Source organism: Thermobia domestica, chromosome 18 (assembly GCF_964235325.1).
Source record: "Thermobia domestica chromosome 18, izTheDome1.hap1.1, whole genome shotgun sequence".
NCBI lineage: Eukaryota > Metazoa > Arthropoda > Insecta > Zygentoma > Lepismatidae > Thermobia > Thermobia domestica.
Window position 1 is genome coordinate 176,933,962 of NC_137471.1, and position 72,089 is coordinate 177,006,050.

The 72,089-nt window shown below is 35.9% G+C and overlaps 1 protein-coding gene across 1 annotated transcript; it reads right to left on the reverse strand.

Moving 5' to 3' along the window:
• Positions 1-2,641: 2,641 nt before the first annotated feature.
• LOC145675900 (uncharacterized) lies at positions 2,642-28,976 on the reverse strand. Its single transcript, XM_081746694.1, has 3 exons — positions 28,794-28,976; positions 20,048-20,182; positions 2,642-2,947 (listed from the first exon to the last, which is right to left on the reverse strand). Exons 1-3 carry the CDS (start codon positions 28,900-28,902, stop codon positions 2,850-2,852), a joined length of 342 nt encoding a protein of 113 aa, XP_081602820.1. The 5' UTR covers positions 28,903-28,976; the 3' UTR covers positions 2,642-2,849.
• Positions 28,977-72,089: the final 43,113 nt, after the last annotated feature.

Sequence of the window (72,089 nt, forward strand, 5' to 3'; positions counted from 1 at the left end):
AATACGACACAAATAGCAGTGATGAAACCTACTTATATCTCGGTATCAAATGAAGATCTAAAAGAAAAAAATTATCAACATTTATGGAAAGAATTTAAACAAAAATTTGATGAAGATGCTACAGTCATCTATACAGACGCATCAAAATACAATAATATCAATGTAGGAGCAGCAATATATATCCCATCTAGTACAACAACACTTAAGTATGAGTTACCCATTAATACAACAATATTTGAAGGAGAAGCATTTGCCATCCGGCAATCATTATTATACATCAAAAAATATAAAATAGAAAAATCTGTTATCTGCTCAGATTCGTTAAGTGTGCTAACAGCATTAAACTCTATTCACTGGGACAACTCTACAAACCTAGAGCATCCTGAATATTAAATATTTATATCTTAACATGACTGAAAATAATTATAAAATTTATTTCACTTTTATTAAGGCTCATGTTAATATTGAAATAAATAGTAATATTATAGATAATGCGGCGAAAACAGCATGTATAGAAGGACAACCAACGGATATAAAATTATCATTCAGAAATTATTTTAATCTTATCAAAGAATATCATAAGGATGAGTTAAACAAATGGTATGACAAACCAGAACCACTGCCTGGTGAATTTTATTGGTTAATTACTACTCCTCTTCAAAATTCAATGAAACAAAATATTAAAACATGGACTCGCCGAAAAATTATAATTTACTACCGCCTTATTTTTGGAACAGCGTTATCACCTCTAAAATTATATCAAATAAGAAAAAACCCACATATCATTGTTGGTGTGATAAAGGAATAGGAAATATTAATCATATTATTTTTGAGTGTGAATTGTTTCAATCTCTACGTCCCCAGCTATTAAAGCAGTTATATTCTTATCTTGGATATGCACCTTTCTCCTATAAATACATATTGGCAACTAACAACTGGCTACCAATCAAAGCACTAGTACATTTTTTTGGTAAAATCTGATATAAATATTTAAAAAAAATCATTACATAATATTACTAATGGATCATATGAAATACAGTGAAGCAATGTGCAACAACAAGAATATTAGAAAATATTTTTATTCATCTTTTTACTAAACCAGATATCAATTATGACACAGGAAAACCTGATAAACATTGCACTCATAGTGAAAATAGATCAATAGAAACAGCAAGTCAAAATGGGAAATATATTACTTTATTGAAAATTTATACTATTTGTTGTTTGAAATTCTTTTTGGAAAATGAATAACGAATTTATTCCACATTTATAGCACATACTGGTGAAAAATCTGGTGCGCCCATAAAAACACTGATAATAGTGAACAAGACAAGACAAGACAAGAAATGTGTTTTAAATGTTAAGATGGATGTAGCAGAAATAGAAATTGGATTCAGTTGTTAAGAACACAACTCAATGGATAGCTTTTGTGAATGTGGCATTGAATCTTCAGATTACATAGGTCATGGAGTTAGTAAGTTAGTAGTACAGTGTTATTATTCCATAATTACGTTGCACTTTACTAGACTTACGCCGTAACGGGAACACTGCAAAATATGGATACCTTAAAATATAAGTAACACTTTCAAATACCTAGGATAAACGTTAAGCGACCAAAACTAAGTCTACAAAGAAATTAAATACTGACTGAAAGCAAGAAATTCGTGTTCTTATCCAGTCCAAACTGTTTAACCTTCGCAACCTCTGTCAAAGAATTTGAAACTTAAAATATATAAAATTATAATTATGGTTGTTCTGCTGTATGATTGCAAAACAACATGGTCGCTTACTTTGAGGGAAGAACCCAAACTTAAAGATATTTGAGAACAAAATCATGAGGCGAATATTCGGATTCATGAGGGACGGGAACGGGGAATGGCGGAAATCCATAACGAGGAACTCCGTAATTTATACCGTTTACCTCACAATATCAGGATGATTAAGTCTAGATAGGCTCAGATGAGCTAGTCATGTATGTGGAATGGAAGGAGGTAGAATCGAAAAAAGAAGAAAAAAACCTAGGCGCAGATGGGAGGACAATATTAAGATGGATCTCGTAGAAATAGCAATACAAAGTAGAAATTTGATTCAGTTAGCTACGGCCATAATCTCCTTTGATGAATGCGGCATTGAACCAACAGCCTCCGTGGGTGACAGTTCTTATTAAACTTTCAAACTATACTATTAATAAGTACGAGGAGTTTTCAATAAGTTATCTGCTTGAGCGTGAAAAACAAAAATAATGATGAAATTTATCTTATTATTTTTGAATATTCTTCCCCTTCATTTCAATGCACTTTGCCTCAGGTAACCGTATATCCTCGAGATAGAAAGAAACATCTTGGCTGTCGAGAAACACGGTTACAGCTTCCTTGAGTGCGTTATTATCGCAAAAAGTCATATATATATTTAACATGTCGATACAGTAAATAGTCACTGTAAGGTGTATGGTTAAAGTATGTGAAGCCACTTGGCTTGATGAAGACTGTGATTTGAGTAAATTGCCTGAGAGGTGCTGTCGTGGAGAAGCAACACACCGGCATACGAGCATGAGCTTCGTAATTGAAAAATCGACAATTTCCTTTAAAAATGCGTGATTTTGAAAGGGTAAATTTACACAATTTCTCAATAAATACAAGAATTTAGTCAGAATTATTAAAAAGAACTTTATTTAAATAACGTAACTGCTTTATTGTACATTATGAAGACTGAGATGTATAATACAGAAATAAATAATAAATTAATTAATGCTGTTCTTTGTTAGTAAATTGTGTTCGTTCTCTATTTTCTTTTGAATCTCTTCCTACACTGAACATAGCAGATGAACTGAATAATAAGTTGGTTTGTAATCAACAACAACAGTTGAAAATGTATTGATAGTCCTGGCAGAGCGAATCAAGCGACGGTGGGCACTGAAGACTCGGTGGGCATTTAACAGGTATTGCAGCTGAAAGAAACATAACATTTGATATAGTTAATGTATGCTAGTTTTGGTTAAATCTATGATATATTTAAGTATGACTTAGTAACTGCTTAGGCGGAAACAGCTCGTCTGAGCTACGGTCAGAAGATCAGACAAAGTAATGTACATACATGATAAGATAGCTAGAACAAAGAAATTCTTGAACATATATACGGTGAAACCTGTTAACTTGGCTACTTCAGTAAGTTGGCCATCTATCATAATTGACCTAATTTCTAGAACCTGCATTTTTCCGTGAGATTGCAATACTTATTATTCTGTAAGGTCTATGTTGGTCTCCATTAAAGGAACGTTATTTTTAATCTGTTAATGAGAAATTGACCCCTGTGTGTTGGACCTCTCTTCATTTCTTAAAAACCTATTTAGATAATCTTTTACTGTTTCGAGAAAGGTCCACGTCTCATATAGACTCGCTGCTGAACGGGACGCCAAACTCACAAATCAAATCAAAATTAAACTAGAGACGAGGCAAGAATGGAAGGATACATGAGGTTCTCTGCGGCTATCTTCAAGCCGCAATATTGCATTTTGTTCAAATAATTTAAAAGAGAACCGTAGCATATTATACCATTTTCTGCCATTACGTGTTCTCAAAAAGACATCAATGCAGTTATTTTTGCCCAACTTTATGACCATTTTTTCTTTTTATCTTGCAATGCCACAATCACAATTTTTATCACTAAGTATTTTTGCTACAAGCATGGAATAAATATAAATTACAATATATTGATATTAGGAACGAAAACTGACATTCAAAGGAACAAAAATTGATCATGATTTCATTATAAAGAGATATTATAAGAGGAAAAAATAATCGAACTGATATCTTTTGAGAACATGCGCAATCACGAAGTAATATTTGCTATTTAAAAATTTTGCAAATATGATGGTGGTTATAGTATCGTAGTATATAGTTGCCAATATGCCGTCTTTCAATACGGAAGATTAAAATAATTTGTCTTGCCATAATTGTTCCTTTTCCAGATTTCATTCACAGGCTTTGGTTTCATATTTTCTTCATTGTTCCAATTTATTTGGATGTTTCCAGATTTTTGAACTAGTCTGTGTAGTATAATGCACAACTCTCTCTCTCTCTCTCTCTCTCTCTCTCTCTATATATATATATATATATATATATATATATATATATGGAAAAATAAAAATAAAAAAAACTGTAATCGTAATAGCTAAATAGTTAATTAATAACATTATGTTCCGAATGCTGGCAAATATTCGAATTAGGGAAGTTAGTACAAAGGTACATTAGCTGATGGTTCTAAGTAAAAAAAAAAAAAAAAAAAAAAAAAAAAAAGAGTTGTGTATGTACTAGAACTTGTGTATTGTTAAATACAAGATTTAAGATTGCCAAACATAAGAAATCACTTGTCCCCCTGGCACCCGATACACTTGGCTATAGCTACAGAAGACATTGATACTTTAGAGCCATGAATATTTTCCTTCTAATGGTTTGAGTTATACGTTAAGATGTACTATGAACTCATATATCTTCAATATTGGAAAGGAATGATCAGTGGCGTATTTACGATTTTGTTTCGGGAGGAGCTTTGCTAACTTTCGGGGGGGCTTTGCCTGGAAATGTGAAAATTCTGCAAGATATTTCATTTACTTTACTATACTAAGTAAGATTTCGGGGAGGGGGCTTAAGCCCGGAAGCCACCCCCTAAATACGCCACTGGAAATGCTAAATCCATCTATATTTGTAAACTCTAAAAGATGGCTCTAAACTTCAATCGCAACTGTAGAAAAGAACTCTCTAAATCCATCGCATGGTACGGCTTGAAAATACGTAATTTTATTAAATCTATGAATATTACCAATATTTTACTTAACATAAGCATAGATGAATACGTTGCAAAAATAAAACATTATTCATCTTATAAAAGTGATTTTAAATATGATTGTGAAATAAACGATCTACTTCGAAAAGACAAATAATAATTTCATTGTTGGTTAAAGTTAGTTAATAGTTTTGTTGTTGCATAGCCGAGCAACAGATCAAATGAAATATTGTTTCATTCAGTTGAGAGAGTATTCCAAAAATCTTTAGAAGTTATCTGTCTCTGAAAGTCTCCAAACGTGTTAGTTTCTAAATGGGCATCATTTGGAAGAAAAAAAAAATGAAACTGTTATGGAAAATTAACTACAAACTAGAAATTAGTTTAAAAGCTATCACAAAACGCAAAATAAATTATAGTTGTTATAAGCAACTTATACGCGCTTTCGCTGATGCTTCATTAGAAGAAGTAAGACATAAAAGAAATATTAGAGAAACGAACAGAAATTAACGAATGTCAGGCGCAAAACCATTTGGTACTTCCAGAGTCATGTGATATTGTTGCCAGATTGAAAATGAAAAGTGGTTAGTGGAAGAAGATGAAAATCACGGGACAGTACGTTGATAGGATTAAACTTGTATACATATCACAGGACAGTATGTGTGTATGTGTGTGATTGGAATATAGGTATCCCGAAACAGACATGGGGAATGAATTACTTACCTAAAAATAGTGATAACATAATAATATAATGACACAACACCAAAAAAAGGTACAATAGAAGCAGAGGCGCCTCAGATTTTTTTCTTGGAAGAGTTGGGGGGGGGGATGTCCATCACTACAAGATAGTATATATATGTAGGATTCAACCAATGTTATTCTACTCCGGAAAAAAAATGGTAAGTGATTGTAATGTACTGTTACCTATATTACAGAAAATAAAAGGTAGAACCAAATTATTTGATAAGGAAAGAAAAAGTATAAATGAAGTGTAAGATCTTAATCTTTAGGCTACATCAGTCATTTCCCTGTTACACAAACAGCTTTAGTAAGCAAATATACAAATATATGTCGAGTTACCAAGTTTTTCTTTGGGGTGTTCCGGACCTCGTGGATCTCCCACGTAGGTGCACCCCTGAAGAGACGTACTTTCGTTAAATACTTCATTATATAGATGAAAGAAGTAGAAAATAAAAAAAAAAAAAAAAGAAGACAGAAAAGTAGCTACAAAGCGTACATATGTTGTTATAATCGTATTTAATATCTTGTAATATCTTTACTCTACGCTATAAAAATTAAAAGGATCATGCTTGTGATTGCAGCCAGGAAAAACGACTGAATTGTTCAAAAACACTTTCTGAATATGGTTATCATCTACCTAGTACTGAGTTAGTTTCATTCAAATGCATACTCTATAGTTTCTTTCTTCACATAGAGAATGGCGTTGCCTGTTGTTTGTGAATGCATCACAGGAAACGGTTGAATAGTTTAAAATAAATCTTGGAGCATAGTACCTACTTTGAGCTCGGTTTTTATCATGTTAATTAAAGAGTGGATTGTATGAAGGGTAGAGAGATTATTCAAAACTTAAGTAAAAATACAGTATCTCACAAGCCTGTCAAGTTGGGAAGATGAAACTTGATTTATGTAGTTTTCATTAAAAATAAAAGGCCACGTATCTCAAAATGTTTTAAAATTTCCGTTTTAAACGGGGATGCGCATTATCTATAATTTCTTTTTTAACCTTGAAGGCGATATTGCCTGTTATTTGTGATCGTATCACGAGGAAACGATTGAGCAGTTTGAAGTGAATATTAAACGTACTTAGTATATACTTTGAACTAAGCTTTTATCATGTCATTTTCATTAAACGGCGTATTCTAAGGGGAAACAGGCGGCTCAAAATCTATGCAAAGAATAAAGCGTCTCGCGAGCCTGTCAAGGTAGGAAAGTGAAACTCAGTGTTTAAACTCCTCATTAAAAATAAGAGGGCAAGTGTTTCACCAAGGAGGAAGGCGGAGGGAAGTTTCTATAATTTCTTTCTTCACATTAAAATCAATGTTGTCTCTTGTTTGTAATCACATCATGGGAAAACGATGGACCCATCCTAAATAAATTTTGGAACATAGCTCGTACTTAAAGCTGGTATCTAATTGGTTTTCATCATTAAACTTCCATTAAAATGCGTATCCCAAGGAGGGTTCAAATATTTTTCAAAGACTATCAATCTCCTTGCGAAGAACGGATATTTCAGCTGGAACATGTATACAGAGAATGGACCATTTATTTTGAAACTAAAACGTTGATATTTTGTATGACGCAAAGTACAACAGGGACAAATCTTTTGACATTTTATCAGTGACGCAAACCTAACGTAAAGTTATTTTTCTTACAATAGTACAAAGTTATCATCATCGTCATAGGTATCCTGTCATTGGACATTACGCCGCAACTGAGAGTCTTCCATGGTCCACAGCCTTCCGCTAACCTCTTCGTCTTCACGTACGATTTTTCTGCTTTAATATCGTCCATTAATTGCAGTCCCCTTTGTCTCTTCCTCTCTTTTCTATCCCCATACCCTCTTGCACGTCCCTCATGATACAGTTCCTTCTTAGCCAATGTCCAAATCAGTTTCTCTTCCTCTTCTTAATAACATCTAAAAGTGTTCCTTTTTCCTTCAATCATTTCTAAGATCCTGTCGTTAGTTTTCCGCTCGACCCAACTAATTCTTCCCATTCTCCTCCATGCCCACATCTCGAAAGCTTCCACAAGTTTTTCATCATTTTTTTAGTAATGTCCATATTTCTGACCCATACAATACAATATTCCACACAAAGTATTTTATGAGTTTTCCCTCAATTCTGTATTAAAAGTCCACAAAATAGTGTCTTCTTCCTCGTAAAGGCTTCTTTCGCTATTCACATCCTTGCTTTTATTTCCCGTTCACATTTCAGTTAAGTTATATCATATTTGAATACTATGTTAAACGGAAACATACAATCGCAAACTTCTCACTCAGTGCTACAAACCAAGGAAAGTATAGTATCAAAAGCATTTTAGTGATCTGTACAAATATATTAGTGGAAGTGAGACTGTTGGGGAACGCACATCTAAAGTACATTAGTGCCCAATAGTGTCTAGGGGATCTGATGGATTTCGATACAATAGGAACAAAGTTACAAGGAATTGAAAATTTGACGTTTTTCAAGAGCCATTTTTTTAAAACTTAGATACTCATAGCATACAATCATGTAGATAGTTTCCAATGGACAAAGATGTCTAGAGTAATAAGACATCTCAAAACCGTTCCCAAGGGTTTGTGTACAAAACCTCGCGACCAGAAATTCGCTGTCCTATCTTTAATTAGCCCTATCTCCGTAATAACCCCTTTCAGCCCTCACTTTTTGTTTACTCTTCGATTTTATTTTTATTTTGCCTTATTATTCTTTTTGACTTAACAAATGAAGTACAACCGTCAATTTGTTTGCGGATGTCATATTTAGAGAATTATGGATGAAACATTTTGCGTGCACTAGGGTTGAAATACGTATGTAAAATACAAAATAGCATTAATCCAAAAGATCATAGTGATATACATAGTAAAAGAACCTTAAAACACATCACTAAAGCAGAAGAAGGATTTATTACAAATAGTTTGTTTCTCCAAGAAAAAAACAGCTTACGTGGTTGAGCTTCGTTCATCGTGATAGTCCCTGCAAGTACTTTACAAGAAATGTGCGTAGCTTCCTGACAACAGATGAAGCACCAGAGAAATAGCGGAAAGTGATTTAGACAAGTTCAAAGAATACTGACATGAAAACACAACCATTTTGAATCCTCCAGAGTAATTATACAGTATTAATCTGAAAATATGATGTACACAAATGTTACCACCAGGTCTGAAACGGTTAAGCGTTTCCGACCAAAGTCTTGTATTTCTTGTAAATGTCTCTCTTGTATTGAGGTCCTGAACACGTATGTGAAGTTTAACGGTTGTTTTATTCATTATAGTCACCCTATGAGCAACTCCATTAAGTACCTTTAATTAGCCCTGTCGTCATAATTAAGCGTTCCCGACCAAAGTCGCAGTAAATATCTTCTTGTATTAAGGTCTTTGCTTTACTTTCTTGTAATATTATAGCATTTTAGTTATTTTTAACTGCAACAAGTTTTCAAAATTAGATATTTTAAACAACAGTTCAAACTTTACTAATCTTTATCATATCTCTAAGACCGTTTGACATGTCAAATCTAATGGAAACTATATATATGTAACCATATATATAAAACTTTATGTTGAGTTGACAACACTGTTATTCTAGTGTTATTGTAGAATGTATCAAACAATGCGCTTCTCTTAATATTTGTATCGTGCAAAATCTCGGCGATTTTTGTCTATTAGTTTAAAATTAAAAATGGTGTTTTAAGATAAATGGCTCATTCCTTACACAAATAAAAGTATAAATTATGAGAAATTATAAAAAAAACAATAAATACTGGTAATTCTAATAATAATTCTAGCACAGTAAGGTAATATAAAATTTTCAGAAAAATAGTTACGTATTATAATCATAAAGTTCCATTTTAAACGTATTTCTTGTATGAACTTCTACATTTGTTTTTTTTTTTAAAAAAAAAGAAAAGAAAAATCAACTATTCTACAAGTAATTCGATTATCAAGAAAATATGATCTTCAAATGACAATCGATACTTCTCGTTAAAAGGTAATGTAAAAATAAAAATTCGAATAAGATTAAGTAAACAAAAAAACTAGTTAGTTCCAAAAAATAGAGCCTTCTTCCTCACTGACGTGAGTGACGACGTAACAATGATTATATCTAGGTGGAATGTGAAATTATGGTATTTTGACGAGTGTTCCGTTTTTTCATTCTACTAATATGATCACCCTATCTTAGAAGCCAATATGGGGTCAGACCTGACGCTTCTCTGTTACTTCTCTTTGTCTTTCTTTCTTTCTTTTTCTCTCTGCCTGTTGAAGCATTTCCGATAACATTTATAACAAAGTAACAGCTTTTCTATATTTAATTATTTATTTCGTTATAATGCTTTTAATAATTTCCGGTAAACATTTTGTAAGTTTGATTGTATAATGTTAACGAATATTGCATCTTGGATCAAAGCTGCATTGTCAACTATCTATGATTAATCCAAATGTTACATATGAGGCCCATAGCTACAGGTTAGCCATGGGAACTCAGCCCCTCCTCCTGCAATCATTTTCTACTTCTTTGAAACTTTAATTTATAACGATACGACCATAATGATGTTATCAATGATCAGAGGCGCAATATCATAATGATGTAATAATATTATCATATCAATCTGTACCTGTTTTAAGAATGTGATCAGAGGCGCAATAAGTGAGCAGGAATATATATTGAAAAAGAAAAGGTTTTGTTGATTAGGTTGTCATGGATATATAATAGGTTGTCAAGAAGATATGGTTGTTAGGAAGAAAAATATATTTTGTGATGTGGATACTTATCGTCAGGTTTTGGAAAAAAAAGGAAGTGTAAGATTTTAATATATCTTATAAATAGTCTTTGCTGCTAATATTATTTAATAATAATATAGAAAAATATAGATTTGTATTCTCGTTATAAATTCTTTGTTTTACATAAATACGAAGAGCAGTCAAAAAGTTCGCTGAATGTTGTTCTAGTTTTGTCCTTTGTGTTGCGATCACAATGAACCTTGTACAGTAGTTAGGTTGCCTAATTATGAATTTAACAAGTGTAAACTAGTCATAACATGCAGCGTATGACAACTGTAGCTGAACGGAGAAGTATGTGGCGATCAGTTGGAACAATTTCACAGATAGAGCAAAGCGCAAAGATCAAGTTCATGTGTAAATTGGGGAAAAATCTGCTTTCAGAGATTTTGATAGCTTTAAAAATAGTCTAGCACCATCGGATGTTTGGGTCTTCCCAAAGCTAAACGGGCCTGAAAGGTAACCGTTTTGCTATCGTAAAGGAGGTCAAAACTAACGTGACGTCTGAATTTCGGAAGATATCAAAAAAAGGACTTTCGACGGTGTTTCCAGCAATCTCAGGAGCGATAGAGCAAGCAAGTGTATGTGTTCCGAAGGTGGCTACTTGGAAGGTGATTAAGTAAAGAGCTATTACAAAATTCTGGAAACTGTTTTGATTGCTCCTCGTATATACGTTCACAACATAAACAGTGAAGACATTTAATAGCTTATTACGTTGTCAAGCAAACAAGAAGTTCCGATTGTCAAGTAAACAAGAAGTTATGGAGCAGAATAGGAAACCCAACTTAAAATTTTAGTATTTCTACCTCACTGTTTCTTCGAGAGAAGGCGACAGTGTTTTCTGTCTTCTTTCTTTATTTTTCTTTTTTAACTTGATCGTTCTGTTATCGTAGTGTGTTCTAATAGACTTTACAACAACTTCTTCCATCGCAGAAGAAGATATTGATTTTTTCATTCCTTGTTTTCACAAGTACTAGTGTTTTGTTGCCGGAAGCAACATTTCATTTATTATATTAATGTGGCTGCTTCGGTATTTCTTTTTCTTTTTTTTATGGAACTCCAGATGGTTTAGTCTTCTTTAGGTAGGTATGCTTTATATTCATTTAATAGAATCAATTTTCAGTTTTCAAAACTTGTTAAAAACACATTAAATTATGCTAATTGTTCAATATGATGTAAACGCTGTTGTTTCTATGTAGCTTATTAAGAAAAATCATGTTTCACAGTAATCGCATTTATAAACTAAGATACTATGAATGTAAGGTGAACTCAAGTTAGCACCCAAAGTATCTTTTCCATGTCTTTGTATTCTGGTGACGCGCTTGGTACAAATCAGTGTATTTACTGTGAATGTGGACTTAGAATACTTTTCGTAGACATTAAATGTGAAAGGTTGGATTTTACGTAAAAATCTTATGTGTAACATATAGAATCTCGGAAGAATTTCAAATACTAAGTTCATCAATGTACAAATATGTTGCAGGGGTCATAATCAACAATATGTAACCTTATTCATAGAAATAAGAGAATATATATATATATACTGGAAACTTTGCAGTACACTGAAAAGTACTCTTCTACTGCCAGGTACTCAAGTTTTACTTTGCTGCCTCTGAGTAATCTGCATTTTTGTAGAAGTATTTTAGAAAATAAGATTACATTTCCGTCAGAAATAAGGTAGTTTGAAAAGATTGTATTTCCATCAAAAGATTTTTTTTTTCCTTAGAAAAGAAGGTAACAATTCCATTAGGAACACTTTTTTTTTTTTTTTTTTTTTGCTAAGAAAAGAAGCTTACAATTCAATCCGAAACTATTTTTAGAAAAAAAAAAACGATTTAATTTGCATCAAAAATTTTTTTTTTAAATTTCCTTTAAAAAGAAACCGTATTTTTTTTAGGAAAGAAAATTTGTATTTCCATCAAAAGCAAAATGTATTTTATTACGAAAAGAAGACCGTATGCTCATCAAAAACAAAGTTTACTTTTAGATAAAAGTATTGTTTTCATCAGAAAACAGTTTCTTTTTAGAAAAGATTGTACTTTCATCAAAAACAAAATATTTTTAAAACTCGAAAGAAATATAAGTAAAAAGCATAGTACTCACCCCAAACCAAAAACTTCCTCTAAGAAGCTCTTTTGTAAATTACGATTTCTGTTATCAGCTTATCATTTCGAAGCAGTAAATTTAAACATGGATGGGTAAAAACAAGGTTAAAAAAGAATAAAAAGTACGAAGTAAAAAAATTTTTAGTCAAATGAAAGCTAACAAACGTTGTTTCACCACTTACTGTTACTGTTCACTGTTCTTGTTTACTGTTTTGGTGTTTCCTTCCAACCGAAGGAAATACATGATAACAAGATCACTTTAAATTGTATTTCTGTCTCCTCTGTCTAAATTAAGTGCAGGTCTCTCTTTATGAATATAGTAAGCTTCTTTAATTCTATGTTCTGTCATTCTTTTTGCTTTCTCTACCAAACGTGAATTGGTAATATTGTGGTTGTTCTCTGAGGTGTGCTGGCAATTCGGACAACTGCGGGATTTTGATATACGAATGTGCTCGGCCATTCTCGTATAAATATTCCTCTTCGTTTGACCTATGCATGTTTTATTGGATTGACACTTAGCAAGATAAATACCACTATGTTTTTGAGGGTCAATGAAATATGCTTTAAAATTTGTTAGATATTTCTCTTAAACCTTGATATTATGCTTTTGTAATATCTTCTTAACCTTTGCAGAGACGTGTGAGAACGCTAATCCATTTGTCTATTTCAACTTGTAGTAGCGAGGACTGGCGATTTCCTGTTGTACTTGCATGTACCATTTCAGTAATAAAGATTTTTAAAAACCATTTTTTGTCCAATTTTTTATCAACTTAGAAAGTTCGTTACTGAATTCTCTCTGTCCGTCTGTCCGTCTGTCTGTTATTTGCGAATTTTTCGATTTTGAACCTTCCATTCGATAGAGCATCAAAAACTATCTGAGAAAGTGATTTAATTTTTCGCGTCACTTTTCGCGTTCCCGAGATATTGGCCAAAAAATGGCCGATTTCCAGAGATTTAAGAAGCCATATCTCGGGAACCGTAAGTTACAGAGAGATGATATTGGTGTTGATCAATACCTAAGAGGATGGTAAATATTTTGGTACCAAGTAGTAACCAGTGGCCACTGCCCAATTGGCCATTGGTTTGGCCAGTGGCGACCAATTAATATCGGTACTAAAATATTTACCATCCTCTTAGGTATTGATTAACATCAGTATCATCTGTCTATGAGTTCCCGAGATATTGGCCAAAAAATGGCCGATTTCCAGAAATTTAAGAAGCCACATCTCGGGACCCATAAGTCATAGAGAAATTATATTGGTGTTGATCATGGTAGAAATAAGATAAGGTAAACCCACGCGCAGCCCCTCCATTCACGTGACGTCACCTTCGACACCAAATCACTGACCCTCCGAGCAAGATACTATTGTCGCGGCCTCTCAGTTGACAGGTTGCTAGTTGTATTTCTATTAAAGATTTTCTACGTTTTCTTTGTTTTTAACATTTGGTTAATTTGTTATACGCTGTTGTGTATGGCATTTTCTATGTATAAATATTGTATTTTGTACTGTGCAACTCATCTGTATTTGTTACATTAGACCTAAATTAATTTATGCAACAATTTTATTTGCTTATCGAAGTGACGGCCAGTACAGCTGTTTCCCGTTAAAACTACAATGATAATTTTATTTCAGCTATGCAGCACGTGACTATCTTTTGAGATATGTTCTAATTAACTACGCACCTATTTTCCTAGCACTCTGGAGTACCGTATGGGGAAAATAGGATTATAAAAATCGAGCCTCGTGCGGTGTAAGTCAGGCTTTCATGGATCAACGCACGTACATTCAGCTTTCTGCTTATTAGGCATGTTATAACTTGCCAGGGCGCCGAGTAAATATGCAAAAACAATTTGCATATTCATAAATAGTATTTGGCGAACCCGAACACAATTTTAATGTAATTATTCAAATAATTTTCAGAACCAAGACTGGAAATCAAATTTATCTTGTCATAAATTTGATTCCCCCAGCATTAACTCTAAAAGCTTTAACAATGCCCTCAAGCGCTGTGTATGGTTGTAAAATGAACACAATAGAAAAGTTGGTGAAGAGAATGCCAAGTTCCATTTATTTCCAAAGCAGGAGGATTTAAGCAATTGTAAGAATTTTACCAAATGAATGAATACACTGTATATGTGTTCTTTGCCACTACCACTTTAAATACTGCTTTTGACATTAATTTGCTTATTATGTTTCTCTCTATATATAAAAGAACAAGTCCTGACTGACTGATTGATCAACGCCCAACAGAGCATAGAAAAAAAAAGCATTTTTGGAAATGCGAAGGGGAAGGAGAGAAAGAGGGGTGGAAATTATTATCTTAAGATCTCTATATCTTGGAATCTTTGAATGTTAAAGACATGAAGTTTGGTATATGAACTTAAATTGGCATTTAAAACAATTATACACATCTTTTAGCGTTTTGTGATATTTGGCCTAGACGAGAAGAAAAAGAAATGAGAATGAGAGAGGGGTGGGAATTACAATTAAGTAGTATAATAAGATGTCCATATTTGGGAATCTCTTAAGCTTAGAGACATGAAATTCGATATTTGGACTTCTCATTTTAAATAATTAGATATATATGTAAGCGTTTTTTGATATTTGCCCTAGAAGGGAAGAAACCAGGACGGTTATAATTGGACAGCCATATCTCGAAATCCCTTAACGTTATTGGCATGAAAATTGGTGTTTAGGTTTTTAAAACACCAATTGGTGTTAAATTTAAAACATTTAAAGATATGTTTCTTAATGTTTTCTTAGAAAAAAAGAAAAAGGGGTTAGGGTTGTAATTAGTAAAATAAAATGTCCATTTCCCGAAATCTTCCTAGAGTATAAACATCTTAATTAATTATGTATTTCAGCGTGTTTTGATATTACCGTTAAAAAGAAAAAAAAAAAAAAAAACACGGGAAGAAAATAGTTGCAGGTTGCAATTGAAGCAATTAGAAAGTAAAGGTGGTAGGTAACAACTTGTACAATCCGGGAAAATTGACTTTCACAACTATGTCCGTTAGCATACACCCTTCATCGTTTCCAAATCTCTTCACTGGGACGAGGACTCACTAAATGATGTGTTATGTGGCATGACTAACATATAACACGTGCATGAACCGCCAGAATTCAACGTTTCGAAAAATGTAATACCTTCATCCTAAGCGCTTCAATTGTTATAATAAGATAACAATATCTCAAAATTCCTTGAGATTATAGTTCTTAGGGATATGAGAAGTGAGAGGCCGTGGGAAAAGCAAATGCAGGGGTCTGGGGGCGAAGTCCCCGGGTAAACGAAGGCTAGTTATTCAATAAAAAATCTGAATTAGCTAGACTTTATTTTTCTACATGCCGGTTTCTGGGTATTTGTTTGCGAAGCTCCAAGTTAATCACGTAAATTTAATGCATATGCGCTTATTTTCTAATATTCAGCAGTGGTTTATAAGAGAGTATTTTGGAATCCAAATTTATATTTAAATTCACATTTTTTTTTCATTATTTATGTTAATTTTGTTTGCTTTATCAGGGTAATAGAAAATAATTTATTCGAATATTTTCATAGCTCTGGCTTCTGTTATCCAATAATTTCAATCTTTAGCAACTCCCTTTAATGTGTTAAGTGTTTCATCTTTTCTAATAATCCTATTATTTCTTAAAATTATTTGTTTAGATAAGCAGGGAAAAAGAAAGAAGTATTGTTCCTTTCATTTTAATGAAGAATTAAAGTACAACAATATGCAGAAAAAAAAAATGCTCTTGCCAAGGAAATTAAGTCAAGATAGTTTAATTGTTTTTTTCCTTATATCAGAAGCATGGGTATAAGCAACGACCATCCTGATTCTCTAGGATTTAAGTACAGACTAAAAGGATATATATAATAGGAAAGATTCTGATGCTTTATTTACTCACCGTAAAAATGTCAAAGCTATCGAAGAATCTTCTACGCAGCAGGAAACAGTAAGATCTACATTAATTGAAGATATATACTTGAAAAACTCCGTAATGTATGATGAATTATGTACAGCAGTGCAACTGTTGATGTATATTTTACCAGAAAATGAAAATGAAAATGAAGATCAAATATGTTCATTAAATTAGCATGACCTTGAAGAACAGTCTTGAATTTATATCTGGGCGGGTAAGTTTCAAATTTAAAATCAAATATTCACAGTTCCCTGTCGAAGAACCTGCTGCAATACAACTGGACAAAATTAATCTCAAAAAGAGGACTGACATTTCTATCAAAGGAATCTATCTGGAGACAATCAAAGTAGCTAACAAATATTTTCTTGGATATCTCCAAAACGAATGAGAATTTATCTGGAAAGAAAAGGAGCATCATTAGAAAATTAACGGTATCATGAAAAATGGATTTGATGATAAGTGTGAACCGAAAGTTTTAACATATTTTATCCGACTTAGAACATACATACATAAGAATAAATGAAGTAAACAAGGAACTGAAAAGTTCTTCCTCCAAAAGAATATTTTACAAGAAAATTAAGAAAGTGGTGAAGTGAGAGAATTAAGAGTTCAGTAAAAAAAAAAAAAAAAAAAAAAAAAAATGGTAAATGCAAGTGGATTAGGCCTACTGGGGATACCATTTAAGAAAAAAAAAAAAAAGACGGACAATACTTCTAAGGTTGTGGGCAAAACTTGTCTCTATATACATAGATGAAAGTTAGATTCTTTTGATGTAATAAGAGTATATTGAAATACTTGATTTACCCTACTTTTCTTTTTATGTGCAATTTTTAAAAAATAAAATATACTCCCATGAAAGAATAAAATTCCAGTAATATAATAGGCATCTAAATCTGGAATAGCAAATAGACACCTTGAAGTCAGGAGAAAACAGTAATTTCACATTGAGATTCCAAAGAGAACATACGGGAGCAAGCAGACGACAGCGCGACTCCTTTCCCGAGCGTGTGTCGAAGGTGACGTCATTGCGCGAGTAGGATGAAAACGCGTTCGCTGATGGACTTACCTTGTCTTATTTCTACCATGGGTGTTGATCAATATCTAAGAGGATGGTGAACATATTGGTACTAAATAGTAACCGGTGGCCACTGGTTAACAGACCACCGTTCCTCAGATATTTTCCAAGAAAGTTCGAATTTCGGGAGATTTAAGAAGCCATATCTCGGGAACCGTAAGTCATAGAGAGATGATATTTTGCAAATATTTGCGAGAAAGAGAAGTTTCGGATAAAAAGATTTATATGTAGGAACAAACAAAGTTACCCTTCCCTTTCCATTCTTTTTAAGTTCGTTTCGGCAATGCTCTTGGAGCATTCTCAACTAGTTAAATATTGAATTTCCTGATTAAGATCAACAGGAAGGTCTGAAAGTAAAACGTTCTCCTAAAAAAATATTTGTAAATGTTAATTTTTGAAGCCATGAGTGTGATGATTTGAAACTAATGTACTTAGTACCAGCAGAAGTTTTGCGATATACCCAACTAACATACTTGTTAGCATGTCTTTTGATAGTAACGTCAAGGAAGTTAAGGGCTCCATTTTCTCCGAGTTTCATAGTAAACTTAATCTTGGGATGTGTCTGATTGAATTCATCATTTAAAAAAAAAAAAAAAAAAAAAAAAAAAAAAAAGATCTTGAGCATCCTTATACGGAATCAAGGTATCATCAGAATACCAAAAATATCTGATGTGGGGAAATTTTGGAAGAATGTTTTGTTTCAAAGATGTCCAATACCAAATTTGAAAGTATTGGTAAAAAAGTATTACCGATAGCCACTATCTTGTCAGAAGATATCTTTAAATAGGAAAACGTTGTTTCTCAAACAAAAAACTATTAATTGGGAGAGTAACTGAATTTCACATGGGTTTATTTTTAATTTGAGTAAAGACCTTCCACTGCACGCAAATCCAGTTCCACCAATATTGACGTGTACATCTCCACAACGCCAAAAGATGCGAAGTGGATAAAATCGCGCCAAAACATGCCATGTTTGAATTCCTTTGTCATTGGTGATTCTATTCAAAACAAAATAGAATAATTTAAAAATCTTATTACTTTCTATGAAAAACAAAAGTGTTTTGAAAAATTAGATTATATTTTCATTTTAAAATAAATGCGTTTTGAAAGAAAAGACTTTTTATCAGAGACAAAATATTTTGGGATATATATTGCATTTTAAACAAAAAATAAAGCATTTTAGAAACTAAAATTTTCACTAAAACATAAGCTGAGATGATGGCATAACTTCAGGGAGATGTTAGATGAAAACTACACAGAAGGAGTTTACTACTTCAAACTCTGTTGTTAAGTGAAGGAAAAGATGTTTTGCCCATTTCTTGATTGGGAGGTTTTATATTTTGTCATATTCTGCTAATGTTGAAGTTACGAACCAGATATATTATTCAGGGAATGTTATTTCAATACTAAAAGTTAGAAATATTGCACTGAATTAGAACAAAAGTTTCATTTCTATCATTGAAAGCGACCAAAGATAACAAATTATTTACTAACTACGAAATTAGAATCTGGACACTAACATGGCTCCAAATCGGACCACCTGAGTTGCTGGTCTTTTCTTGAATATTTTTTCCCTGTATTTCATTTCCTCCTTACGTAATAAAACATTCAGCGAAAGTTCTTCAATTTCTGACTTTGTGGTTTAAAATAATTTTCTATGATTCTCTACTGAATATTGTAGTAGCCTGTTTTACCTAAACTCATTAACAAGTTAGTTATATACATGGTGGGCACAAAGTCGCTTTCCCCAAAACAAGTAAGGAAAGAAGAGAAATAAGCGTTTATTTTTTGTACTAGAACTGGTGCTACTGTGCCTCAGTGTGGCTGGGACTGGTACTAAACGCTTTATATTTAGTATCGGGGGATATACTTGAGTGAACAACAAGTGATGAGGTCAAAATGTACGCATTTTGCAAGATAAGGGCAATTAGTGGAGGCGGCGTAAAAGGTATGGAGTCTTACAACTTGCAAATTGCCTTCCGTTTATGTATATTGTCTCCCAGTGTGCATATATAATGCAAGGTATATCGTAGTAAGACGACCGGCATCTAGCCTGAAACTGGGGCCCCGAGTTTAAGTGTAGGGGCCCTGCTTATGGAAAATTAATGTAAAAAAAAAAAAAAAAAAAAAAGACTTAGGCATGCGTTTAAATGAACGTTTTAAAATATTATCAGTTATCCAAAACTCTGCCATCGAACAAGAATTAGATTGACTGTTTTTTTTTCTTCGAAAATGAATACAAGACAAATTTATTATACACCGTTATCTTTTGACTACTCTGGCTTAAAATTGCATTGATCGTGAAATCAGCAAACAGAAGACGATTTTGGCGTGGCAGATCCGGATTCGATTCCCGGCTGGAGCTCATGTGGTTCAGATTCCACGTTAATCAGTAGGTCCACGTCTTGTATAGTCTCGCTGCTGAACGGGACGTTAAACTCAAAATCAACAACAAAACAGAAGAGTTCCATTTTCGTGGAAGACCAGGAGTCAATTCTTGTTCAAAGCTCATTTGATTCGGATCTTCATGCAACCTCCGAGTTGAAAGCATACGTCGAACTACAAAAGTAAATAAATATGTAAAACATGCTTTTTCCAACTTTATGATAAATGAGCGTTAACTTTTTATATGTCTGTTACTTTCAAATCAACTTACCACGTTTATCCTCATGACAACCGCAGCAATATCCATGAACAATGGTTGCATCCGCAGCACAGTTTGCCGGGCAATCCTCAGAACTACCACAGGCAACCTGCGTTGACTTCAAAGTAGCCTTGTTAGAAGGAAGGGCTAGAAAGGAAATGAAACAAACGTTTTCGTAATTTACTTTAATAAAATACGACAATGCTGTTAGTTATAATTATTAATGGAACGTAAAAGAAAAAAAGAAACATGTCAATATAAAATAATACTGATTTGCATATGCTCCTATGATATCAATATTTGCCCTGCAAATTCTCATCTATATTTCAGGCAAAATAATAGATTGCCTTTTATCAGGGATGGTTTCTTGCTTAAATTGCGACAGATGTCCGGCTAATTACATCCTGCAATATGTACTTCAATGGCAAATAATCAAATATTAGAGTGTTGGGCCGCGGCGACTCAGTGGTAGAGCGTTAACCTCTGCTGCATGGGGTTCTTCGCGTGATCCCAGCTCGCACCAAAGTAAACTTCGTGGTGGACAAACACCGTGTGCGTGGGTTTTCTCGGAGTTCTCCCGTTTATTCCCACTTCTTTATTCCACTATTTCACTCATTTGTCATCATCACCGTCTCCTTTAGCCTAACTGGCATAACCGTGGGACGTAAAATTTAAACATTTCATTTAAAATATTAGTGGCATTACCGTTATGTATCCGTTATTAGTTTGATTGTGGATTAGAATTGCCACCTGTCCAGATTTTGGAGAAAGTGTCCTGCGTCCTGATGTGGCTCTGTCGGGACTCAGACTTCCATATTTATTGATAAAGTTGGTAACTATTATTGCATCAAAAGATCCAATATATCTCAATCGAAAATTTTCTTGTAGGTCTTATATCTAGAGAACTAGACACAGTGTAGCCAAACCCAAAGTATCACTTAACTCAGTATGATGTGCTTATAAAAATAAAAAAAAAAAAAAAAACTTGATTTAGGGGCCGTTCGAAAATTTTGTGGCCCCTTATCCAAAAACTAATTATTGGCCATGATCGCAATATTTTGATCCATTTTTTTGATCATTCTTAAAATTTTTGTTATTATCATTACTATTGGAACTTAGTTTTCATATTATTATACAGAGCCTTCAAAATAAGAAGAAACCTCACACAGCGGCAGCCAGGTACCAATGTCCCTGGCAACAGAAAATCTTAGTTTACTTTGTAATTGGTGAAGTTCGACTAATCAATGGAACCTTCATTTAAGTGTGAACAGCAGCAGTAGACCTATAAGTGGAAGCAGCTGAATCAATAATAATAATAAATATTACTGTTCCTACAACAAAAATTATATTGGGATAGATAACTATTTCTTTCCTTTGCATCTATTTTGGTAAGAAAGTATAGGCCTATTCATAGGATATATACTATTAGAATCAGCCGTATCTTATATCATATATATATATATATTGATTTAAATGAGACTTACTTGATTTGAATGATCTCACTTTCCTTTGGTCAATTATATATGAATCGCTCTTTACTATGAAAAGAGTTATATTCGATTATTATGGAAAAAAGAAACGGTGGTACATCTCCCACATCTTGAATAGTTGCTTTAAGTCTCTCTAGATTTTGGTTTTAAAAGGTGGTGAATCACATGAAGCCCCCCCCCAAAAAATGATATCATCGTCATCATCATCATTATAGGTATTCTGCCATTATTGGCAGGTCACTTGCCGCAACTGAGAAGTTTTCATGCTCCACAGTCTTCCGATAACCTCTTCGTCTTCATGTATGATTTCTCTGTTTCGATATCACCCATTAATTGTAGTCTCTTTCGCCCCACCCTCTGTTTCCTGCCACCATACCCTCGATCACGTCTCTTATGATACAGTTTCTTCTTAGTCAAGTCCCAACCAATTTCTCTTTCTCTTCTTAATAATATCTAAAATTGTTCTCTTCTCACCCACCATTTCTAACACTCTCTCATTCGTTCTCAACTCGACCCAACTAATTCTTTCCATTCTTCTCCACACCCACGTTACAAATGCTTCGAGTTGTTTTTCATCATTTTTGCATAATATCAGTGTTTCTGCCCCGTACAGTATAGTAGTCCATACGAAACATTTTATAAGTATTTTTCCCAACTCTTTATTCAAGATCCCACAAGACACTCTTTTCTCACCCCTAAAAGCTTTCTTTGCCACAAAATGATATGGGTGAGTTAAAACCTCATCTTTAGTTTTCGAGAAAAACGAAAAATGAAATGAAATGAAATCTTTGAGTTTTACCCCCCACGGTTATGCCGCTTGGGCTAAAGGAGATGGTGAAGATGAGAAATGAATGAAATGGTGGAATGAAGAAAGTGGGAGGAAACGTGACAACCCCGAGAAAACCCAATATCGTAAGGGTCGGTGGACCATGGATGGGCAACTAGAGACATTTCGCCAAAAATTAGCGGCCCCGCAGCGACGATCAGCGATGGCCCACTTTCGTGTTGAAAATTATACCACCAGCGGCAGAGATGCGACTAAACGCCAATAAACAACAAAATTTCCCCCCAAAACAGTTAAATCGCCTATATGCGTGATTCGTTTACATTAAGGTGTGTCTAAAGCACACAAATAAAAGTACTTCGGGGTGGTCGAAAAACAACCAACCTCATAATTGCTAGGCGCTTATTCTTCAACTTGGCCACGGAGGCGATGAAGAGATCCTCCCTTGTAGAGGGATAAATCGTTGAGGTCTTTTTAATTTGTATAATCAGAGTGCCCTTGTAACCGTGTATATTCGACGATAACCGTTTGCGATCAGATAAAATCCGCTCGCCATGTAATTTTATAACAAAATGACGGGCGTCTTTTTACTTTACTTCATGGTCCTCTCATATTCATTTTCAAATGATCGGCGACAGTTAGCATTTAAATTCATACAATTATACGCACTCATCTCAAAATATTTTTCACTTCATAACGTACAGGTACGGGTTACAATTTGGGAACAATTTGTGAGGAAAAAATATAATAATAACCGCATGAACATGACTGACGATAGTTCATGTTACTCCCTTTGCGATTCTCTTAGACGAATCGAAGAAGCGCGGACCAAAATGAAGTTTTGCTGCTACGCGGTGATCTCTTCAACATCCTGACTGTAGGTATCAGTTTCGACTCGACGAAACCTTGCCGCCAGTGGCACACTAGCGGCAATCGTTCGACGCTTTGATATAGCGACGATCGACATTTACCGGCAAGTGAGCCACTAGGTGCTGGCAACGTTTACGACATGGGAGATTTATAAACTGCAATATAAACGGCAATCAAAAATGATGCACCCGATATCAGAAATTTATTGTGAAATGTAGTAAACATATGGGGCCTTATGCAGAGTCATTCTGACGAGTGATTAGTGCCAAACTAAAGAGTTCGACCAACATATGTTTCCTGCAATAGTCAGGCCTTTAGTATGACTCTAATCATACACTATGTGATCAAAAGTATCCGGACACCCCTCAAAACATACGTTTTTCATATTAGGTACATTGTGCTGCCACCTACTGCCAGGTACTCATTACCAGCGACCTCAGGATTCATTAGACATCGTGAGAAAGCAGAATGGGCGCTCCGGGGAGCTCACGGACTTCGAACGTGGTCAGGTGATTGGGTGTCACTTGTGTCAGAAGTCTGTACGCGAGATTTCCACACTCCTTAATTTCCTTAGGTCCAGTGTGCCTGATCTGATGGTGAAGTTGGAAACATGAAGGGACACGTACAGCACAAAAGCGTACAGGCCGACCTCGTCTGTTGACTGACAGAGACCGCCGACAGATGAAGAGAGTCGTAAAGTGTAATAGGCAGACATCTATCCAGACCATCACACAGGAATTCCAAACTGAATCAGGATTCAGTCATAGGCGTGATGTGAAGAAACTTGGATTTCATGGTCGAGCGAGTGCTCATAAGCCACACATCACGCAGGTAAATGCCAAACGAAGCCTCGCTTGGTGTAATGAGTGTAAACATTGGACGATTGAACAGTGGAAAAACGTTGTGTGGGATGACGAATCACGGTACACAATGTGGCGATGTGATGGCAGGGTGTGGGTATGGTTAATGCCCGGTCAACGTCATCTGTCAGCGTGTATAGTGCCAACAGTAAAATTCGGAGATGGTGGTGTTATGATATGGTCGTGTTTTTCTTGAAGGGGGCTTGCACCCCTTGTTGTTTTGTGTGGCACCCTCACAGCGCCGGCCTACGTTGATGTTTTAAGCACCTTCTTGCTTCCCACTGTTGAAGAGCAATTCCGGGATGGCGATAGCATCTTTCAACACGATCAAGCACCTGTTCATACTACACGGCCTGTGGCGGAGTGGTTACACGATCATAACATCCCTGTAACGGACTGGCCTGCACAGAGTCCTGATTTGAATCCTATAGAACACCTTTGGGATGTTTTGGAATGCCAACTTCGTGCCAGGCCTCACCGACATACATCGATACCTCTCCTCAGTTCAGCACTCCGTGAAGAATGGGCTGCTTTCATCAGAACAATTGATTCTTTCATTGAAAACCCTAGGACGAGGGGAAATACAACAATTCAAACTTCAATTTTCATGTTGTGTCCACTATGAGAACCAAACTCCTTCATGAGGTGTACACTGTAATACTCTACTTATTTATAGCATAAACTCGGAAACCCCCTTTGCGCACGTCACTACTTATATTTGATGTTTTATATAGAACTTTAAAATGAGGAATTCAATTAAAATTCATTATGGAAATCATAGCAAGTTGTATGTTATTTATATAGAACCATAGAATGATATACAGTAGAGTGTTCATCCAGAGTTGTGAGGACAATTGAGGAGATGTTAATGAAAGAAAGTGAAGTCCAGTCAACGAAATCATCAAAAGCGGCTGCGAAACCCGCATCCAAATTCTCAGTAATTTATCGCCGGGCACTTTCATGTAATGACTCTCACACCAATAAAGCGTTGCCGACGAGACGAGACGAGACGAGAAATAAGGTTTAATGGTGTCGTCGTCTCGTAAATTTTGTAGAAGTCTAAATTGTCAAAGAAGCTTTTATCGTCTCGTCTCGATTTTTGTAATCTCGATTTTTATGCACAAAATTTATGCCCCGATTTTTTTTTTAACTTTAATCTAGAACTTAGAATTCTTCCGCATTACGAGTGGTCTATGAAGAGCGTTATATAACAACGTTTAAACCATGTTAATTATTGGAGTGTATTGTGTAATGACTTCTGTATCTTTAAACGTTGATAAATTCTCTTCATTGTGTTCGTACAATTACTTTATCAATCTTTAGCTTTTGTTCTATGAATCACGTACTACGAAAGCAGCCTTTGAAATCTAAGAGTGGGATGAATTAGTGTGGCCTAAAAGTCTCGAGAAATTTTCCGTTTCGTTTCCGAGATAAGAATGGTCATGTTCCTCGTCTTGTCTCGTCTCGAATTTGAAAATGTACTTCTCGTCTCGCTTTCGACGAGCTAGTGGAGTAGCCAGAAAAAAATATCATATGGGGAGGGCTTAATTGCCATGTTGGAGAAACATACATTTATATATATCGTATACGCACAAAGCATAATATATATATTGGCCTGAGAAAGTCTGATATATATATGACATTGGAAGCCAATGTACTGACCACACGTCACCGGATGAAATGCATATACTAGAGTGGTCCAAAATAATGGAAAAGTTTTTTTTTAAGTCGTAATACAGCGGAAAAGTTGCGAATTGGAGAGACTAAAGGAGTAAAAAATAAATAAATAAAAAAAAAAATAAAAAATCGGTTTATGTTTTCTGGTCGCGCACGTGCTCTAAAGTTTGTCGAATTTGAAATAATTCACATTTCTAGAATACTGCTTTTATCAGAACGACTGTGCTGTCAAGCTCAATCATGCCTAACTTCGCACATAAATTAGATTTCAAAATACCTCCAGTTAAGAATGAGTGAAGACGGAGATGTTCAACTGTTCAACATGAGTTTCTTCGATAGTTTTGTCAAATTAGTTTTGTCAATAAAAAAATCTGTTTATAAATATTACTAATGGTCCAAAATAATTTGACCTTGACAGCAGAGTCGTTCTAATAAAACCATCCCTTGACTCAGCACCGAGTGAGTTACAATGAGCTCCTGAATTTCTTAGAATTGACAGCTGTTGCGCGAGCGGAACACCTTAACCGATTTGAAAATTCATGTTTTCTAACTCATTACCGGTTCAAGTAAGATTCGACTAGAGCTATTACATTTACATTTTGACAAGTTATGTCAGATAAAAATATCGTAGAAATGTTAATTTTCTCAAATTCGGCAAAACTTTAGAGCACATGCGCGACCGGAAGATATAAACTGATTCTTTTTTAAACTCCTTTTTATATTCCCCAATTCGCAACTTTTTCCGCCGCTCTATGACTAGAAAAGAGAATTCGGTCCACCCTAATGTATACCATATGACCAGCCAGCCAGAGTCCTTCATGGGATCTTGCGGCACGAACTTCAGTTGAGTTGATTTAAGTTTAACGTCCCTTTCAGCAGCGAGGCTATAGGAGACGTGGACCTACTGATTAATGTGGAACCCGAACCACAGGAGCTCCCGTCGGGAATCGAACCCGGGTCTCCCACGTCAGAGGTGGGTATGCTAACCTCTTAGCCACGAAGGAGCTCAGGCACGAAGTTCAGTATTTTATTTCAGTACACTGATGTGATGCAAATTATAGAGGAACTCCCTCGTACTATATAGATAGTGTTCGCGTGTGTGGCGCTAGAGACTCGAGTTCTTTACCTGCCAGCAACTCATGTGGTTCGCATCCGACGTTAAGCGGTATCTCACGTCTCATATAGCCTTATAACAGAAAGAGACGCTAAACTCAACTCCAACCATCAAACCAGCGAATTATACTAGGAGAGACAGAAATCTCATTCTTTTCATTTACAGTGAACTCAAAGATTGATCAAATTAGGTGCAAATATTAGGTTAAATTCCTTTATGCTACAGTCCATCAAGAGCTATAGCCAGCCAGGTGCCACACGTTCAATTGAGAGATGCGTGGTCAACATATCAGCTTCCAGGCACCATTACTTCTGGCTTTCTGAACTCGAGTTCGCTACCCACTAATTCAGCTAAATTAACTCATAGTCTGGGCCACACTGCAAAATTTTAGTACCCTCCCAGGAATAGAACCACGCATCTCGCACACCGAAGTCACGCCTGCCAACAATTTGATTAAACAGGAGGTCTATGATATAAATATGAACCTTGACCATCCACTTAGTACTGTTCTGCATTCGCGCTCATGTTGTCGTAAATCTTGACGCACATGAAAACGAGCTAACGAGAAAGACCTCGAACATATAAAGAAGACAGTATATAACTAAACAACTGAAACCTTATGTAAGATGCAGGCGCGGCTCAAAGCCGCCTCTGCTAGTTTTTTTTTCTCGTGGACGTGATTCTAAATGGAACATACTCTATGTAGGGACAATTCTTTTTTGAAATTAGTGTACTAAGAAGCAATACTTTAGCTTGGTCAGCCCCTCCTGCGTCACTGTACCATAGACTACAGCTCCATGATTGAAGCCCCTTTCTAAATGGGTAAATTTTTATATATTTGTACATATTTTTGGGCATTACCGGCATATATGGTTTTATGCCCGTTACATATGACGGATGAGTCTCTCGGCGAGCACACTATCCAATAAAGTAAGGAAGTGACCTGGAAGCTAGATAAGATATCATCCCGGCATTTGGCTCATGTGAATGAAGAAAATCCAGGAATAAATCTCACTGAGAATGGCTGGCATGATAAAGCTGTTACATCTTCTCGACTGGGTGTTTCCATATGGAGTAGCACCAGGAGCCGTTCTAAATGGGCTTAGCTTGTATGTTCAAAATAGCATTGACAATACAAAATTGTATTTCACATATGGGGCGTTCAGAGCACAAAGGAGTCAATTCCTATTACCAAAATTTTGCGAAAAGGAGACAAAGTTTGCACGGTAAACTTCAATAATGGGAAAGTTAACACTGCTATTTACACTACAATTAAGAGTTATTTACAATATCTGTACATGAATATCTCAAGTTCTGAAAGCAGCTTCATATAGACATCTTGGAGATTAATTATGTCCAAAATGGCTAAAAAGTAGACTTGATTCTGTTGTACACTGAACTTGTGGGGCCAGTGGCGGATCTCGACCGGGGCAGGGAGGGCCTAGCCTCCCCAGTTTTTTGAATGACAAAAATAATTGAGGCAATATATATATATATATATATATATATATATATATATATATATATATATATATATATATATATATTATTTTTTTTTTTGAAAGTACACTCATGATTATACCTATCATAGTCTGGGTTCTGACTGGACCCCGAAGTTTTTACCTTGTAGATCCTCCTCTGCGTGGGGCCATTCATGGGTTGGTTAACATCCCTACTTGGGTTTGTTTCCGAGCATGGGCGCTCGGGCTCTCTCCCTGGCTCACGAAAATGTATACGTAATACTATAGCAAACCACGTATATTAAATACCAGAGATACCAGGCGTAGTATAGCAACCATGGAGATGGGTCGCCCCTAGAAAATTTTCTTCGGGCGCCACTGTTTCCAAGGCAAGTACCCACGTGACCACGTGAATAGAAAACCCGCTGAGCCACTTGACTACGAAGGAACATTCGGATTTACTCTAATATCTGCTACAATAATCTAGATAAGATATTACTTACCAGGGTTTTCCATTTGTTTTTGTCCATAACTGAAGACTGCATGGAAAACTATTGATAAATATATAAAAACTGTTAATGAAACAACAGGCTTCATTGCTAAGTACATCATGTTTAACTCCTGCTTACTTGGGTAGCTTTCTTCAATTTGTAGAAAATGAATGTTTCTGGACAAAATATGCTGAGGAAGAATGACATCTTTCACATCATGTCAAATAATTCTGATAACAATCAACACACATTACTAAGATAGCAGTACTTTCTTAGTATGTAGGCTACTTAAGTTCCGTTGATTTCGTTTCCTCGTGTGCGAGAAAGTAGACATTGGAACCGTTATTTGTAGTCAGGACTCTATCGAGGAACTGTTGAGCTGGGAGATCATTAAAGACCCAGAGGCACTGGTTCCACTATGTTATCCTATTCTAGCATGTATTATTTTTTTTTCTTTTAATAAAATAACCCTTTACTCATCCTTACCTTTGTATTTGCTTAACGACGCACTGACAATTCCTTCCAGTCTTACTTTCCCTAGGAGGACAATCATAAATATTAGGGCCCCCAGAAGAAAAATGAAAGTTGGGCCCTAGAAAATATGAAATATAAAATTTACCCCCTATATAAATATTGTTATTATTTCTAAAGACCCTAGTTAATGTTTTACTGAAGTAGTGTCCAGAAGGACATGTTTTGTGGCAAGAATGGAAGAAAGTAGGAAGGCTTTCAAAATTTTAACTGGAAATCCAGTCGGAAAACGTCCATAAAGTACACTTAGGGGCAAATGGGAGGACAATATTAAAATGAATTTCGTAGAAATAGGAATCCAAAGTAGAAACTGGATCCAGGTGTCTAAGGATTTAAGTCAATGGAGAGTTTTTGTGGATGTGGCAATGAACCTTCAGGTTCCATAGGCCATAGAGTTAGTTATTTAGTCAGGGTCTAGATGAAATTTATGCTTCGTCTTATGGAAACATATTTTGTTTAGATTATGGGGCAGCAATAGCAGCTTAAATTATTTTCAGTTCTTTCCGAAATGGTATGATGAGCCTATTCCATGCTTCACTAGTTCAATTGAGAGGACAGCATTTGACACAAATTAAAATCTTAATCAATAGGTATTATTTTTGAGGTCTCTAATAGTAGACACTTTACTGAAACGGGCTGAGATAACATTTTAAATTTTTTTCTTCTTTCTTGATGTGGTGATTCTATTCTGTGCATGGAGGCACGATGGCTCTGTGGTAAAGCGCTTGTCTCTAGCTCGTGTGTTTCCGGTTCTATCCCTGGCGAAGTCAGTTTGAGGTGGACAACAACGTGTCCGTGAGATTTCTCGAAGTGCTCCCGTTTCCTCCATTTTCATTCCACCAATTCTTCCGTAATATTACCCTTGCTTTCATCATTTGTCTCCATTAATTTAAAGGATACAATCGTGGGACGTTAAATTGAAAGATTTCATATTTTCTATTCCACGCTTCATTTATATAATTCATTTTCGTATCGGTGTATCATATGCAGTAAGAAAGCTTTACCTTGAAGTGATCCCCCTCCAATGCCAGGGTCACTCTCTTTCCTGCCCCCATAAGTTACGGTATTGACAGTGTAATGTGCTGGAATCGATGAAGAACGAACAATCAGGAGGCCCATACTCCTCTCATCTTACTTTTTCAACGTTAGGCCTATTTTATGAGTTGAGTTGATTTTGAGTTTAACGTCCCTTTCAGCAACGAGGCTATATGAGACGGGACCTACTGATTAACGTGGAATCCGAACCACATGAGCTCCCGCCGGGAATCGAACCTGGGCCTCTCACTCCAAAGGTGAGTACGCTAACCGCTTAGCCACAGAGGAGCTCCCTATTTTATGAGCAAAGGAGGAATTTTAGAAAAAACGGTTCGAAAGAAAATACTTTTATTTGCTTGAGTCCCATCCTATTTTGAATCAATAACTGCATTCTTGTTACTTTCAAACAAGTGGCAGTGTGACATATACCACGTGAAAAAGTTTGGTTTGGTTTCTGGTAAGCCAAACTATTTAACAAATTAATTTTTAATGAGCTTAGGCTTAAATTAAATGGCGTATACTTTAATTAAGATGAGTGAATATTTTAAAATATTAAATATTTTAACTCTTTAGATTTGACGAGTACAAATTAATGTGGTTTCATTTTAAGCGTTGTATTCCACGGACAGATTAGCATTTTGCAACCTGAGCACTATACTAACCTGCTAATCTCAACAGCAATGCAGGTTGTCTGTCAACCAAGGATAATACCCTTAATTACTCCTATAGGAATGCATGGGGTGGCGATTTTTTGATTGTTTATATTCTTGGGATCAACTGGATGGATCACCTCAATCAACGAATTTGAGTTTCTACGTCCTGGCCAAAACTGATCTACAATCCATCAGTTACTTCTTGAAATTTTGAGTCCTCCTGGACCGTATAAGTAAATATAAAAAAAAGTTTATGATAAAAATCAACTTGAATAATGTATTTTCAGTCAAGCCCAAGCCCGGGGAAAGGGAAGGAAGGAAGCGGCCTGGGACTTATAGATTAGGTACCACCCCAGCATTTGCCTGGTGTGAGAGAGGGATACCCAGGAAAACCTCATTCAGGTGGCTGGCTTGAAAAAAGCGTTTGATACTTTTTCGACCGAGTGCCCCCAGCGGGAATCGAACCCGATACCGCTCGCACCAAAGGCAAGAGCGTTAGCGACTATGCTACGCGGGACCACTAGACGACTTTTGGGTATCCATGACCCCCTAACTGTGGGAAAGTGCCCCCTGGATTTTCGAAGGAGGTCTCCATTCTTGGAAATACATGTCAAAATATATTAGATTTGCTTACTCATACACTATAGTAGTTAATATATTTATAATAAATACTATAGTACAATAAAATAGTAAATACATAATGTGCGTAAATACTATTTCTTTCAAATGAAGTATCATGCGCATGCGTACATCAAATTATGCATACTTAGGAAAAAATAAAATGAAATGTGTCAGTTTAAATTCCGACGATTATGCTCTTTAGGCTAAGAGAGACGATGGGGATTTGACAAGTGAATGATGATGGAAGAATTGGTGGAATGAGAACGTGAAAGGAAATGGTGTACCCCGAGAAAACCCACGGGAACTATGTTATCCACCACAAACTTACTTGGCCAGGGATCGAACCAAGGAACCAGAGGTAAGATCACTCCTACTGAACCACCCTATCCTCCTGTGTGTACTGACTGTGAGGTATATTGTCAACCGTGCTTATATCTCCGTCTTTGGTTCTTCTTTAAAAAAAAAAAATCTGCAGGCGTGCCTGTGGACATCCAATATCTTTCCTCCTAGATGTATCCCACAGAAATAAAAACGAAATCCCGTGCATATTTTCCCGAAACTCTTAACATTTTTACTTAGACTCTGAACTCCCTGGAACTGGCAAGGGACCTGTGGGTATATGGGAGACGAATAGTCTTCAACGTCTGTAGTTTTTCTTTTTCTTTCTTTCTGTTCCCTTTTTGTTTTCTTTTATTTTCCTTTATTTTTTGTTCCTTTCTTTTCTTTTCCTTTCCGTTCCTTTTCCTTCATTTCTTTTCCTTTCCTTTTTGTCAATTTCCTTTTATTTTCTTTCTTTTCCTTTCCGTTCCTTTCCTTTCAATTCCTTCCCTTCCCTTTATGTTTATTTTTTCCTTTCCCTTTTTGTTCCTCTCCTTTCTTTTCTTTTCCTTCCCTTTCCTTTCCGTTCCTTTGGTTTCAATTCCTTTCCTTTATGTTTAATTTTTCCCTTCTTTTTTTCCTTTCCCTTTTTGTTCCTCTCCTTTCCTTTCCTTTCCTTTCCTTTCCTTTCCTTTCCTTTCCTTTCCTTTCCTTTCCTTTCCTTTCCTTTCCTTTCCTTTCCTTTCCTTTCCTTTCAATTCCTTTCCTTCCCTTTATGTTTATTTTTCCTTTCTATTCTTTTCATTTCCCTTTTGGTTCCTCTCCTTTCTTTCCTTTTCCTTTCGTTTCCTTTCCGTTCGGTTCCATTCTTTTCTTTTCCTTTCTTTTCCGTTCCTTTCCTTTCATTTTCTTCTCTTTTCCTTTCCTTTCCTTTCTTCTACTTTCATTCTTTCCTTTCCTTCTTTTACTATTACACTTTAGGTATCACTTTAATCGCAGAAATCCATACTTAAAACCCCGATTCTGAATCAAATAATTGATTTTTTGTTGTTTTGTTAAAGTTTAGCCTCCTTCTTCAGACCGAAACTATGTAAGACGTGGACTCACAGTTTAAAATGAAATCCGGACAATCTTAATGCGTTTAAACATCTTCCACCGCGAATTAAACCCGAGACCACGTCTATCAAAGTCGTAAGTGCTAGTCATTTTTATCTTTTTAGTTCACCACAGTTAGGCTATTTTTAGACGGAAGCATTTATCGTAGCATTTCTTGTAGCAGATGTGCTACCAAAAATTTCATATAATATTCTATGACATCAAAAGTATATGGTGCTTTTAAACAGTAGCATTTTGATAAGCATCTGTCGTGACGTAGCAAACAAATCACTGGAGAAGAGCGCAATTATGGCTCTAAAATTAAGCGAGAGGTAGCTAAAGCTATAGTAATTGTAACAACAGTTCTCGTCGGTCATATTAAAAAACGAAAATCACAAAGAAGCATGTGGGCAAAGAGCATCCCTACTCCAACTCATTTTTCTTTACTACAATTCAATTTCCCACACAAAACAAAGAGCATGGATATTTGGCACAAAATCTTTCGCTTCTTTTTAACACACCACGGCGCTGCAATCGGACCAGAAATGCTGGGGAAAATGCTATGAAATAGAGCAGGTTCTATCGACAAGAAATGCCATAGGATATGTCATGGCATGGGAAATGCTATAGCATTTGCAACTTTACACGGTAGGATATCGATGATACGATTTTTGCTACGAGAAATCTATCTATCTATCTATATATATAAAAGAGAACGCACAAATCCTTTGTTCCCTCATCACGATACGGCTGAACCAATTTCTTTTATTTTTGGGGGGTTATTAGGATTTGGACCCTAGATGGTTTTTATCATATCACTTTAATTTTTAATTACCAGTGTCTTGAGATAATTGACCATTCAAGTGTCCATAACGTACAAATCCTTTGTTAGTTCATCATAGGTAAAAATAAACGTATTTATATGCAACCCGCATGACCGTGTCACTCGGCGGGTTAACATAAATGACAGGCGATATAATGTTAACATTTACTGCAATCTACTATGGTTTTTATCATATCACTTGAAAGCGAAAACTTCCGGGATGACCGCAGCGAAGCGGGGCGGGTTAACATAAATGACAGGCGATATAATGTTAAGATTTACTGCAATCTTCTATGGTTTTTATCATATCACTTGAAAGCGAAAAAGTAAAAATTATCTAAGTAACAAAGTTTATTGCGTTCCGGGGTGACCGCAGCGAAGCGGGGTGAACGCTGGTAGTGTTACGATAAATGTTTCCGTCTAAAACTAGCCTTAGAACGTTTTTTGTTTTTATTTGGTCTTCTTATTAAGGTTGGTTTAAAGGGACAGGTTTTGCCGATAGATGGCACTACAGTATTTGTATCTCTTCCATGTACTTTTTATCTTTCATGAAAATTCACGATTTCTCTTACAAATTTCAACCTACAGACTTAATTTTTTTTAAGGAAAGGAAATTCATGATCTATCGAAGGCAATAATCCGTGCCGATTTTTCATTTAGAGTTTTCTTCATTGTTGAAATGGCTTCATTATTGAAATGGATATTCAAACCTGTAACAATGGAACTGCTTCAACAATAAAAAAATTCAAAATAAAAAATCGACACGGATTGTTCCCTTTAATAGGCTGTGAAGTTCCTTCTCTAGAAATTTGAAGTCTCAAGGTTGAAATGTGTAAGAGAACTTGTAAATTTTCGTGAAAGGTAAAAAATACATGGGATAGATACGAAGACTGTAGTGACATCTATCGGCAAAACATCTCCCTTTACATTAACGTTAAAGGCTGATCTTACTGGTAGTTCCATCCGAGCCTTCGAATCGTTGTACACTAGCTTAAAATCATATTAAATAAAAACTTCATTTTTTCACCACCCGATAGCTCAGGGAGACACAGCAAATATATTTTAAAAAGTTAGAAGTTAAAGCTAATACCAGTGTTATGTGTATGCCACGTGAAGAAATTTGGTTTCTATGGTGTGATAATTTTTCAATTGTTATTAAACCGGAAGTTACAGTACATTTATACTTCTTGAAGTTTTAAAAAATAAATTAGAGTGAACACGGAATATATTGTCGGTACTCTTAATTGATTCCAGAGAGCCGTTTCTCGCTATCCATTTCCGTTTTTACTTTCTATTAACATTAAACCGGAAGTTGTTGAATTCTGGGTTGAATAGAAGGTTAAGAGAAGATGGTATTCTTAGTGCGCTACATTGATTCAATAAAACCACTCATTGTTATCTCTGAGCGTTCTAGATCTATGAAGATCAATATTAAGACCGGAAGTCATGGTGGATTTGTATCACTTCCGGTAGACTTAACAATAGAAATACAATGTATTCTTGACACATTGAAACTACTTCATTCTATCTATTACCGTTCTTACTTTATGGTCATCACGGTTAAAACCGGAAGTAGTTTATTTTCTTCCACTTCCGATTTTAAAAGAAAGATTAAAGTGGAGATAAATATTCTTAGGATGCTTAATCGATTACAGGAAACTCTTACCGTTGTCATTACTTCCGGTTTTAGCAGAGGGATTAGATTGTAAATGGAATATATTCTTGCTACTCTTAATTGATTACAAAAATCCGCTTCTTCCTTTACTATTATGACTTTTATTCTGTAACGATTAACGTTAAAACCGAGTAACAATATATGTGCTGTCTGTTATTGTTTTTGCCGTATGTAGATCAATCTTGAAACCGGAAGTTGTGATGGATATCTACCACTTCCGGTTTTAGTAAAGAGTTAAGGATGGAAATGTAATGTATTCTTGGGTCGCTTAACCGATTTCAGAAAATAACATCTCTCTATATATTACCGTTTTTGCTGTATAGTGATCAACGTTAACCGTTAATTTCTACCACTTCGGGTTTGAGTATCAGCTACAAAAAATAATTCTTTTCTTAATCTTTGATCTTCAACAATTTTACTAAATTTGATGATAATTCACTAAATTTTCTGAATTTCTCTCCCGGACGGACAGGTTAAATGTATACCTATAAATGAGTTTTGGTAAATCGATCTCCATAAAAAATCATATACGGTATATAAAGAAAAATAATAAACAAAACAAATAATAAATATGACAATAATGTCCTTTATTTTACGTCGCTCCTTCTCCCTCCCCATGAATTCGTCAGTGATACGAGCGTTATTATTATTATTAAGTATTCTGCCTTTCAGCAGGTCCTGGGGCTAAAGTTTTTTTTTTTAATTTACGTTTAGGCCTGGAAATGTTTCTTCAACGTTTTCCGATCTTCAGCTTCCTCTTTTAACACAATATTTTCTTCTATTTTTCAAATCATTGATCAGTTGTGTTTTTCTTCTTCCTATTCCTGGCTTTCCTTCCATATTTCCTTCTATGGCGGTATGAAGAAGACAATTTCTTCTCAAGATGTGTACAATCCTATTGGCCTTTCTACGAAGGATGCTGGCTAGAAGCGTAGTCTTCTCTCCTATCCGTTTTAAAAGTCTTCGTTTCTTACTCTTTCCGTTCATGTTATCTTCTCCATCTTCCTCCAACACCACATTTCGAAGCTCCCTAAATATTTCTTCTCTAACTTCCATAATGTCCAAGTTTCTGAACCATAAAGTCCAATGCTCCATACATAACAATTGACCAAATTCTTCCTTAGTCCAATATTGAGCCTACTAGCTAAGAGTGATCTTTTCTTGTTGAATACTTGTTTGGCTATGGCTATTCTTGAGCTAATCTCTTTGGTGCAGTAAGCGTCTCTCGATAAAATACTTCTCAGATACTTGAAATGATCGACCTCTTCAAGTTCTCTTTGTTCTACTCTGATCCACATTTCCATGGGATATTCTCATGACTTTCGATTTTTCGATGTTGATTTCCATTCCGTATAGTATCCCGGTGTCAATTATTTTGTCAATCAGCTCCTGTAGTCCTTCTTCGGTTCTAGCTATAATAACCGTATCATCTGCATATTTGACTTTGTTAATGATCTACTCTCCAATCTTGAAATCTCCAATTTCCATTAATGCTTCCTTCATTAAACATTCACTATAAATGTTGAATAATTGGGGCGACATAACTATATCTTTGTCTGACTAACCTTATCATCAAATTTCCAACTGGACCACTGGAAGTATAATTAAGCAATTAGGAGCAAGAGTAACTTTTGATTTATTTTTCATATACTAAATTTTAGTTTTATTTATTTATCATTTTCTAAGGAAGACTGTATGCTCTACTGACAAGGGAACCTTCCGAAAATGATAGTTGCAGTAAAAGATGTGGCCTATGCCAATTGAAAGAGCAGTAACAGAGATATTCATTCCCAAAAAATTAGCTGCCCATAGCGATAGGTTCAAGAAATATAAGGGGTGAAAGTTCGGGAAACAGCAAGGTTGGACAAGAGGGAAAAGGGCAAATTCCGCAAAAAAGAAAAAGGGGGCAGGGCAAAATACAATGCTGACAGGTGATGTATAGAAAGTGACTTGCCACAATAGGGAACAAATGAAGGCCACCAGTGGGGTTAACAGTGTTGCCAACTGCAATAAAATGTACATGTTTTGCAAAGAGCACTATATGAAGTGAGTGCAATATTCAGTGTCAATCTGTCATGTAGAACATAAGATATGACATGTGTAATCAGTGGTACAATCTAACAAAAGAGAATAAAAAACAGAAGTATGAAAAATACGGAAAAGACGAAGTTGGCCAGAATGCGCCACATATGATCACGAGCTGTGCATAGAATGAACAAAACAAGAAGCACCGACAATGTAGGAAACCGACGTACCTAGAGTCGAAAAGGAAAACGAGTTCCAAAGTTGGCAACACTGGCCATGAAAATCCAAACAATTCTAATATAGTCAGGCCGCTCGCTTCACAAAAAGAAACTTCCGGCAACAGGCATTAGCCTTCGCATCATTTGTACATGCTCGTTCACATTGTACGTGCAATTGTTCGATGAGACAATGGTCCAAACAGAAGATACATTTGCAGTGAGCACAGCGGAATACTGCCAATCTGCCACACATGGTACAATGATCGCCTGTGAATGTCTCGAAACAGTACTCTAGAGGTGTCGGAACCTTTGGTGGTCTTTCTATCACATATCCACACCTGTAGAGAGCAAACATAATCAAAGGCTTGATCTGCTGTGTGTTGCTGCCTGCAGTACTATCAACACCTATATGATATATCCAGAGTGTCTCACCTAACTTTGCAACTGAAATAGTTTCAAAGCGAAAAACATGTTGTGCAGGAATGTACCCATGTCAGCGGCGACAAACTTCTGTGAGACGCAAGTACCCCGAAGTCCCCCATCATAGGGTCCCAGGGGCCAACTTCAAAATTTCAAATAGCACCATCGGTCGAGTTATATTTCTTTCGATAAATCTTGGAATATGCAACAACGCATATTAGAAATATTTACTATATGGGATTTCAAAATGGCCGCCAAAAATATCTGTTCGGTGACAAGAGCAACGTGCATTTTTGGCGGCCGTTTTGAAACCCGTGCTTCATATAGCAAATGTTTCTTATAGGCGGTGTTGTATCTATCCAGAGAAGTATCATCTGCCCCCTGTTCCCATTTGAAATGTAGCAGTTGATCCCTCGACCCTTATGATGGGGCTCTGGGGGACTTACTTCTTACAAAGTTTTCTTGGCCCTCGATATGAGTACATTCCTGTGCAATTCGATTTGCAACATCTCTTTTCGCTTCGCAGCAATTTGAGATCACAATTTCGATGCCATGTTAAGACACAACATATATTTGTGGCGGCCATTTTGAAAAACATGCTTCATATAGCAAATGTTTCCTATAGGTGTTGTTGCACATTCCATGATTTATCGAGAGAGGTACCAATCGGTCCCTGTTGCCATTTGAAAGTTTGAAGTTGGCTCCTGGAGCCCTATGATGGGGATTCTGGGGACACTTGCTTCTCACAGACTTTTATCACCCCTGACTATAGTACATTCCTGCACAACTGGATCCGTCACATTTTTGTTCGTTTCGCAAATCTTTCAGGTCACAACGTTTGGTGGGGCACCCTGTATATTCCCACATACGACCCAACCATGTCATAATGTTCACTACTTCTATTTTCGGTTGTTGGCTCAATCAAACCATTACATGTTCCCGACTTGACATTGCCTCAATCACTCCAGCATTGATGCATTCCGAGTGATGCCTGTTGCCGGAATTTTCTTTTTGTGAACCGAGTGGCCTAACTATATTAGACTTGTCTGGATTTTCACGGCCAGTGTTGCCAACTTTGAAACTCGTTTTCCTTTTCGACTCTAGGTACGTCGGTTTCCTACATTGTCGGTGCTTCTTGTTTTGTTCATTCTAATATGCACAGCTCGTGATCATATGTGGCGCATTATGGCCAACTTCGTCTTTTCCGTATTTTTCATACTTCTGTTTTTTATTCTCTTTTGTTAGATTGTACCACTGATTACACATGTCATATCTTATGTTCTACATGACAGATTGACACTGAATATTGCACTCACTTCATATAGTGCTCTTTGCAAAACATGTACATTTTATTGCAGTTGGCAACACTGTTAACCCCACTGGTGGCCTTCATTTGTTCCCTATTGTGGCAAGTCTCTTTCTATACATCACCTGTCAGCATTGTATTTTGCCCTGCCCCTTTTTTTTTTTTTTTTTTTTTTTTTTGCGGAATTTGCCCTTTTCCCCGCTTGTCCAACCTTGCTGTTTTCCGAACTTTCACCCCTTATATTTCTTGAACCTATCGCTATGGGCAGCTAATTTTTTGGAAATGAATATCTCTGTTACTGCTCTTTCAATTGGCAAAGGCCACATCTTTCACTGCAACTATCATTTTCGGAAGGTTCCCTTGTGAGCTATCTCCTTAAGCAATGTTTCAAAACTTTGATGGTGATATTCGAACGAACAACAATCTACTAATTACGAATATCTACTCGTAGTTAGAAGAGCAATTAAAAAAACAAACCCGTACAAAACTACCTTTTTCAATACAATCCTGGCTACGGTTTGTTCTATTGTGCCTAAAATCTCTCACTATGAAGCTCCATAAAGTATGGCAGACTTTGATAAGTAGAAAAAAGAAGAAAAGGATTTATCGAAAGGCCTGTTGTGAATGTTAATATATTTTCCTGAGGCTCGAGCTGCAAGTTACAGGCGTTTTTAGAAGATGGCACTACGGGCTTTGTCTTTCCCTGACATCTGGTGTCGAATGGATGTATTATGATAGTTAAAACAATGATGGCACAATTGATATATTATGCACTGGCGCAAATCCCAGAGGCATGACAGGGAGATGTACCTCCAATCTTGGAACTGGGAGGACTGTCCCCCCAATAATTCAATTTGAAATGTGTTTTTTTGGGGAGAAATATGATGATTATTGTCCGACTGCCACAAAGGAAAGTGAGATGAAACTTGATGTCACTTGCTGTAGACTATAATATACAACAGGTTAATCTCAGAAATCATATTCATCTACCGTAATATGTCTATCATCTCTCATCTCTCCTCTTTTCTAGAATAAGCCTCAAATTTGCAAGCCTCCCAATGTTGAAGATGACTCTGCTCTCCTCTGATCCTCCACAACATTGCTTTTCAACTTCATAAATATTTTGAAAATCGCTTTTATATATTTATATATATATATATATATATATATATATATATATATATATATATATATATATATATATATATATATATATATATATATATATATATGGGAACGGTCTTACCTGTCCTCCCCAATGTTGAAGACAGATATTTGCGCCCATGATACTATACTGTGTAGTTTAATCTCCTCGAGAGTGTAAAAGCAATTTGAACATTTGAGCTGTGTGTTTCGTTCCCAAATGATATGCTTTGCCATTTTTTAAAACCTTAATTTATTCGAAAGCAGTGATGACGCTAGCTTTAATTTCTTCGGGGAGGAGAGGGGCTGAAGGGCAGAGGCATTTTTGAGGAGGCAGCTATTTTTGTATACTGAAAGTCATAGCTTTATATTACGTGGATTACATTTAAATACATTTCTGGGGGGTCATTGAGGAGGCGCCACCCCTTTCCCCCCTTTAGCATCGTCACTGTTGCCATATCTATAGGGTTTCGAACAGGGGCGTCATTTAGGGGGGGCAGGGAGGGGCATTTGCCACCCCCTGAGTTTGAGATGTATATAGATTTTATCAATAGAATAGTAGTAAATCAGTGAGAAACGCGAAATTTTACTAATATCAAGGGTCTTGCCCCCCCAAGCAAAATGTGAAATGACGCTCCTGGTTTCGAATGGACTAGATGATGCTCCTTGTAAAAGTAGAATATAGAGTGGACCTTCGGGTTACGAACTTACATTGTTAGTCCGTTTCCTATTGCTATTCGTAAACAGTGATGCCAACCCGTGCCAAAAATTTCAATTTTATTGGACTTTTTGACTTCTTGAAAAGGGGTAAAGTGATTTTTTCTCGTAATTGGAAACCTATATGGGATTTTTAAATATATGTGTGTACTTCATCGACAGCAACAACATTCTCTATGGCCAGGAAGTATAATAACGAGTTGTTAATGAACTTGAGATCAGTGATAACTGTCAAATTTTATTACTGGAAATTGCACACTAGTTCAAAAATAATTTACCTTTCTAAACAAAGAAAAAAAGCTTTACGAAACGTGAACAGTACTTAGTATATTCTTTTTAATAATAAAAATAACTAAGGGAAAAAATAAAATACAAAATGACAAATATCCAACCTAGAAAACTTTCCACACAAAATGTGTGGTGATTAATCTTCTTTAGTATCGTTAACCAGGGGCGGATCCAGGACCGACTTCTGGGGGGGCTGTGGGTTGTCATATTGCTACTTTTAAGGGCTCCAAACTTTGGGATGGGTTATATATATATATATATATATATATATATATATATATATATATATATATATATAAAATAAGAAACTTTCCTCTTCTGGTAACTTTCCCCCCCTGGATCCGCCCCTGTCGGTAAGTTCATTAGAAAGAAGCTGGCACAAACGCAAGATGTAAATAGTAAATTCTGACAACTAATTATACCTATTTACTTTTGTCAACATTTTCAATTATTTTTCAATAAAGAAACATACTTGTTCATAAACTAGTTGGTAAACGTAAAAGATAGATATATTCGAGAAAGTAAGATACATACATTCGTTTAATTTTTTCATATTTTATATTTTTTCTTTTAATTTTACAATTAGTGTAACATGGGAAAATCAAGAGCAAAGTGGGAATTTTTGCCTCTCGAGATGGGATTTTTTAACGTTTCCGGTTGGCATCACTGTTCGTAAATCGAAATTGATCTGTTGTAGCTACAAAAGCATGGTATTGTATGTATTTCCTATACTGTACATTTTAAAGTGTTTTACTGTGATGAAGAATTTGTATAAAATTAAAATAACATTATCTTAAAAACACAAAAACAAATAATTGACACTAAGGTAAATTAAACGAGACTATACATATAATGCCTAAAATACATAAAAAATACAAAGAGCAAAAGCGGTTTTTGAACACAGAAATCGAACAAATAATGTTTACAGAAAACGCACAAGAGTACTTTTAGGCCTGTGGAATTGTCGGTTCATGCGTCTGTGTCCCTTCATAGCCGACAGAAAAATTGTTCAAATTACTTGTTCATAAATAGGGTTGCCGTATGTCCGTATTTTGTACGGACTGTTTGTATTTTTGCGTCTGTGTCCGTGTCCGTATCGTACAAAGCATGAAATAGGAAAATGTCAGTATTTAACAGTTTTGGAGCTGCCCCAAAATTTCCGAGTCAGGAATCGCTAAAATCACAGGCGAAAAGAATTGTTTTCGTCATATAACTTGTATTTTAGTTACTATTAATAAAGTAGGTTATGCTTTTAGAAAGTATCTCATTTTTTATTCCAAAGTTCTTTTGGTTAGATTTGATATACGTAATTTAATGCCATGATTTATTATATTTATGTTAATGAAAAAAAATATAAAACATGTTAGTTTTGAATAGTGTTTTAAGTATTACAGTAAAAAAATTGTGTGATAACCTAAAAAGGTGATTTTTAGGAAAGAAATTTCAAAATATTTGTTCCGTGTTTGGGCACTTTATCTTTGATGAGTTATCATTTTAAGGCTTGTCCGTATTTTGGATCAAGACATTATGGCAACCCTATTCATAAAACGGTTTATTTCATAAAATTAGGGGTTTGTAACTCGAAGATCTCTTGCAGATAAAGTATAAATCCCTAGATAACCAATTATACGTAATTTACTACTTAACCCTGTAAATTAGTTGGTTGTCCCGTAGACCTGTAGAATATATTTCAAATCCACTTGCCCCAGCCTAACTACGCCCCTGCACATATACGTGTTATTATCCATGTACACAGGACCGTATCTAGACTGGGGCAAACTGTTCCCCTCTGATCGCAAGAAGCTTAAATTACTTTTCAACGTAGTGCTTAGATCTGCCAACGTTATAGTACGTGGAGCGAAGAATGAGTAATGTGACATAAATCTTTAACAGAGAACAGATAATTAGAGCAGTCTGGTCCGAGCTATGTATGCTCTACTACAAGCACGTGCTAATTTTTTCCCGTCGCATCTCCCTATACACATTTCATTCGGTTCCTTAGTCTTCTTTTATATATATCGTGCCTCAAGAACCGTTTCTCCGCAGCAAATAGTAAGCTTATTTCATGTCTGGTATTCAGTGAAATCGGTTAAGATTATATGTTAGTTATTGTTATGGTTCACATCTTTTACAGTTTATACAGGGTGTTTTAAAACAACACCGAGACATTTGGGAGGCGATTCCTGACACCAAGATAAGATAAAAGGTAAAGACCAACGTGGATGCACAAATGCTTCCTTTCGGAGTTACACGCTGACAAAAATATGAAAAAAATAAATAAATAAATAAATAAATAAGTTTAAGAGTCCGTAGCTCCAATACTATGGGACCTACCGTAATCGGGTCAAGATTTCACTTAGGGATTAATACGTGCGTTATCCAAAAATGCACGTTTCAGAATCCTAAGGCACTCACGTAACAATTTTTATAGAGGGAGTTTGGCTACAGGCATATAATTTGAAGTACTCACCAACTACCTCTATAAAAGTTCTTGCAGAAGTACTGGAGATTGTGAAACTTGGATAATTTAGAAATGTAAAACTGGAAGTATATAGGCAGCCAGTCATGTACGCAGCAATTTAATTCGAGAGCGGTCAAAATCCTTTTTTTTGGGGGGGGGGTACAAATTCAATCTCCTTTCTCTTCGTCTTTTCCCACCTATGTGAGGTCGACGTATCTGATGAGCCTTCTCTACAAACCCAAATTCCGGAATTCTTTCCCTGCTAGACTTTTGTCCCTGGAGTAATTGTTATCATGTCCATCCATTTTCATCTTGGTTTCCCTCTACCTCTTCCCATTCACATCCACTGCCATTACTCTTCTGACATTACTCTGCCATTTATTGTTCTTATATATAGCCATATCACTGCAGTCTTCTTACTGGGAACTTCTTGGATATCTCTACAACCTTGGTTGTTCCCCTTAGTCTTTCACTCTTTATTCTCCTCTTGTTATCCCACACCAAGGGGGGTACGGTGACTCAGTGATAGAGCGCTTACTACTGGTGCGTGGGGCCCCTGATTCGATCCCTGCCCAAGTAAGTTCGTCGTAGACAACACCATGTCCGTGGATTTTCTCGAGGTACTCCCTACCCTCCCACTTTTCATTCTACTAATTCTTCCATCATCATTCACTTGCTTTAATCATCGTCTCCCTTAGCCTAAAGGGCATAATTGTTACCTTAAGCTCAAAGATGCATGAAAGCTGCATTATCCCACACCAAATTCAATATGGGGATAAATTATATTAAAATTTGTAAAAATCACCCCTAAAATTATACTAAATTTATAGAAAATCGGGATTTGGAGGGTACGAACCCCCAGGACCCACCTGATGAGTACGTCCCTGCATGCATCGTATTCAGAATAATAACAGATCTTAAAATGATAATTACAGTGAAAAACAAGTACTCTATTTTTAGTTTTGCATAAAATGTAGAAAGATCTTTTAAAAAGCAAATATAGAAATAAGGAATTTCACCAAATCAATGTCGGCTCTTGAGGGATGTCACATGGATAAAAATAAACATTTTTTCTCTACAAAGCTCAGGAAATATGTACGCATTTCATCACTACAAGCCGTATACAACTATCCTTCGGCTTGCTGGAGATTTCGCCCACAGACTCCCACATTTGTTCGGCCTAGAGCTTCTCACCTCATATTTCAGCGTTTGACTCCGTTCTTTGCACGGTAGGAATACGTTTATGGATTATTCTTTGTGAAAATTTTAAATCCGTTTTCCCCTTAGAATCACATTTCGATCAAAGTGAAATTATAAAGACCCAAGCGCTGACTGTTCAAAAATTAATTTCAAATGATTCACATGTTTTCCTCTGATGACGAGACTGACAACCTCGAAGTCATTTCTATGAGGAAAAAAAAAAAAAGAAAGAAAAACAAATAAATTCATCCTTTCTCAAGTTGAAAACGTAATTCCCGGAAACACTGTCGCGGAATTTCCGTAAATCCTGTGGCGTATGCCTACTTGTTTTACATAAGTTTTACGTTCCACGATTACAGCAGCTACGCTGAAGGAAACAGTGATTATGAGAATGCAAGAAGTGGTAGAAGGAAGAAACTGGGAGAACTCCGAGAAAAACCCACGACACGGTGTTTGCCCCCCTACAAAGGTCACTTCGTGCGAACTGGGATCGAACCAAGGACCCCATGCACCAGAGGTGAACGCTCTACCACTGAGCCTCCACAACCCTTGTTTTCAATAAGCAATTTATATACCAGGTTATCCCAGGTTATCTCTAATATGTATCCAATCTTATATTAAGGGATTTCGAGATATGGTCATCTTATTACAACAACTGTAACTTCTTCAGCTTTTTCTTCCCAATTTTTTCATCACTTCTAGGGAAATATCGAAAAACACTGACACACAACTTGAACTACCAGGGCAGTCAAAAAGTTCCCTTAATGTTGTTCCTTAAAGAATTCTGACACAACGAAATTGTACTTGTTTTGTAGTGTTTAGGCCTTTCTGAGTGCGAATGCACTTTCCCTTCCTTTCGTTGTTCACGATCGAGTAACATACTGAAATTTGTGGCTTTCAAATTATGCCACTGCACGGGGCGACAAATTGCCCTGTTTGCAGTTTGAGTAGTGGATCAATGGAGGAGGTGCAATCTATTCATGGAACGCTGAATCAAATGCAGGAAACTGTTCCTCGATCTGTGTTACCCTACTTGTTACATGGGAAGTAGTATTGAAGCTCCAAGTATTAACAAATTTTAACCACTTCCATTTCCCATATAGTGTTGTAGGTTGTGGCATTAAGGCAATGAGTTGTTTGCAAAAATCCGTTTGAAGTTTTTCCGTTTAATATTATTGAATTTTGAGACAAGAAATAGTTCATTTCTACCACTTACATTTTCAATGGAAGGTTAACTGAGGAGTTAGAGCCTAATGTTAGGACGCTGAATCGATTAAAAAAAAAAAACTCCTTATTTCTTACCGTTTTCGTTCTAGGGTAAAAACCTTGAATCCGGAAATGACTAATTGGAACCACTTCCGGTTTAAATAAAGACATTGGAGTGGAAATAGAATCCATTCTTAGGACACTTAACTGATTGCAGAAAATCGATTCTAGATATCTCTTATCATTTTCGCTCTATTGAAAATCAGTATTGAAACCAGACGTAGTAGTAAATTTGAACCACTTCCGGTTTCAATGCCGTGTTGAGGGTTGTGACAATACATTCTCATGAGACGCTGAATAGGTTGCAGAAAACCGCCTATTGCTTTCTATTAATATTTTTGTTTTATGTCGATAAATGTTGAAACTGGAAATTATTGATTTTTGAACCACTTCCGGTTGAATAGAGACTTAACGATGACGATGGAATCTATTCTAGAGGTGCCGAATCGATTGCAGAAAACAGCATCTCTTACCATTTTTGCTCTGATAGAATATGTCAACAAACAGACGGACGCACAAAGCCGTTCTACATATGAGACTTCCGACACTTATGCAAGCATACTTTGGAAGTTTAAAAATTTGAAACATGTCTTTAATTATTTTAAATGAAAATTGTAAATACCAAATTTAATGTCTCTAAGGTTAATGAATTTCGTGATATGGCCATCTTATTTAACATTTGCAACGCCCCCTCTTTTTTTCTTTCCTTGTATGAGAATTATCATAAAACGCTGAAACACGTCTCTAATTCTTTTAAATGAGAAAGTCCGTATATATCAAATTTTATGTCTTTACCCTTATGGACATTTTAGTACGAGGGCAAGTCAAGAAAGACTTGGACTGATTTTTTTCCCGGCAGTTCTGTTAACGCTGGAGCTTCATAGTTTGCCATACAAGTAGGGTGGGTCTTGCTGTGCATATATATAAAATGTTGTTAAGGAATCATTGCATGTTTGGTAACCACGACTTTTTATTGCAGGTGATGTTCTGCGCCGCCTCTAGAAGTCGCCTGTAGAAGAAATGGAGTCATTACGAGATGAACAATTGGCAGCTATACGGTTCTGCTATCGCCTGGGGAAAAGTACAACAGAAACTCTAGAAATGTTGAGAGCAGCCTACAAAGATGACGCTCTGCCACGAAGTACCGTGTTCTGGACGTGTCTAAAGTTAGCCCCGCCCACATTTCAAATGCTACTCAAACTTTTCACATGGTCAGTGCTTCGTTAGTGCACATTAGTGCACTAAACATTGACGTTAGTGCTATCATAATTAAGGAGTTATTGGCGAATAACTCTGGCGGGGCTAACTTTAGATTTTTCAATTTTTACACAATTTTACACTAATTGTCAGACAGAAATGAGATAAACACCAGCGGTTAGTGCATCGTTAGTGCTTCCAGAAACACCAAGTACTAACGTTAGTGCTATCATAGTTTAGGAGTTATTAATGAATAACTTCCGTAAGGCAAAATTTAAATTTATCGAATTTTTAAAAAAATGACACACAAAAGTCGGATAAACGCCAAACGTTAGTGCATCGTTAGTGCTTCCAGAAACACCAACTACTAACGTTAGTGCTATCATAGTTTAGGAGATATTAATTAATAACTCACCGGGCTAGCCCCGCCCACATTTCAAATGCTAGTGGGATAAACGTCAAACGTTAGTGCATTGTTAGTGCTTCCAGAAACACCAAGAACTAACGTTAGTGCTATCCTAGTTTAGGAGTTATTAATGAATAACTCACGCGGCTAGCCCCGCCCACACTTCAAATGCTACTCAAACTTTTCACATGGTTAGTGCTTCGTTAGTGCACATTAGTGCACTAAACATTGACGTTAGTGCTATCATAATTAAGGAGTTATTGGCGAATAACTCTGGCGGGGCTAACTTTATATTTTTCAATTTTTACCCAATTTTGCACTAATTGTCAGGCAGAAATGAGATAAACACCAGCGGTTAGTGCATCGTTAGTGCTTCCAGAAACACCAAGTACTAACGTTAGTTCTATCACAGTTTAGGAGTTATTAGTGAATAACTTCCGTAGGGCAAAATTTAAATTTATCGATTTTTTAAAAAAAATGACACACAAAAGTGGAATAAACGTCAAACGTTAGTGCATCGTTAGTGCTTCCAGAAACACCAACTACTAACATTAGTGCTATCATAGTTTAGGAGTTATTAATGATTAACTCACCGGGCTAGCCGCGCCCACATTTCAAATGCTAGTGGAATAGACGTCAAACGTTAGTGCATCGTTAGTGCTTCCAGAAACACCAAGAACGAACGTTAGTGCTATCATAGTTTAGGAGTTATTAATGAATAACTCACGCGGCTAGCCCCGCCCAATTTTCAAATGCTACTCAAACTTTCCACATGGTTAGTGCTTCGTTAGTGCACATTAGTGCACTAAACATTGACGTTAGTGCTATCATAATTAAGGAGTTATTGGCGAATAACTCGGGCAGGGCTAACTTTAGATTTTTCAATTTTTACACAATTTTGCACTAATTGTCAGTCAGAAATGAGATAAAGAGCAGCGGTTAGTGCATCGTTAGTGCTTCCAGAAACACCAAGTATAACATAAGTGCTATCATAGCTTAGGAGTTATTAATGAATAACTTCCGTAGGACAAAATTTAAATTTATTGAATTTTTAAAAATTTGACACACAAAAGTGGGATAAACGTCAAACGTTGGTGCATCGCTAGTGCTTTCAGAAACACCAACTACTAACGTTAGTGCTATCATAGTTTAGGAGTTATTAATGAATAACTCACGGGGCTAGCCCCGCCCACATTTCAAATGTTAGTGGGATATACGTCAAACGTTAGTGCATCGTTAGTGCTTCCAGAAACACCAACTACTAACGTTAGTGCTATCATAGTTTAGGAGTTATTAATGAATAACTCACGCAGCTAGCCCCGCCCACATTTCAAATGCTACTCAAACTTTCCAAATGGTTAATGCTTCGTTAGTCCACATTAGTGCAATAAACATTGACGTTAGTGCTATCATTATTAAGGTGTTATTGGCGAATAACTCGCGCGGGGCTAACTTTAGATTTTTCAATTTTTACACAATTTTGCAGTAATTGTCAGACAGAAATGAGATAAAGACCAGCGGTTAGTGCATCGTTAGTGCTTCCAGAAACACAAAGTACTAACGTTAGTGCTATCATAGCTTAGGAGGTATTAATGAATAACTTCTGTAGGACAAAATTTAAATTTATTGAATTTTTAAAAAATTGACACACAAAAGTAGGATAAACGTCAAACGTTGGTGCATCGCTAGTGCTTTCAGAAACACCAAGTACGAACGTTAGTGCTATCATAGTTTAGGAGTTATTAATGAATAACTCACGGGGCTAGCCCCGCCCACATTTCAAATGTTAGTGGGATATACGTCAAACGTTAGTGCATCGTTAGTGCTTCCAGAAACACAAAGAACTAACGTTAGTGCTATCCTAGTTTAGGAGTTATTAATGAATAACTCAAGCAGCTAGCCCCGCCCACATTTCAAATGCTACTCAAACTTTCCAAATGGTTAATGCTTCGTTAGTCCACATTAGTGCAATAAACATTGACGTTAGTGCTATCATTATTAAGGAGTTATTGGCGAATAACTCGCACGGGGCTAACTTTAGATTTTTCAATTTTTACACAATTTTGCAGTAATTGTCAGACAGAAATGAGATAAAGACCAGCGGTTAGTGCATCGTTAGTGCTTCCAGAAACACAAAGTACTAACGTTAGTACTATCATAGCTTAAGAGTTATTAATGAATAACTTCCGTAGGGCAAAATTTAAATTTATCGAATTTTTAAAAAATTGACACACAAAATAGGGATAAACATCAAACGTTAGTGTATCGTTAGTGCTTCCAGAAACACCAATTACTAACGTTAGTGCTATCATAGTTTAGGAGTTATTAATGAATAACTCACGGGGATAGCCCCGCCCACATTCCAAATGCTAGTGGGATAAGCGTCAAACGTTAGTGCATCGTTAGTGCTTCCAGAAAAACCAAGAACTAACGTTAGTGCTATCATAGTTTAGGAGTTATTAATGAATGACTCACGCGGCTAGCCCCGCCCACATTTCAAATGCTACTCAAACTTCCCACATGGTTACTGCTTCGTTAGTGCACATTATAGCACTAAATATTGACGTTAGTGCTATCATAATTAAGGAGTTATTGGCGAACAACTCGGGCGGGGCTAACTTTAGATTTTTCAATTTTAACACCATTTTACACTAATTGTCAGACAGAAAAGAGATAAACACCAGCAGTTAGTGCATTGTTAGTGCTCCAGAAAACACTAAGAACAAAAGCTAGTGTTATCATAATTTATGAGCTATTAGTGAATAACTTCCGCATTGCAAAATTTAAATTTATCGAATTTTTAAAAAATTGACACACAAGTGGGATAAACGTCAAACGTTAGTGCATCGTTAGTGCTTCCTGAAACGCCATGTACTAACGTTAGTGGTATCATAGTTTAGGAGTTATTAATGAATAACTCACGGGGCTAGCCCCGCCCACATATCAAATGCTACTCAAACTTTCCACATGGTTGGTGCTTCGTTACTGCACATTAGTGCACCAAGCATTGGCGTTAGTGCTATCGTAGCTTAAGAGTTAATAATGAATAACTCGTGCGGGGCTAACTTTAGATTTTTCAATTTATACACAATTTTACACTAATTGTCAGACAGAAATGAGATAAACACCAGCGGTTAGTGCATCGTTAGTGCTTCCATAAACACCAAGTACTAACGTTAGTGCTATCATAGTTGAGGAGTTATAGATGAATATCTCACGGGACTAGCCCCGCTTACATTTCAAATGCTAGTGGGATAAACGTCAAACGTTAGTGCATCGTTAGTGATTCCAGAAACACCAACTACTAACAATAGTGCTATCATAGATTAGGAGTAATTAATGTATAACTCACGCGGCTAGCCCCGCCCACATTTCAAATGCTACTCAAACTATCCATATGGTTAGTGCTTCGTTAGTGCACATTAGTGTACTAAACATTGACGTTAGTGCTAGCGTAGTTTAAGAGTTATTAATGAATAACTCGGGCGGAGCTAACTTTGGATTTTTCAATTTTAACACAATTTTACACTAATTGTGAGACAGAAATGAGATAAACACCAGCGGTTAGTGCATCGTTAGTGCTTGCAGAAAGACCAAGTACTAACGTTAATGCTATCACAGTTTAGGAGTTATTAATGAATAACTCACGGGGCTAGCCCTGCCCACATTTCAAATGCTACTCAAACTTTTCACATGGTTAGTGCTTCGTTAGTACACATTAGTGTACTATACATTCACCAGCGATTAGTGTACTATACATGAGATAAACACCAGCGATTAGTGCATTCTTAGTGCTGCAGAAATCACTAAGGACAAACGCTAGTGTTATCATAGTTTATGATTTATTAGTGAATAACTGCTGCGGGGCAAAATTTAAATTTATTGATTTTTTTTAAAAAATTGACACACAAAAGTGGGATAAACGTCAAACGTTAGTGCATCGTTAGTGCTTCCAGAAACACCAAGTAGTAACGTTAGTGCTATTATAACCGCTACCAGGTTATAGAAGGATTTTTTGTGGACGCCCTGTATATTTCGTGAAGACAGTGATTATTATTTTCGATTTATACTTTATTCTGCAACGCATATAAATTCTTTCTTTGGTGGGAATTGCTTCTTTCCCACACAATTGGACAAAGAAGTCTTTCATCGTTTTTTCATATATATATTTAAAACGTTGCTTTTGCTGAGAACATTTCGGTTAGTGACTAACCATTTCAGTGTTTCTCCCTGACTTATTATATGCACAGTATATATTCTGCAGTTATTTGGAACTGAATTAAGTGCTTTCGTTAATCGCTTATGGAAACATTACAATAGATTAGAGAAATACGGGCTGACCAGATGTCCCAGTAGCCGAAGTGGCACTAATTGCGTTGTTCTGCAGTTCGTTATCTATGCTTTCTCACGCCAGTGTTATCGCCGTGTCTAGTGCATTATGGGCAGTTGACTAAAATTAACATAAATTGTTTTCCGTATTCTGTTTGTATGTGCATACAGGTGAGTAACTGAGTAATTTTTGAAATGAACTGCCAACACTATTCCGTTGACCATTGCAACCCGTAGCTTGAGCTTGGACGCTCGAGGAGTTTGACTCCAGGTCTGGAAGATGCAACCACGCATCTCGCGTTGAACTTCAAACATAAGTTTTGTGAAGGGGCACAAGCTATTTAGCCGGTGAAGGACGATTTCTTACGGCTAGCCCCAATCAGTGAAATCCCAGGTCCTCAGACCTTGTGCGTTTAAAATGTTATATACGCGCCCTCCAATATCTGTATTCCATTATAGAGATCTTCTTTTGTGTGTTTACTGAAGATTCACCTTTACGCTGCAGGGCTGTTCAGCGTAACAACTGGATTCATCGTGGGACGATCCAGACAACTTTTCCCCAGTGCTAATCCCCCAAGTGTGTTAATGGTGTGAGCGAAGAATTTATAGTGATATCTGAATTATAATCATATATATATATAAAGGGCTATATTTCCCGTAAAGGGCAAAACGTAATTTCCGCGGCAAAATTTATTAGTGTCCAGTGTTGTATTCATTTCTCTTCGTTATTTTTTTTTCAAAATAGTGTTCTAATAAATAAGTATAGTGTCAATTAATCCAGTGTGTTTTCGTTGTTTGTATGAGTGATGTTTGTGTGCGTTAGGGTCTGGATGACCGTCTGATCGTCCGTGAGGTTTTCGAGACGAGACACCCGAACCTCTCGGCGCCTAATGCTCATCTCATTATTGAGACCGACGAGCTTTTTGGGAAACAGTTTGTAACCTTTCTTGGAGAGGTCTTCGTCGTCCTGTCCAGGTAAGTTAAAGTATCAGGAGTATACTTATTGGTAATACCACGAGCCGAGGACAGCGAACAGAACTACAGGCGGTTACAAATAAATAGCTGCCCGAACATGGACCACGAACTTGAGTTGGTTACAAATAAATGGCGCCCGAACAGGGACACGAACTCAATTGGTTACAAATAAATGACGCCCGAACTACCGACCCGAATCGAGACCGTTGGTGCTCGAATATACATATAAGATTAATATTTTAATATATCATTTCTCTTTCAGCTTAGTACCAGTAATCTGAAAAAAAAAAGTATCTCTTTCAGGTGATTTTAATCATGTTTTTGTGATAGTCTAGGTTATTTTGTTCAAGATGCCATACACGCAAGCACAACTAGCTTTACTTAATGAGAAATTAGATTTACTTTTGCAACAAAATCACGCTCACTTTGCTAAATTATTAAAGCAAAGTAAAGAGTACCGTGCTGAAAATAGAGAGAATTTTGCTAGGTTAGAACGAAAACTGGATAAAAATAGAGAGATTTTTACTGAGGTAAAGAGCGAATTAGGGCAAAAGATAGACGCTTTACGGGACGTATTTCGTGAAAATAGTCAGCAAACAGTAAATACTGAAAACAGCCAAGAAACAGAGAGCGCTGAAAACAAAACACCGGAATGTGAACCCCAGTTACAGTCAGATGTTCCTACTGGATACAAAACACCGGAATTTGAGCCTCAGTTAGTGACTGATATTCCTAGTGAAAACAAAATATTGGAATTGAAACCTGAGCTAGAAACTAATACTCCTAATGAAAAGGAAACGCAGGAATCTGAACTCCATCCAGAGACAGGTAGTCTAAACCAACCTCGTAACAAATCTGGCAACGATTTTATCTATTCAGAATCTAATAACATCCCTAATAGTAGTAGTAGTGACAATTACGAACATATGATTATGCACGACAGAGGTCGTAAACGCACAAAAATAACTACCACAAACTACAGAGAGAAAAAGCGTAAACGAAGTTACAGTTATTGTAATAAGCAAAGATACCAAGTTCAGATCGTAAACAATACGAAATTTAAAGGGAATCAGAACCAAGACCGCACTCGAAAAGGTAGTAACAGAAACAGAAGGAGTCGCAAATCACGGCCACGAAATATGAGTTATCACAAACGAGATTGGAAACGCAACTTGAGTGAGAACATTAAGAGTATTTTTGTACATAGAGGTAACCATCGTAGAAATAAACGAACAGACTGCAGTTACCAAGGCAGAAACAGTAATCATAGGAAAAGAAAAAAAAAGAGGGGCAACCAAGACTTTGTGTGTTGATACAAATTTTTCTTTCAGAAAAGCGACGCATTTCTAAGCGATAAACATGTATTCATTTTCTTTCTTTTGCTTTTAGTTTTTGATAGAACACCTGGATACGAAAAGAAGAACTACGCATTTCTCTCAAACTTATTTTTGCTTCTAGCTTTTAACTGTTCGGCAAAGAGTAGATAACATGTTTTTCTTTCTTTTTCTTGTTTCGATAAGGCAGTCGCCAGACTGTAGAACCACTTGTGTTATGGTTACGAATAACGGGTGATATACAGCTGATTAATTCTTTTCTTTTTTCTGTCTTTGCTCCGTGTAGCACTTCACACCTCAGTCAGCTGTGTATGAGTGTTGCAAACCTTATCACTGACTTACTATTAGTTTAATGTCATTAATTTTTTCTTGTTTTCATTTCAGATGTTTGAATTTAGATCTTTTAGTAAATAATTAACGTATCACATACGTAGGGAGATTGCATTTATCCAAAAGCAATCTTGAACTAGTGGCGCAGTTCCGTATTCCTAGCTAGTGGGAAGATGTTTTGGCGTTATAATATATATATTTTTATTGTTTTCAAATTAAAAAAAAAATTTTTTTTTTTAGAATCCCTTCCCACTTTCCAAATCCTTAAACATGTTATCATACGTATGACCCACAATTAGTTTGATTTCCTTTTAAGAAAAGGAGAATGTATAGATAAGAAAATTTTTAGTTGTTAGTTATGTATATATTTCTGTATTTGTAAATGAAACTTAGTACGTAATCTCATGCGTAGAATATGAAACTTTACATTTATAATCAACGTTAAATTTCTTTTCAGTGTTAATCTTAGATTTTCGTTTTCATTTTGATAGTAACCCGTAATTAAGCATGCGTATTCTTAGGTTAGATTTTTTGAGTATATTTTGATGTCTAGTAACATTTCAGTGAATATTTTAATGTTTATGAATCGTAACTATATTGTGTACTTGTATGCTAATGAGTTGTAATGTTTATTTTTCCTGTTAATTTTGAGAAAATTGTATTTTAGTCACAGTATGTCCCAAAACTATTTGGAATTTATTAGTAAAATTGTTTTTGTTATGGAGGATTTTTTTTAAATCAACATGGCCAAAGGTTTTGGAATATAAATCTTTAGGTTTCAGCCATACTGCCAATGACGGATGATTTTCTTCAAAAATCGACATGGCCCATTATTTATGAGGTTTCAGCCGTCTTAGAGATATTGATATAGATCCCGAAAAATAAACTTATTTTCTTTTTTTCCGACAGTATGAAGCAATAACGTTTTTTGAGAATTACTTTCTGTCAATTATTTCATATGCTCGATGACTGAATTTAATATGTTAATAAGACCATTTTGAATATTTGTAGCGAAGATGCCTAAGGAAGCTTGTTACAGCTGTTTTGTAGGGAATTTAATCTTGATGTTTCGGACTGACCAGAAAGTTGTAATGTCGTTGACTATATTCTTGTTTGTATCTCATGTTTTTCTCTTAGTAGGTCTCATGTATTTTGTCTTATAGAGACATATCTTTACGATGCTACGAGAGCATTTGTATTTTGTGTGTTTACACATTTTTTCTAGGTGGAAGACGTATGTTATGTTCCAGGGAACATACGCGTAGTTTACTGAATATTAATGTTTATATTTCAGTTTTGTGCAGAAACAATTTTGTAAGTGCCTAGGGTTGCAGGCCTTCCTCGTTTCTAGTTTTTTTGCCTCGCAGGTGTCGATGGCATATTGTGTGTGTAAGTACGTGTAGTATTACACATTTTTCCCACCAATAGTTTTGGTCAATTTATGGCGTAATGACCATTTATTTTCAGGAATGTTTGGACTAGTGAGTCAACTTCCTTGATTCAGACCTTTGAAAAACTTGGATCAACACCGTATAGTTTTCAACGCTGCATTAATAAGTTCTTTTGCAGATAATACCCATATGTTCTGGTAACCCTACAATGTTTACGTTTATGGAAGTGAACAACGACCATTATTCTAGGCCTAAGCTTAATAATAACTTTGTTTCAGAACGAAACCATTTGTTGTAATGAGCATTATTGAATTAAAGTCTCGATTTTCACGACGAGCAGATGGCATTTGATCTTATGGCGTGCCGAATTTTCTTCATACATGTCAACGAAATCACGATCTTTTTCTTTGATATGCAGAATCATGCTTATTTCTTGGAATTACTATGAACGTCAATTTTGACACTTAAGTTTATTTTTTTTTTTATTTTTGAAAAACTATTTTTCGTTCTTTTCTACCAAACAACACGAGGCACAGTTAAAAAAAAAAAAAGGGACATACAGGTGAAAATCTTATTTTTGTTTATATATTGTCATTTTATCATGTGTTTACATTTCCATTCATTTTATTTTTTCAATGATTTTCATATTTTTCAAATATATTAGAATGATATCGAAACTTTAACAATAATTTTAATATTTTAGTACCTTTAACATGTTTTGCTATTTGCTTATTCATTCATACTATTATATTTTAAATACAGATATCGGTATATTTACTAATTTTTATTAAGATATTTGATAATTCTTCAAGTCGATGTTTTCAAGAATAGTTATCGTGTGTGTATATTTATTTCATATTACACAAAATAAAGTGATCGAAACGGAACACTTAAACATTTTATGAAAAGAATTTATTAGTGTTAAAAAAAAACAAAAAAAAGCATTTAAATAGCCCTATAACGTATTTACTTCATATTATATCAAATAAAGTGATCGAAACGGAACACTTAAACATTTTACAAAAAGTATTTGTGTTTTTTTAAAAGAAAATAAGAATTTTAATAGCCCTATAAACGCTTTCTGCGAACTAAAAAAAAAAAAGAGTTATCATACAGGTGTTGTAACCGTACTTCGTTTCTCACACCAGTGTTAAAAAAAAAATCTCCCCTTCTCCCCTCATCAACTCATAGTTGAAAAATCATGGAGGATACTCACACAGGAAGACAGCATGGTTTCAACATGTGAAGTAACGGAAGATAAGGAAACTCAACTGCACCAATTGTTCAAGAGGATCTTATTACTGTATGGAACATTTGGAGTGGAAATTGCTCATGCAGGAACCTCATCATGTTGTAGTGAGTGAACAAGTTCTTTAACTATTTTAAATAGCCCTTTTTCAGGTGAAAAACCATTCATCGTCTATGCACGTAAGTCTCACACCATATGACAGTGTTGCCAACTAACTTATTTTAAATTTTCAGGTGAAAGACCTAATTTTATTCATACTTCGTCAGACGACCAAGGGTTCTCAACCTGTCCACGTGTGCACTTGACAGGTCGTTCCACGTTCAGACACCATATATAACCGCTACCAGGTTATAGAAGGATTTTTTGTGGACGCCCTGTATATTTCGTGAAGACAGTGATTATTATTTTCGATTTATACTTTATTCTGCAACGCATATAAGTTCTTTCTTTGGTGGGAATTGCTTCTTTCCCACACAATTGGACAAAGAAGTCTTTCATCGTTTTTTCATATATATATTTAAAACGTTGCTTTTGCTGAGAACATTTCGGTTAGTGACTAACCATTTCAGTGTTTCTCCCTGACTTATTATATGCACAGTATATATTCTGCAGTTATTTGGAACTGAATTAAGTGCTTTCGTTAATCGCTTATGGAAACATTACAATAGATTAGAGAAATACGGGCTGACCAGATGTCCCAGTAGCCGAAGTGGCACTAATTGCGTTGTTCTGCAGTTCGTTATCTATGCTTTCTCACGCCAGTGTTATCGCCGTGTCTAGTGCATTATGGGCAGTTGACTAAAATTAACATAAATTGTTTTCCGTATTCTGTTTGTATGTGCATACAGGTGAGTAACTGAGTAATTTTTGAAATGAACTGCCAACACTATTCCGTTGACCATTGCAACCCGTAGCTTGAGCTTGGACGCTCGAGGAGTTTGACTCCAGGTCTGGAAGATGCAACCACGCATCTCGCGTTGAACTTCAAACATAAGTTTTGTGAAGGGGCACAAGCTATTTAGCCGGTGAAGGACGATTTCTTACGGCTAGCCCCAATCAGTGAAATCCCAGGTCCTCAGACCTTGTGCGTTTAAAATGTTATATACGCGCCCTCCAATATCTGTATTCCATTATAGAGATCTTCTTTTGTGTGTTTACTGAAGATTCACCTTTACGCTGCAGGGCTGTTCAGCGTAACAACTGGATTCATCGTGGGACGATCCAGACAACTTTTCCCCAGTGCTAATCCCCCAAGTGTGTTAATGGTGTGAGCGAAGAATTTATAGTGATATCTGAATTATAATCATATATATATATAAAGGGCTATATTTCCCGTAAAGGGCAAAACGTAATTTCCGCGGCAAAATTTATTAGTGTCCAGTGTTGTATTCATTTCTCTTCGTTATTTTTTTTCAAAATAGTGTTCTAATAAATAAGTATAGTGTCAATTAATCCAGTGTGTTTTCGTTGTTTGTATGAGTGATGTTTGTGTGCGTTAGGGTCTGGATGACCGTCTGATCGTCCGTGAGGTTTTCGAGACGAGACACCCGAACCTCTCGGCGCCTAATGCTCATCTCATTATTGAGACCGACGAGCTTTTTGGGAAACAGTTTGTAACCTTTCTTGGAGAGGTCTTCGTCGTCCTGTCCAGGTAAGTTAAAGTATCAGGAGTATACTTATTGGTAATACCACGAGCCGAGGACAGCGAACAGAACTACAGGCGGTTACAAATAAATAGCTGCCCGAACATGGACCACGAACTTGAGTTGGTTACAAATAAATGGCGCCCGAACAGGGACACGAACTCAATTGGTTACAAATAAATGACGCCCGAACTACCGACCCGAATCGAGACCGTTGGTGCTCGAATATACATATAAGATTAATATTTTAATATATCATTTCTCTTTCAGCTTAGTACCAGTAATCTGAAAAAAAAAGTATCTCTTTCAGGTGATTTTAATCATGTTTTTGTGATAGTCTAGGTTATTTTGTTCAAGATGCCATACACGCAAGCACAACTAGCTTTACTTAATGAGAAATTAGATTTACTTTTGCAACAAAATCACGCTCACTTTGCTAAATTATTAAAGCAAAGTAAAGAGTACCGTGCTGAAAATAGAGAGAATTTTGCTAGGTTAGAACGAAAACTGGATAAAAATAGAGAGATTTTTACTGAGGTAAAGAGCGAATTAGGGCAAAAGATAGACGCTTTACGGGACGTATTTCGTGAAAATAGTCAGCAAACAGTAAATACTGAAAACAGCCAAGAAACAGAGAGCGCTGAAAACAAAACACCGGAATGTGAACCCCAGTTACAGTCAGATGTTCCTACTGGATACAAAACACCGGAATTTGAGCCTCAGTTAGTGACTGATATTCCTAGTGAAAACAAAATATTGGAATTGAAACCTGAGCTAGAAACTAATACTCCTAATGAAAAGGAAACGCAGGAATCTGAACTCCATCCAGAGACAGGTAGTCTAAACCAACCTCGTAACAAATCTGGCAACGATTTTATCTATTCAGAATCTAATAACATCCCTAATAGTAGTAGTAGTGACAATTACGAACATATGATTATGCACGACAGAGGTCGTAAACGCACAAAAATAACTACCACAAACTACAGAGAGAAAAAGCGTAAACGAAGTTACAGTTATTGTAATAAGCAAAGATACCAAGTTCAGATCGTAAACAATACGAAATTTAAAGGGAATCAGAACCAAGACCGCACTCGAAAAGGTAGTAACAGAAACAGAAGGAGTCGCAAATCACGGCCACGAAATATGAGTTATCACAAACGAGATTGGAAACGCAACTTGAGTGAGAACATTAAGAGTATTTTTGTACATAGAGGTAACCATCGTAGAAATAAACGAACAGACTGCAGTTACCAAGGCAGAAACAGTAATCATAGGAAAAGAAAAAAAAAGAGGGGCAACCAAGACTTTGTGTGTTGATACAAATTTTTCTTTCAGAAAAGCGACGCATTTCTAAGCGATAAACATGTATTCATTTTCTTTCTTTTGCTTTTAGTTTTTGATAGAACACCTGGATACGAAAAGAAGAACTACGCATTTCTCTCAAACTTATTTTTGCTTCTAGCTTTTAACTGTTCGGCAAAGAGTAGATAACATGTTTTTCTTTCTTTTTCTTGTTTCGATAAGGCAGTCGCCAGACTGTAGAACCACTTGTGTTATGGTTACGAATAACGGGTGATATACAGCTGATTAATTCTTTTCTTTTTTCTGTCTTTGCTCCGTGTAGCACTTCACACCTCAGTCAGCTGTGTATGAGTGTTGCAAACCTTATCACTGACTTACTATTAGTTTAATGTCATTAATTTTTTCTTGTTTTCATTTCAGATGTTTGAATTTAGATCTTTTAGTAAATAATTAACGTATCACATACGTAGGGAGATTGCATTTATCCAAAAGCAATCTTGAACTAGTGGCGCAGTTCCGTATTCCTAGCTAGTGGGAAGATGTTTTGGCGTTATAATATATATATTTTTATTGTTTTCAAATTAAAAAAAAAAATTTTTTTTTTTTTTAGAATCCCTTCCCACTTTCCAAATCCTTAAACATGTTATCATACGTATGACCCACAATTAGTTTGATTTCCTTTTAAGAAAAGGAGAATGTATAGATAAGAAAATTTTTAGTTGTTAGTTATGTATATATTTCTGTATTTGTAAATGAAACTTAGTACGTAATCTCATGCGTAGAATATGAAACTTTACATTTATAATCAACGTTAAATTTCTTTTCAGTGTTAATCTTAGATTTTCGTTTTCATTTTGATAGTAACCCGTAATTAAGCATGCGTATTCTTAGGTTAGATTTTTTGAGTATATTTTGATGTCTAGTAACATTTCAGTGAATATTTTAATGTTTATGAATCGTAACTATATTGTGTACTTGTATGCTAATGAGTTGTAATGTTTATTTTTCCTGTTAATTTTGAGAAAATTGTATTTTAGTCACAGTATGTCCCAAAACTATTTGGAATTTATTAGTAAAATTGTTTTTGTTATGGAGGATTTTTTTTAAATCAACATGGCCAAAGGTTTTGGAATATAAATCTTTAGGTTTCAGCCATACTGCCAATGACGGATGATTTTCTTCAAAAATCGACATGGCCCATTATTTATGAGGTTTCAGCCGTCTTAGAGATATTGATATAGATCCCGAAAAATAAACTTATTTTCTTTTTTTCCGACAGTATGAAGCAATAACGTTTTTTGAGAATTACTTTCTGTCAATTATTTCATATGCTCGATGACTGAATTTAATATGTTAATAAGACCATTTTGAATATTTGTAGCGAAGATGCCTAAGGAAGCTTGTTACAGCTGTTTTGTAGGGAATTTAATCTTGATGTTTCGGACTGACCAGAAAGTTGTAATGTCGTTGACTATATTCTTGTTTGTATCTCATGTTTTTCTCTTAGTAGGTCTCATGTATTTTGTCTTATAGAGACATATCTTTACGATGCTACGAGAGCATTTGTATTTTGTGTGTTTACACATTTTTTCTAGGTGGAAGACGTATGTTATGTTCCAGGGAACATACGCGTAGTTTACTGAATATTAATGTTTATATTTCAGTTTTGTGCAGAAACAATTTTGTAAGTGCCTAGGGTTGCAGGCCTTCCTCGTTTCTAGTTTTTTTGCCTCGCAGGTGTCGATGGCATATTGTGTGTGTAAGTACGTGTAGTATTACACATTTTTCCCACCAATAGTTTTGGTCAATTTATGGCGTAATGACCATTTATTTTCAGGAATGTTTGGACTAGTGAGTCAACTTCCTTGATTCAGACCTTTGAAAAACTTGGATCAACACCGTATAGTTTTCAACGCTGCATTAATAAGTTCTTTTGCAGATAATACCCATATGTTCTGGTAACCCTACAATGTTTACGTTTATGGAAGTGAACAACGACCATTATTCTAGGCCTAAGCTTAATAATAACTTTGTTTCAGAACGAAACCATTTGTTGTAATGAGCATTATTGAATTAAAGTCTCGATTTTCACGACGAGCAGATGGCATTTGATCTTATGGCGTGCCGAATTTTCTTCATACATGTCAACGAAATCACGATCTTTTTCTTTGATATGCAGAATCATGCTTATTTCTTGGAATTACTATGAACGTCAATTTTGACACTTAAGTTTATTTTTTTTTTATTTTTGAAAAACTATTTTTCGTTCTTTTCTACCAAACAACACGAGGCACAGTTAAAAAAAAAAAAAAGGGACATACAGGTGAAAATCTTATTTTTGTTTATATATTGTCATTTTATCATGTGTTTACATTTCCATTCATTTTATTTTTTCAATGATTTTCATATTTTTCAAATATATTAGAATGATATCGAAACTTTAACAATAATTTTAATATTTTAGTACCTTTAACATGTTTTGCTATTTGCTTATTCATTCATACTATTATATTTTAAATACAGATATCGGTATATTTACTAATTTTTATTAAGATATTTGATAATTCTTCAAGTCGATGTTTTCAAGAATAGTTATCGTGTGTGTATATTTATTTCATATTACACAAAATAAAGTGATCGAAACGGAACACTTAAACATTTTATGAAAAGAATTTATTAGTGTTAAAAAAAAACAAAAAAAAAGCATTTAAATAGCCCTATAACGTATTTACTTCATATTATATCAAATAAAGTGATCGAAACGGAACACTTAAACATTTTACAAAAAGTATTTGTGTTTTTTTAAAAGAAAATAAGAATTTTAATAGCCCTATAAACGCTTTCTGCGAACTAAAAAAAAAAAAAGAGTTATCATACAGGTGTTGTAACCGTACTTCGTTTCTCACACCAGTGTTAAAAAAAAAAATCTCCCCTTCTCCCCTCATCAACTCATAGTTGAAAAATCATGGAGGATACTCACACAGGAAGACAGCATGGTTTCAACATGTGAAGTAACGGAAGATAAGGAAACTCAACTGCACCAATTGTTCAAGAGGATCTTATTACTGTATGGAACATTTGGAGTGGAAATTGCTCATGCAGGAACCTCATCATGTTGTAGTGAGTGAACAAGTTCTTTAACTATTTTAAATAGCCCTTTTTCAGGTGAAAAACCATTCATCGTCTATGCACGTAAGTCTCACACCATATGACAGTGTTGCCAACTAACTTATTTTAAATTTTCAGGTGAAAGACCTAATTTTATTCATACTTCGTCAGACGACCAAGGGTTCTCAACCTGTCCACGTGTGCACTTGACAGGTCGTTCCACGTTCAGACACCATATATAACCGCTACCAGGTTATAGAAGGATTTTTTGTGGACGCCCTGTATATTTCGTGAAGACAGTGATTATTATTTTCGATTTATACTTTATTCTGCAACGCATATAAGTTCTTTCTTTGGTGGGAATTGCTTCTTTCCCACACAATTGGACAAAGAAGTCTTTCATCGTTTTTTCATATATATATTTAAAACGTTGCTTTTGCTGAGAACATTTCGGTTAGTGACTAACCATTTCAGTGTTTCTCCCTGACTTATTATATGCACAGTATATATTCTGCAGTTATTTGGAACTGAATTAAGTGCTTTCGTTAATCGCTTATGGAAACATTACAATAGATTAGAGAAATACGGGCTGACCAGATGTCCCAGTAGCCGAAGTGGCACTAATTGCGTTGTTCTGCAGTTCGTTATCTATGCTTTCTCACGCCAGTGTTATCGCCGTGTCTAGTGCATTATGGGCAGTTGACTAAAATTAACATAAATTGTTTTCCGTATTCTGTTTGTATGTGCATACAGGTGAGTAACTGAGTAATTTTTGAAATGAACTGCCAACACTATTCCGTTGACCATTGCAACCCGTAGCTTGAGCTTGGACGCTCGAGGAGTTTGACTCCAGGTCTGGAAGATGCAACCACGCATCTCGCGTTGAACTTCAAACATAAGTTTTGTGAAGGGGCACAAGCTATTTAGCCGGTGAAGGACGATTTCTTACGGCTAGCCCCAATCAGTGAAATCCCAGGTCCTCAGACCTTGTGCGTTTAAAATGTTATATACGCGCCCTCCAATATCTGTATTCCATTATAGAGATCTTCTTTTGTGTGTTTACTGAAGATTCACCTTTACGCTGCAGGGCTGTTCAGCGTAACAACTGGATTCATCGTGGGACGATCCAGACAACTTTTCCCCAGTGCTAATCCCCCAAGTGTGTTAATGGTGTGAGCGAAGAATTTATAGTGATATCTGAATTATAATCATATATATATATAAAGGGCTATATTTCCCGTAAAGGGCAAAACGTAATTTCCGCGGCAAAATTTATTAGTGTCCAGTGTTGTATTCATTTCTCTTCGTTATTTTTTTTTCAAAATAGTGTTCTAATAAATAAGTATAGTGTCAATTAATCCAGTGTGTTTTCGTTGTTTGTATGAGTGATGTTTGTGTGCGTTAGGGTCTGGATGACCGTCTGATCGTCCGTGAGGTTTTCGAGACGAGACACCCGAACCTCTCGGCGCCTAATGCTCATCTCATTATTGAGACCGACGAGCTTTTTGGGAAACAGTTTGTAACCTTTCTTGGAGAGGTCTTCGTCGTCCTGTCCAGGTAAGTTAAAGTATCAGGAGTATACTTATTGGTAATACCACGAGCCGAGGACAGCGAACAGAACTACAGGCGGTTACAAATAAATAGCTGCCCGAACATGGACCACGAACTTGAGTTGGTTACACTATCATAGTTTAGGAGTTATTAATGAATAACTTACGCGGCTGCAAACGTAAATTTACCGAATATTGCAATAAATATCCCACAAATATAGGGTAAACGTCAATGGTTAGTGCCTCTTTAGTCAATGGTAAATGCTCATCATTTAAGGACCCTCAAGGTTAGGGCCTATTGAATACTTTGCCAAAGTTGACAATTTTCTTTTCTCTTGCGTCCCTTCTGCTTCTTTCGTTTTCTGGATGCTTCGATTGTGTCCATTTCGGAATAGAAACACCAAATATATCTCCGCAATAGTGCTTCAATTTCGTGCGACTCTTGCAAAGTTGCACTTACATTGCGTCGGTTTTTCGTATCTATCAGTGCTTGCTTCAGTGGCCGCACACAGTGGCGCTCTCTACCGGCAGCGCTCAATTACGAGCTGTGTAGCTTCGTTGTGCAAGAATCGGTTGAAGTGGAAGCACTGTTGCGGAGATATATTTGGGGTTTCTGTTTCGAAATGGGCACAATCGAATCAGCCGAAAAACGACACAAGCGGAAGGGACACAAGAGAAAGGAAAATTGTAACTTTAGCAAAGAATTGTTTGAAGGGGGCTCTCACCTTGAGTACCCTAAAATGGTGTAATAACTGTGCGAAAAACACGTTCGGTTTCAGTTTTATTTCTTTTTGACAATGTTGCCACCACTTTCAGGCCCTGAAAAATATATGTAGTACCCAAGGGTATAACAAATTTTTAACCAAAAAATCAGGAACGTGTCTTCCCCAAAATTTTTTCTACATCTTTTTTTTTGAAATTTTCAATACCAAAAAAAAAAAAAAAGGAAAGAAAAGAAAGAAAGAAAGAAAATACGCACCGATAGTTTCGGAAAAAATTGCACATTTGGATCTACATAGTATCTACAATTTGTGAAACTTTCAAAAATGTTGGATCACTCCTACCAAAATTAAAAAATATTTAATTTTGAGTATGTATGATACGATAATCCGGAAAGGGGAGAGGGGTCAAAATTTTTGGGGGTAGTTTTAGGTAAGGGTAACCTTTTTGGCCAATAGCGACCCAATTTGGATCAAGGACCGATTTTACTATCTTACCAGGAAAGACCCTTTATTGCATCTTGAGTGCTTCGAGAAACAGCAAGCACTAATGTTAGTACTATCATTGTTTATTAGTCATTAGTGAGTAACTCGGGCTTTTTGACTTGTTAAGCTATCACACACACTTGTATTCTTATTGTGTTACAAATTTGCAGCAAACTCCATTGTCAGTGCACTTCAGAATACTAAGCTCTAAGGATAGTGTTATTATATTTGTGAGTTATTAGTCAATAACTCGGGTAGAGCTAAGTTAATATTTATTAACTTTTACAATAATTGTCCCAAAAAAGTGACACAAAAGCCTAAGGTTATTGCATCTTTAACTTTTCAAAATATCAAGCGCTACTATTAGCGCTATAATAATTAGCTCAACCTAATTGTTCCAGGAATGTTATTCTTAATTAAACCCTAAACATAAACACTTAAGATGTGTGAACTTGGCCCCCACTTGACGCACTAACGATAACATTAGTGTCAGTCGTTAGTGCATAGCTTGTGCTTCTTAATGCAAATAGTAGGGGCCTCAATATATCTAGTTGAGTCAGCAAATTTTTTATGACGTCATAGGTCAAAGGTCAATGACCTTGGCCCGGTGTCAATGACCTAGGGGTACTTAGGACCACCCCCTCTAAATTTTAGCAGGGGTACATAGGACCACCATCCTTAAATTTTGGAAATTGCCAAATCTAAAAATTTGGTATTTTAACTTGGACCATAGTATGTACCACTATAAATTTGGGTGGTCCACCTCGTTCCCTTTCATGGGTACAAAATTGCCAAATTTTAGTACAACCACGTGTTTGTTTTTTTTCCCAATTTATCCCCTTTGGTGAGGTCCTATTACCTTATATGGTTATATGGTTATGTATATTGGTCCATTCCCTATCATAAGACATGGGTATATTAATGCATCCCTTGAAAATTTGGGGGGGCTTTGGCCCACCCCTTCAATTTTAGAAATTGACCAATTTAAACATTTGGTATAATAGTATAGAACCCTAGTATGTATCACTATAAATTTGGGTGGTCCACCTCGTTCCCTTTACGGGTACAAAATTGCCAAATTTTAGTACAACCACATGTTTGGTTTTGGACCAATTTATCCCCTTTGATGAGATTCTATTATCTTATATGGTTATATGGTCATGTATAGGGAGTCAATTTCCTATCATAAGTCATGGGTACAATGATGTACCCCTTTAAATTTTTTGGGAGGGGTACCTTGGCCTACCCCTTCAAATTTGGAAATTTTCCAATTTAAGCATTCGGTATCATAGTACATGGCATCAACATGTATCCTGATAAATTTGGGTGGTCCACCTAGTTCCCTTTCGTGGATAAAAAATTGTCAAAATATAAACATAAGCAATATGTTGTACCATTTGTTTGACTTTAGGCTCAATTCATCCCTTTTAATGAGGTTTTATTACCTTATATCGTTATATAATCATGTATAGGGGCTTAATTTCCTATTACAGTGAAACATCTACTAACGGACACCTTTATAAAGCGGACACCTCCCGTAACGGACATATTTTGTAATCCCCAAACACTGCAATAGGAAAAAACATATTGGCAAACCTCTCTAAAGCGGACACTCTCTAGTACGGACACGGACAGTCTTTTCTTGTTTTATAGGTATTATTTACCTCCGTATTACGGACACTTTTTCTAGAAACAATTTGAAAAGTACTGTAAAAATACATCTTTAGTAATTCATACATGTGTCACCAAGGAAGTATTGCGACAACATTTTGCCTCCTCAATTGTCTGCTCAGTAACCCAGATGAAGCTTATTCGTTTAACAACATTGTCATGTTTTTTGCTTGCATTCCACTCCCACCCAAGCTGTTTTAGATACAAAAGTGATTGGCAGTTGCCCGCCTTTTGGGATGACATTATTCTACTGTCCCGCTGGAATCTCTAACCAAGCGGAAGAAATTTTTGTTATTTTTTGCCTGCCGGTACGTATATTGTCTCAAAAAAGACACTAATGGTGTGCAATTAACCCACAAATTAAAGCAACATACTGAAAACCTACTAAGTAGTGATAAATGTAAACTGCAGAGAACTACAACATATTATTTGCATGTTGTGCCTAAACATAAAGTATTGGATGGCGAAGGATAATGCAGGTACAGTAACATTTTGGCAATATTCGTGAATACATGATTCATGCAATTTTTTTTCTAATTGCATATAACCCTATTTATTAATTTACGTAAGAAAATATTGAAACCTAGTAGTAGGGACCCCGTTATATCGAGCCGAGTCAGCAAAAATTTTTGTGACGTCATAGGTCAAAGGTCAATGACCTTGGCCCGGGGTCAATGACCTAGGGGTACCTAGGACCAACCCCTCTAAATTTTGGCAGGGGTACCTTGGCCCACCCCCTAAATTTTGGCAGGGGTACATAGGACCACCCCCCTTAAATTTTGGAAATTGCCAAATACCCCTCTAAATTTTGGCAGGGGTACCTTGGCCCACCCCCTAAATTTTGGCAGGGGTACATAGGACCACCCCCCTTAAATTTTGGAAATTGCCAAATCTAAAAATTTGGTATGGTAGCCTAGGACCACAGTATGTACCTCTATCAGTATTGGGGGTCTATGTCGTTCCCTTTCATGGGTAAAAAATTGCCAAAAATTCAAATTTCGGGGTTTTTTGACCTAATTTATCCCCTTTGATGAGGTGTTATTACCTTATATAGTTATATGGACGTATACAGGGGTCCATTACCTTTCATAACATATGGGTATATTAATGCACCCCTTGAAAAATTTGGGAGGGGTACCTTGGCCCACCCCTTCAATTTTGGAAATTGCCCAATTTAAACATTGGGTATTATAGTATAGGACCCTAATATGTATCGTGATAAATTTGGGCGGTCCACCTTGTTTCCTTCTAGGGGTACAAAATTGCCAAAATATAAACGTAAGCAATACGTTATACCACGTGTTTGGTTTTCGACCTAATTTATCTCCTTGGATGAGGTCCTATTACCTTATATAGTTATATGGTCATGTATAGGGGTCCATTATTTATCATAAGACATGGGTACATTGGTGCACCCCTTGAAAAATTTGGGAAGAGTACCTTGGCCCACCCCTTAAATTTTGGAAATTGCCAAATCTAAAAATTTGGTGTGGTAGCCTAGGACCATAGTATGTACCTCTATCAGTATTGGGTGTCTATGTCGTTCCCTTTCATGGGTAAAAAATTGCCAAAAATTCAAATTTCGGGGATTTTTGACGTAATTTATCACCTTTGATGAGGTGTTATTACCCTATATAGTTATATGAGCGTATACAGGAGTCTATTATCTTTCATAAGATATGGGTACATTGGTGCACCCCTTTAAAAATTTGGGAGGGGTACCTTGGCCCACCCCTTAAATTTTAGAAATTGCCCAATTTAAACATTTGGTATTATAGTACAGGACCCTAATATGTATTATGATAAATTTGGATGGTCCACCTCGTTCCCTTTTAGGGGTACAAAATTGCCAAAATATAAACGTAAGCAATACGTAGTACCACGTGTTTGGTTTTTGGTCGATTTTATCCCCGTTGATGAGGTCCTATTACCTTATATGGTTATATGGGCGTATACAGGTGTCCATTACCTTTCATAAGACATGGGTACATTAATGCACCCCTTGAAAAATTTGGGAGGGGTACCTTGGCCCACCCCTTAAATTTTGGAAATTGACCAATTTAAACATTGGGTATTATAGTATAGGACCCTAATATGTATTATGATAAATTTGGATGGTCCACCTCGTTCCCTTTTAGGGGTATAAAATTGTCAAAAATATAAACGTAAGCAATACGTTGTACCACGTGTTTGTTCTTTTGGCCCATTTATCCCCTTGGATGAGGTCCTACTACATTATATAGTTATATGGTTATGTATAGGGGTCTATTTCCTATCATAAGACATGGGTATATTGGTGCACCCCTTGAAAAATTTGGGAGGGGTACCTTGGCCCACCCCTTCAATTTTAGAAATTGCCCATTTTACACATTTGGTATAATAGTATAGGACCCTAATATATATTACTATAAATTTGGGTGGTCCACCTCGTTCCCTTTTAGGGGTACCAAATTGCCAAAATTTTAGTACAACCACGTGTTTGGACTTTTGACCTAATTTATCGCCTTTGATGAGGTGTTATTATCCTATATGGTTATATGGGCGTATACAGGGTTCATTACCTTTCATAAAACATGGGTATATTAATGCACCCCGGTAGAGGTACCTTGGCCCACCCCTTAAATTTTGGAAATTGCCCAATTTAAACATTTGGTATAATAGTATAGGACCCTAATATATATTACTATAAACTCGTTCCCGTTTAGGGGTACAAAATTGCCAAAATATAAACGTAAGCAATACGTTGTACCACGTGTTTCGTTTTTTTACCTAATTTATTCCATTGGATGAAGTCCTATTACCTTATATCGTTATATGGTCACGTATGGGGATTCATTTCCTATCATAAGACATAGGTACATTTGTGCACCCTGGAGGGGTACTTTGGCCCACCCCTTTAATTTTGGAAATTGCCCCTTTTACATGTTTGGTATTATAGTATAGGACCCTAATATAGATTAGTATAAATTTGGATGATTCACCTCGTTTCCTTTCATGGGTACGAAATTGCCAAATTTTAGTACAACCACGTGTTTGGTTTTGGCTCAATTTATCCCCTTGGATGAGGTCCTATTACCTTATATGGTTATATGGCCATGTATGTATTGGTCCATTTCCTATTATAAGACATGTGTACATTGATGCACCCGAGGGAGGGGATTCGGTATCATAGTACATGCCTCAACATGTATCATGATAAATTTGGATGGTCCATCTTGTTCTCTTTCATGGGTAAAAAATTGCTAAAATATAAACATAAGCAATATGTTGTACCATGTGTTTGGTTTCTGGCCCAATTCTTCCCCTTTGATGATGTTCTATTACGTTATATGGTTATATGGACATGTATATGGGTTCATTTCCTATCATAAGACATGGGTACATTGACGCATACTTTAAAAATTTGGGAGGGGTATCTTGGCTCATCCACTCGGTTTTAGAAATTGTTTAATATAAGCATTTGGTATCATAGTACAGGACCTCAATATGTACCACTATAAATTTGGATGGTCCACATCGTTCCCTTTCATGGGTAAAGAACTACCAAAAATCAAATTTTGGAGGTTATTGACCCCGTCTTATAAGGTTTTAACGCGTTATATGGATATGTACAGAGGTTTATTACCTTCATATGTTTATGTTCCCTTTTAAATTTGGGAATTATCAAATAACAAAATTCGGTAAACGTTTTCTAGGACCCATTGGTGTCCCTCTTATGGCCAAATATTCAAAATTTAAAGGTTATTGACCGGCTTTATTATTGAATAAGTCCAGGATTTATTACTTTTTTCATAAGACACAGGTGTGTTTGTGTACCAAT

What these genes read in the sequence shown, in the direction of transcription:
- LOC145675900 (XM_081746694.1), bottom strand. Translation starts at nt 28,902, where the DNA reads ATGATGTACTTAGCAATGAAGCCTGTTGTTTCATTAACAGTTTTTATA. An exon ending in AAAACAAATGGAAAACCCTG is followed by an intron (nt 20,183 to 28,793) that starts GTAAGTAATATC and finishes TTTCCTTTCTAG; the next exon opens with CCCTTCCTTCTAACAAGGCT. An exon ending in TTGTCATGAGGATAAACGTG is followed by an intron (nt 2,948 to 20,047) that starts GTAAGTTGATTT and finishes TGTTTCTTTCAG; the next exon opens with CTGCAATACCTGTTAAATGC.